At 39.5% G+C, this 72,089-nt stretch overlaps 1 protein-coding gene across 2 annotated transcripts; it reads left to right on the forward strand.

Annotated features, from left to right (window-relative positions):
• The first annotated feature begins 2,517 nt into the window (after positions 1–2,517).
• Adam7 (ADAM metallopeptidase domain 7) lies at positions 2,518–39,038 on the forward strand. 2 transcript variants are annotated; one of them, XM_059273406.1, is made up of 23 exons: positions 2,519–2,723; positions 3,693–3,796; positions 7,732–7,808; positions 8,776–8,854; positions 10,087–10,163; positions 11,122–11,311; positions 12,610–12,663; positions 15,219–15,290; positions 17,221–17,390; positions 20,173–20,257; positions 21,904–22,034; positions 23,796–23,970; positions 25,408–25,497; positions 26,656–26,851; positions 27,245–27,347; positions 28,290–28,476; positions 30,143–30,223; positions 30,836–30,914; positions 31,361–31,466; positions 31,832–31,931; positions 35,016–35,078; positions 36,757–36,813; positions 37,848–39,038. In XM_059273406.1, exons 1-23 carry the CDS (start codon positions 2,672–2,674, stop codon positions 37,890–37,892), a joined length of 2,373 nt encoding a protein of 790 aa, XP_059129389.1. In that variant the 5' UTR covers positions 2,519–2,671; the 3' UTR covers positions 37,893–39,038. The 2 variants fall into 2 exon arrangements, with proteins under 2 accessions (XP_059129391.1, XP_059129389.1); XM_059273408.1 differs by lacking the exon at positions 35,016–35,078 and having other exon boundaries at positions 2,518–2,723.
• Positions 39,039–72,089: the final 33,051 nt, after the last annotated feature.

The following is a 72,089-nucleotide window of genomic DNA, read 5'->3' on the forward strand; positions in this document are numbered from 1 at the left end:
GAGTATATTTAAATCAAGTAGTATTAGTTCTCTTGCTGTCTTCTTTTCTTTAGGCTTACTTTTGTTTTCTAATATTTTATAGTTCTATATGAATTTTAGAATTACTTTTCTATTTACTGTGAGACGTATCATTGACATTTTGATAAAATTTTATTGCAACTAAAACTGTTGTGAGTACTATGGCTGGCCCTGTCTAAACTAAATGGGTCACAAGTCAAAACATAAGGACCTGAATCTGGGAAAGAGACAAGTGGAGATGATGTGGGCTTTATAGTGTTGGTGAGGAGATAAAGAGAGAATGGAGTTGGAAGGAAGTAGCCAGAATATTTTATATACATGTATGGAACTGTTAAAGAACAAAATTAATCAATAAAGACACAACACACTTGACTAATTACCCAGTAGAGATAGAAAGACAAATATAGTCAGAGGTCTTTCAATAGTGTGTCAGAGTGAAGAAAGGGAGTAAGAGAACCTAGAACTCAGAGAGAGAAGAGGAGAACAAAACATGATGGTGAAAGTTTAAGTGCTGAGAATTGATCTCTGGTACAGGGCTCTGAGGATGTATTTATTTACTTCACTGTTTAACTTCCCAATGATTAAATACTAAAATAGTTATAGCTTACCTTAAAATTTTCTATTTTAATTTTTAAATGATGTGTGTATGTCTGAAGGAAGGTCTATGCATGTGGGTGCAGTGCTTGTGGAGGCCAGAAGAGGGCATCTGACTCCCTGGAGCTGGAGTTACAGGCAGCTGTGAGCCATCCAACTTGGGTGCTGGGAACCAAACCTCTATGAAAGCAACATGCACTTTTAACTGCTGAACCATCTATCCTGGTCCCAACAGTTTACTTTTAATAAATGCTTACTCTGAAACTAATATTATTCTAAGTTTCAAAAAGGTGTTCATTTAATAAATATATTTTGATGACATACTGCTCAAAGCACTGAAGATTAACCTATAAGCTAAACAGATAAAATCTTTTTCTTTAGAAAATTTCACTTTAAGAAGAGTAGTCAAGTAATTAGAAAACAAAATAGATTAGCAAAATGTATCATTTGAAATGATGATTAATTCAGGACCACAAACGTCAGTTTTGCATAAGACATTTAGAGAAGACCTCACAAATAGGATATTTATATAGAGAACTGAAAAGAGAGAGGAAGCAAGTCATGTGGCTATCTGAAGAGAACATTCCAGGCAGAGGAGCAACCAGGCAATACCCTTGAAGCAGAATGTACGCGGCATGCCCCAGGAACACTCAGAAACACATAGCAGTTGACTCAGAGAAATGAACAGTAAAATGTGAAAACAAAGGGTATCAAGCAGAGATTACAGAGAGCCTGGAGGTTATCAGAGACTTTGACTCTGAGATGAAAAGTCACTAAAAAGGTGTGGTTAGAAGAGCCATGCAATGTGAAGTGTATTGATAAAAATCATTCCCTATGTGTACATAATGTGTGGCAAAGGACCAAGGGGAAAATAGGAAGATAAATTCAGAGATTAATTCAATAACTAGGGTAGAGTTGATGATGTCTTGAAACATCACAGGAGAAGGACATGTGAGAGAGATGATCATCTGTCTTTTCAGGACAAATTGTGCTTACTGGTGGATGGGATACATGCTGTCAGAGAAGACTGAAATAAGAGTCCTGAGAGAGTGAAAAGATGCAGCTGTAGGAGAGTCTCTGAGGAGACTATGGAGGCTCCAGGTTGGAAGGGCGATAGTAGATGTCCAGCTTCATACTAACTTTGAGATGTCAGACATGAAAGTGAAGACAATTTCTCCTAAGGGTCTCAAATGCAGATGTCAGTTTAGACAGATAAATGATAGAGAGGAAAACTACCACAGGGCATTGAGGTAAGTCTGGGAGGGGTTGAGCTGAAGAGAGGATGGCAAAGGAACTGGGAGTGACTAGGCTATCAATCAGACAGAGTAAAATTTTCTAGGGGTCTGAGAGTTTGTTAAACTGAAGGAAGCTAAATATCTGGGGAATATTAGAGAGATGGTGTGAACTGGAGGAGGAGACAGGATGGATCCCAGATGGAAACAAAGAGGGTGCATTGATATTATAAGACAACACACACATGGAAAAAAGGCTTCATGATGACCCCTCATACATCACTCTGTCAGTATTTTCTTCTGTGTTAGGAAACAGTGCTAGATTACAATGCTACTTACTTCTCCTTTCCAATATGTCTTTTATTTTTAATTAATATATGATTTGTAACCTATACATTTTTAACAGTTTGGTTTCTTTGGGTTTTGTTGTTGCTGTTTGGTATTCTCAAATGGTTTTTATATATGGTCCTCTCCTTCACCTACTTCAACCAAAGTGTATATAAATAGACTTCAATGATTTCTGTTCCTAAAACATTCTTGACTCTTTTCACCTCAGAAGTTTTAAGACATCTATAATCACATTAGACACCAAGTAGAACCTGTGCCAAGTCCACTTCCACCCCCAGAAACTCAAATGCTGTCTTTAATTAGTACACTATGTCCACTGCTGGGTTTTAGCCTCAAGCCCTGCATGAGTTGTGTAGCTGGGTCTAGGAGTATTTCCTGTGCTGGATCAAAACTGCCCATCTACCTTCTAGGCTGGGCATCCTTGAAGTGGAAGCCAGAACACGGAGCAGGCTGCAGCTTTTCTCAGATAACCGTTCAGTATGTTGCCCATAGGTATATTGTGGATGACTCTACTTATTTCTCAGATTGAAGGTATGTGTTATTCTTTTCCATAAGGTTTATTTTTTACACCTGATCCATGGTCTCTTTAGCCGCACTATTTAAACTGTAAGTTATAAAAACTCTAACTGCATTGGTGACTTGTCTGAGGATACCGTGTAGAGCTTAGAGTGGGCTACAGCTGATAATGAGATTTAATGGGTCTGTGAAAACCCAGATCACTCTTAAATACTGACAATCATGAGAGAGGGAAATGAGTATTACAAAATACCTGTAGAAGAATAGACACTATCTTAGCCCTTAGCTACCTTGTATGTTGGAAGGTTTAAAATCCTATACTATTGTCACTTTTAGCGATAAAGAATATGAAAATGGTGTTAGCAGACTAGAGAGATTAGATAGAATACTAGTGTCACACAGTTCATAAACTGATGAATCCTTGATTCAAATCTGAGTACATTCCAAAAATCCACTATCTTTATTTAAAGCTATACATGGTCCAGGATAAACTCACAGCTGACTGCCAAAGTGATAGGACGTGATAAAAGATAATGTTTAGCATGTTTAGCATGCACATTAAGGGCTCCCTAAGATTATCTAAGCAGTGGAAGCTTTGAACTTTACCTATGGGAGTTAGGACTTCAAATGCAAATTTCACTGAAGAGAAAAAAAATACAGGAGTTATTTAGTATTGAAATAGGTCATTCAGGCACAGGCTTTGGCAGGAGGCAGCATCTGGGAAGAAATGTGCAGAATAAAAATCACAAAGGTGAAAATAGCCAAAAGACACTGTGTCTTTGTCCTCATCCTCCTTCTAGTGTTGTGGATGTCTTCCTCATCTGTAAATACCCATCTCAACTTCCTCCCATCACCAACCAAGGATGGTGTGAGTGCATGGCTGGTAGTTGGAGACACATGAACTAGATGTGCATAAATCCATTTGTCACTCACTGGAGGGTGGGTTGTGATAATACTGGATTTCCCTTTTATGTTTTCTTCTAGAAAAGGTGATTGTTGGAGTAGAGGGTCAACAACTGGTCCGTCCTAAAAAGCTTCCCCTGATACGGAAACGGGATCTTGAACACACCCATGACTCTGATATGCCGGTATGTGTTCTGACTTAGTAAATAGGACTTAATGGCTTTCACAGCTGTACAGTAGTGACTTTCCACCAATCTATGCAGATCTGTCTTTGAGACCTGAGATTTGAGGACCTTGAAGAGCAGGGTGGACTACACTCTAATGTAGACAATCTAACTTCAGTCTCACTGCACTTTTATACATGAACGTAACAAAGAAAGTGATGATGCAAGGAAGATTGTTTGAGTTCAGAAAAAAAAAACCATGTAAATAAATGCCAGTAAGCACATACTAAATATCGACAGAGTAGCCTTTTCCCAGGACAGACCAATTTAAGCACATTCTATAGATTATATCTGGGAAAGCATGGAAGCAAGGCAGAAGGCCATCTCTAGACTCAGGGTATACTGACCAGATAGGGTTCTATAGCTGTGATCTCACATCCAACAAGAATAAACATGTCTTATAAACTAAATGTAAGTGCTTAACACAGAAGGCACAAAATCACCTCCAAGAACAATTCCGGGAACAAAATGCACCTGAGGTAAAAGGTCCTCTGCGTTTTCCCCTGGAGCCTCTCCCACAGTCCCCCAAGGCATTGTTCACCTCGGGTCATTTTTTTGTCCATGTTCTGACAGTGCAGAAAGCCATCTCTGCCTCCATGCAGGAGTAAGTATGAAGCAAATGTGGGTTTCAGTTTTGTAGAGGACCTCCACTTGGTTTACACCATGTGCTTGGGAGTAACTGACCCTCAGTGGATTAGCAAACAAAAAAAGAAGACTGCTCAAGCTTTAGGGGAACCTTTCTCTATTTTTCAGTTTCAGCGAGGCATTCTCCTGAGTGTTTGCAGACTTGTGTAATGCACCCTAAATTCTCTGAGCTGGTGACCTTGGTGTGCAATCTCCAGCCTTCAGTCTGCTTTTGCAGATTTTCAGTGTGCAGGCTTACTTGCTTTACATGTTCTGCAGCCCAATAGGACAGCTTTCATGGAAACCAAAACTGCCTGGCCTTACAAAGGTGTTCATTTGAGTGTTAACATTTCAAAATACCTAAAGTATTATTTTCAAAAGAAGATTTACTATATAAGATAGGTAATATACATGAGAGGGAGCAAGCATTATAATTTATTCACTATGCAGGATTATAAAGATCTTAGATGTGTGTTGTTAGGGAGTTATAATTAGATACTTCCATTTTCAGACTAGGTTTTAACTTGGGTTCACAGAAGATACTGACAGGTCTTCTGCCTTGACAACAACAAGAGTGCAAACCTCTCCTGGTACCATGACTTTATTTCCTTTCTCATGGTGGCGACTAGTTTTTCATACCCTCACTTCTTAGAGTTCTCAGTCATTAGAAAGGGCTATTTCAGCTTTTCACATGATCTCATAGCTTGACACAAGAAGAGGTAGCTCTCTGCTCTCTTGCTTCTGGAGGTAATGCTGTGCTATTGTTCTCCAATAAGGTTCTTTGAAAGCATTATTTTAATCTTCAACTCTTTCCTCATCTTCTCAAACCTTTATGTAGTTAAAAGGTTGATACCGAACCAAGTGGAGAACCTGCTTCCTACCATTCACTAGGCAGGAGCTGTTGTCTTATGACAGTCAAGCTTTATATCAGAAACTCTACCATGACTGTATAAAATTAGCCTGGGCCAGGGAAGAAATACACGGGGCGAGCCTGGAACTGAAAAGTATCTCTCACTGAAACAAAAGACCTGCCCCCCAACTCCAAATCTGTATTGGTGAGGGCATATCAAAAGAGGGCAGGAGCCAACTTATAGCTCCCCCAAGAGAAAATATGGGACGATATGAATAATACGATAAATGATGGGCTTTTTGCTGCAATATAAAAAATTCCAGTAGGATCCATGAGGCTTTACTGATACTAATAAATTAGAGAATGAATAAACACACATGAGAAGATAAATCAGTGTTCCGTACAGAAGAACCGATTATTTCTATCTATCATCTCCTCTTCAGGAAGTGTAGTGTAGGTCCTCACCCCTTAACCATGGGTTTCACCTATGATTTCATTCCAAAGAGTGAAGTAGAGGGCAGAAGAAAGAGTCACTTTACAGAGAGAAAATTATGGATAAGTAAGATGTCTGCTAGGTGACCAAGGTCAGCATCACTCATAAGAAGTCACATTGACAATATGGACTCTTTTTTTTTTCTGTGTCAGTGCTTATTTATTTATTTATTTATTTATTTATTTATTTATTTATTTATTTATTTATTTATACATTTATACATTTAGAAATAGTTTAAAGCTAGTCCACCGTCTTCTAGCTTCCACTGTTACTGCCAGTTCTCCTCAGTGTGTCTGCCGTGAGTGAAGCCTCCCTCAGCAATTTCACACTTCCATCTTGTTTCTGCTTCTCAGCACTTAGAGTTCCTCACATTGAAGTTCCTTTAGTTTTATAAATCTGTAACTGTAGGCTTGGTGGTGGATTGGGGGGGGGCAGGAGGAGGGAGGACAGGGGAATCTGTGGCTGATAAGTAAAATTAAATTAATTATAAAATTAAAAAAAAAGAAAGAGCTGCTCTCAAAATTAATTAATCAAGCAATTAATTAGTTAATTAAAAAACACATTTATGAGAAGACAATATGGACTCTTGAGGTGACGCTGTGGTTCTGTCTTTAGTGGTTTTCATTGGAAAACCATAAACTTCAGCCAAGCATTAAGAAGAGCATTAAAATACCTAAGAGTCATCCCATAAAATATCTGATGAGTGTAAGGCAAAAATGTCAAAGCCATCAAAAAAAGCAATGAAATTATTGGGCTTGAGAAGACCAAGGGACTATGACAAACAAACATAACGTGGCTTTGGAGTTAGGACCTTGCAAAAATAAGAAGATAGCCAGTAAAACTGAGAGCATAGAAATAATTACAGACTTTAGTGATAACACAATCTTGGTTCATGAGTTGTGAAAATTATAACTATGTAACATGTTAATAGTAGGAAGCTTGGATGGGAAGTCAACACTATCTTCTCAAATAGTTTTAAAATCTACTCTGGTGATCATATTAAGTGCTGTGCCCGAAGTAACAGTTTTCTAAAACAGATGAATTAACTTTAAAAATGGGTAACACATATGAGCAACAACTATGGACTAGCACTAGAAAGAATTCTCACAAAGTATAAAAAAACAAACACAATGAATCGGAAGTTCAGCAAACTTCTAATAACTACACTGGAAGAAAGGAGCTGTGCTAATAGTCATCAAAGAAAAGGGAAAGTTAGAATTTCATCGTTCATTACTGACAGCATCTAGAACTAATAAGACGATCTGTTAGGACCAGATACTCCCGTCAACATAACCATCCAGAGCTGCAATGGATTGTGCTGGCAGATTTTCTAAATCTATATTCCTTTTCTTCAGAGCAACTTGCCAGTAAATATCAAAAGCCTTACTTATTTTATCCATGTTGTAGAAAATGCAACTCTAGCTACAATGAACATCCCAAACTAAATTTCTGATAATCGATACAAAGTAAGTAAATTAAGTTCTTTTCATATTGATGTATAACAGCTATAAAATGTCTTTTATATGAGACTATTTACAATAGGAAGTAGTAATAATGATTTGTGAAGAAGAAAGGAATAATATGGAGTATATATACCAAACTGTTTTTAAAACACAAAAGGGAAGGTCTTTCATAAGAACAAGCTAATATATGCTATATAAGTGAATATAAAGTGATATGTACATTCTTCAATGAGAGGTGAATATACATTATCCATTTTATTTCCTTACTAGAAAAGTCTTTTGAACTAAAATATAATTGATAAAATCGTCTTTATAATTGTGTCTCTCTTTAAATTCATCTTTGTCAATGTTTCTTCCCTGAAGTTATTGTGAGGATCTCTAGGTGGGTAATGGTCCCTGAGCACACTCTACATACCCTCTTACCATAAGCAGATGTGGAAGTCACAGGGAAGATCTTGTTTTCCAGGTGGCATATGAAGAAGAACTGCTGTATGAAATAAAATTGGGCAGAAAAACCTTAATCCTTCACCTTCTGAAATCAAGGTAAGATGTTTTGTTTTGTTTCAACAGAGTCTCTTATAGCCCATGGTATTCTCAAATTCACTATGTGGTTGAGGATGACCTTGAACTCCTTATCCTCCTGCCTCTACCTCTCTAGTGCTAGGATCATAGGTGTCCACTGCCATTATTGAATTTATAAATCAATTTGGAAAGATCTGGTTGGCATGTCAATAGGTTTCTTATTATAACTCCATTTATTTAATATCCAAAGATATGCCATTGAGTTACTTTATCAGATGAGGAAAGTTCTAAAACTGAAAAATGTTTGGGGATTGCTTTGTCTTAGTACAAGTGGATCAGCGCATCAAAGATTTGAAGACAAATTGAAGGAGTCACATTTATAGACAATAGGGCCGTATCTGATGCAGCTATTCTTTGAAATAGTCATAGTGTAATTTACACTTCTTGGTTTTAAATGTTGAACCACCCTCACATGACTAGGTTAAAACTATAAATTATTTTCCAGAAGTTTTTAAAATACTGCTTTGGTAAAATTGCCACAATTTTTCCTGAATTTTCTGGAGCACATATAATAGTATGAGATTCAGTTTTTGAAAGTTTTCTTATCAGCATGCTTAATATTATTTAAATATATGTATATGTATGTATATATGTGTGCATATGTATGTATATATGTATATATATATGCAGAAAAGGACTTCTTGAGATTCAAAGGCATCTTTGAGGCTTCACAACCATCTGACCATTTTTGTATGTAATGTTTTTATTTTTATTTTTTTTATTTTTTGGTTTTATGAGACAGGGTTTCTCTGTGTAGTTTTGGTGCCTATTCTGGATCTTGCTCTGTAGACCAGCCTGGCCTCTAACTCACAGAGATCCGCCTGCCTCTGCCTCCTGAGTACTGGGATTAAAGGTATGCCCCACTGCCACCCAGCTGGTATGTAATGTTTTTAAAATGAATAAATCTCTTTACTTCTCTCTCTTTCAGGGAATTCCTCGCCTCAAATTATAGTGAGACATACTACAATGTAAAGGGAGATATGTTCACCAGGCACCCACCGATCTTGGTATCTTGTAAAACCTTCCTCTTCCTCCTCTCTGAAACTGTTATTTCCTGGTAAAAAACAATGCCAGATTTCCAGATTATTTCAAAGCTTCTCTAAAGGAGCTAGTCCTGAGTTGACTGTTCTTACTAAATGATGATAGAATGGAAAACAGGACCCATTGAGCCCTACAGGGAGCTGATCACTTCCTAACAAACAGAGCAAAGATTGTATCATATCTTTCTTTGCTAAAGTTTCTCTATATTCACTATGGTGGTAAGTGGAAGAAGGCTGAAGCAGGAGCCAAAATAAACATAGCATATCCTGACTGAGTTGTAATTAAGTAAAAGGGGTAAAATCTAAACACATGAAACAACTTTCAAGTCTGCTCTTACATGGTCTGTGACATCCATCCAGCCCTTCTGATACACGAGCGTTAAAGTCTCCTCTTCATTCTCCAGAGGAAGCTTTGCATAACTCATTACTATTATTCTAGGGGTAGAGAATCTTTTTCTTCATTACCTTTCAGAACTTTCTATCTATAGTCCTTAAACAATAGAATGACTTCCTCCACCCAAAAGTATCCTTTAAAAACTCTATTTCCTCTATATAAATCAACTGTAAACTTCTTTAAGAGCTACATCACCACTCAGCCTTAAATCACAGGACAAAAGGAACATAGAATACCAAGTGTGAGGTATTTGGAGGGCCACAGGAAGTGTCACCTATGGGCTGGTGCTCAGACAGAGATGAGAAGGGTCATCGCCCGATGGAATTATCATGAGCAATGCACTAACTAAGCAGGAGTAATAAAGATTCCAGCTGGATTGAAGCAGTGAAACAAGAGGGACGGACATTGGGGTGGGGTAGCTGGCAAGCAAGCTCTAACTTTAGAAACATCAAAAGCTTGGCTTGATTTAGTAGGCAGCTAAGGAAATGACAGAACTTTGTCGAGGATTTGAGGATGGACAGAGGAGTCATATTTTTAGGAAAAGGGTCAGATTTGAAACTACTCTCATTGCCTAATAGACAAACTTATGAGGAAATGATTTATATATGGCTTTACACGAAGCAGTCATTCAATTAGGATAAAAGGTCCCTAAAGCAGGTTCAAATGTCTTAAATGAATGCCATGAGTAAATTCAATGCAAATGTCACTTATGAAATACTGATTTATTTCTCAACAGAAATTAATCAACTACCAATATTTTTAGCCTCAGCATTTACACCTGCCTTAATCGACTCTTCTGTTTTAGGATCACTGTTTTTACCAAGGGTCCATCATACATGAATTTGATTCTGCTGCTAGTATCAGCACTTGTAATGGTCTGAGGTAAGGCAGAGTAGCTTCCTAATTAATTTTCTATTGATGTTCATGACAACCACTTGACTGACTTCTTTTCCCCAATCTAGTAAATATAAAAGTTAGTGGGAAGGGGGCGCTGTGTGCTCTCAGTAGTGAATGTGAACTCTAGCCTGTGGTGTATGCTCGTGTTCAACTACAAGATGCCTAACACACAACCCCCAACAAGGTGAGTCTTCAGCATAGATTGGAAGGATTCAGAGCTGGTAGATTCCAGGACACTATTCAGCAGTACTCTCATATTAGAGGTCAGGATACTAAAAGTACACAGTTGCTTAAGAACACAGATCTTGCAAGTATTGGACGGATTCCACAGTGCAGGTCTTCTGACTCCGAAGTCTGTGGAGTTCTCCAACACTAGAATGTTCCAGTCATTTTTCTTTATACTAGCCCAAGCCCATTCTGGTTTGGAAAGTAAGTCAGAAATAAAGCTTATTCTTTTTCTGTAAGTTCTTAGACTTAAAGGTAAAAATGAAAGATGTGAGGCAGAAGGAAAAACAAGTTCTGCCTTCATTTGTCCTGACTTTCTTTGAGTGGCTCCTGGAATTCTCATGAATGAGAATCTCTTTTATGACAAAATGACCTAACAAGGTGTCTGTACCTTTAGACACCTACTCTACAGTTAGCGCATGATATATTTATCACATGTACGCAAAAACTTGGAGGCAACCACGAGTGAAAACTGCTTTTCTGCCTATGCTCCAAGCAGAAATCACGCCGATCAGCTTCTGAGGACAAAGGTTGACTCTTTCTTAGAAATGGTTACTAATTCTGTCAAAGGCCACATGCCGTGTCACTTGTTTGCTACCTAAATCAGCCAGCTCAGAAGGTTTGATCATAGTAATTTCCCTTTCTGAGAAGGCTAATGTTACTAAAATAGAGTGGGATAGCTACAGATTTGAGTAATGTTGTCTTGCTATTTCCACAGGGGCTTCTTCAGAGTGAATGACCAACGGTATCTCATCGAACCAGTAAAATACTCAGATGAGGGAGAACATTTGGTGTTCAAATACAATGTTAAGGCGCCCTATGCTACCAATTATTCCTGCTCAGGGCTCAATTATACCAAGAAGTTTGCTCCAATAGATGCTAAGTATATAAAAGAGCACAAAGTGGAAGTAAGTATTCTAAATCCTCTTTATTAAACAAAAAACAAAAAAAACAAAAAAACAACAACAAAAAAAAAACCACTCCGATCTCCCAAGAAAGAGTCTGTGCACACAATAGTGAAATGCAGGTCCTATTCTGAATTGGAAACTCATGGTCCAAAGGCTGAACATCAAACTTCTTTATGTCTATGTAGAAAGTATTTATTCTCTTCAGCAAACCCCAGTTTGTTCCGTCAGTTTCCGTAAAGGGAAAGCTTCCCACCCTCCATATGGAATGCCAGCGTTAAGGCTGTAAGCAACTGGAAAAGGATTGTTTGCAGTATCCTATCTTACTCTTCCTTATTGCTTAGGGAGAAGTTGGTGATGACAAACTCACCTCTTATATCAGACTCAGTGTTATGATAAAAGACAACCAAGGTTGCTAACAGGTTCAGTTTCTGGTGGGCTGGCTGCAACATGCTCAGTGTTTTTAGACTTCCTCACAGTCAGATGCTATCTTCCCGACTCTCCCCTAGACGTTAGCTGGTAGGCCACAGGTTTGTTCTACGTCTCATGTTCATGATCTAGGCAGTGGGTGTCTAGAACATTAAATACCTCACAGATATTTCTTGGTTGAGTATCTCAATGGATCTATGTAAATAATGCATAGATCAGCAAAGAATGGCTTTGTCACATTTTTGAAAAGTAGCCTTGGGCACTGTTCAGAAAATGCACTTGCTCCACAGGGCTAGAAGCTCAGAATTTCCTAGTATTTGTGTTTCCTATGAAGGAAAGGCCGATAATTATTAGCAGTGCTTATAAATGTCCCTGGGATTGAGAATACCACACAATAAAAAAGGGTGGGGGGCATTGTGGAGAAGTTGGAGAAATATGGGCATTCTTAGCAGTTATTTCTCAGTTATATAAACATGTATACATGCATATACATACAGTTGTGTGTATAGATGTAAATACACAACTGTATGGGCTAGTAGCACATGACCTTAGTTACAAGCTGTTTTGTTTATAGATGAAAAAAAGAAACCCAAAATATAAAAGCACTTTATTTGTAATAATTCATAACTCTTATTTATGCTGGAAAACTAAACAAAAAAAGGCAAAATAGTCAAATATGGAATGTTACTCAAGGATTATTAAAATCTAATGTGTAGGTCCAGATGTTTTAATGAGAAAAGTTCATAGATGTATTAGATACATCCATTTGTTTCACCTTCAAATATGATAGTATTAAGATTCCTTATCATGAAAAGTTGTTTTTTTCTATTAAATTGGTAATAGGTTTCACTGAACTTTCTGTCCATTTTCAGGGCTTCCATAAAGAAAACTTTATTGAACTGTTCATTGTTGTTGATGAATATGTGGTGAGTTCTCAGATGGACATTAGACACCTTATTCCTCTGTAAAACTATACCTCAGGTTCTCACTTAGTGAGAAGGAAATTCCACTAAGTTTCATTCTGGATTCACACGTCCGCTTTCAGCTCCCCAAAACATACGTATTATAAGAAATTCTTAAGTATCTTCACTATCTTACAGACTAAAATAGAACACTCCATTCTTACTGTGACTAATAAAAATTTTGAACAATTTATGCTTGAAAACAGGTCAATAATCTAGACTTGAACTCAACAGAAGACACTGAAAACTTTCAAACACTAAAAATTAAGGAGAAAATCTTCATCAGAATGGGAAGTAAAATTCAAAGGTTGTATATCTGTATTTAGAGCATATAGGAAGACAGAATTAAGGACTTAAACATTCTAATGAAGGAAGAGATTATTTCTCCCAGTTGCACCTCTAGCCATGAAGTCAACCCTATTACCAAAGATCTTCCCAAGGACCTCAGAAGATAGAAAGAACTTCCTGTCTGCCTGTAGCCATGGCAGAGAAAATGGCAACCACTGGAAGACAGACTCCAGGTCTGTGCTATGTACAGATGCTCCACATCAGGCATGCCAGCATTTAGTGTTCAATTGATGATATACTAAGCAAAATTTTCAACATATAAACTGTTTGGAGATCTGGTAAACAACTAGAGCATGAGTAGAAGTTTCCCAATAAAGCCATTTCAATGGCCCTAGATAAAATGGACCTCATGAGGCAGCCAACCAATGTAACAGGAGGCAGGTTAGTTGTCCAAGAACTTTCAACAAACCAATGATCCTTCAATTATGCTGTATACTAGGGGAATAGATAAAGTCATTGAAAATATGAAAAATGAATAGAGCAAAGTGAATGGAACAGTAAAAGAGAGGCTACATAAAATGATGGGCTTTTTTTCTGGACAAAGCTACCTTAGCATATGTAAAAGGAAAAAGTGCATATCTTCAAGTGAATTAAACAGAGATTAGACACACATGAAGAGAGACTACATGAGGCAGAGGACATAGCAAGGAAATCACTTATGGAGCACAGGGAAGTAACGAGTACCAACTGTGAAAGAGGAATGAACTTGAAAAGCTCATGCAGGTAACCGGATGGCAGATGGTATCTGAGAGGCAGTCCTTATGAGTTTTCCAAAAATAAAGGTTAAATTAGATAACAATATATGAAAAAATCCAACAGTGAAGGCAAGTGGGGGAGGGAACATATTTTTCAGATCAGTTGAAGCAAAGAGCTACGTTAACTCTACAATTCATATAGCATGTGCTATAAGCAATAGGAGATTGTGTATATTTCAAGAATAATACGTTTAAAACATCACTGAAAATATTATTATCCTCAAATTTGGCACAAAATATCTGGCCATGACAAAGGACTGGGGGAAAGAAAACATACATTGACCTAACAACTTCAAGGAGAAAGAAGAACACACTTGTCTGAGTGCCAGGTAACACCAAACACTGGATAAAAGGTTGGAGGTAAAGGCACAAGGCTCCCTTATACTCCCCTCTACTGTCCTTGGGTTGCAAACCTTAACCCTGTGATCTCCCAGATAGCCTCAGACACTTTCTATACAGTGTATTCCAGGCAAACCCTCCCAAATGACTACTAGAAGTCATGTTCATCCTCTAGAATTTCAGGATAGTGTGGGAGCAAAGGAAACAGTGGTAAACGGTAGTAGAAACCAAGATGTAAAGAGACATCTTGAAAGAGAAACTGTAAATACGTACAAGTAAAATATGTACAAGATGCCCAGAAGGTGAAGAACAACTGCTCAATATAGTCAAGAGGAAGACACGACAGAGAAGAATTTCGGAGACTTCCAGCAGGATTCAGGAAAGTCATACTCGACTCTGATTTTCAGCATGAAAGGAGACTGACTGAGTGTGTTCATATGGAAAAGCCTCCTCTACTGTTCAATGTATTTCATTAATGACTAGTAAAAAAAATGCAATTATAAGAACAGACTCAAACTCAAAGCCCTTAAGTCAATGTGGCCTTCTAAACTTTGTCCTGCAGAGAAGAGATGGCCAGTTTCCTTCCCCTCTATGGCTCACTGTAGGATCTGTTTGACCATGTGATTTTGTGATTTGTTACCCTCAGGCACTCTGGAGTCAGGGGAGTAGTAAACTTGCTGATGCTTGCAAAGTAATGGCTGTCACATAACTTTCACAATTGTGGCTTAGGAATAAAAATGAGCTTTAAAGAAGACCAAGCAGATGTGTTTACAAAAAAAGTCAACAGATGTAATATAATTGGAAACTGGGATGACCAAATTCAAAAGAAGACCTTAAAATAGTGCTAAGCCGAAACGCATCTTCAGGGACCAATATGTCCAGTTATTTTATTTCAAAAAGCTATCCTGTCTTCATAATTCATTCAGTGTTTAGCTCATTGGAAAGAGAATTGTTTTCTATTGCTCTAGAGGCTGCTTCTTTTTTTAAAAAAAAATCAATATCTCTTAGTAAGTGAAGTATTTTGTTGGACTTTTTCTCAATATTGATAAGTAACAAATGCTACATTTGTGTTTCCAGTGCCGCAGGAATAGTAGACCCCAAAACAAGCTAAGGAAACGAATTTGGGGAATGGTCAATTTTGTCAACATGGTAAGTTTTGATATGATTTGAATCCATCTGAAACTATAAATGCAATAGACTTTTTAGGGCAGGTCTCTGAAAGGACTGTAGTAATCACCTTGACATTGAGCTAACATAAACCACAGATCCATCAGGTCAACCAGTTAATAAAATTCTTCTCAAAACAATCAGCAACATGCCAGAGCACTGGAGTTTTTGTTCACTAGGTAAATTGCACTTAATTTCTAAATAAATTCCAAAATTTGCTCACTGGTGGGGGCTGGTAGGATTCCTCAGTGGATAAAGAAAAGTGTTTGATGAACACCAGTTCAAACCCTGGAATCTTCAGGAATGTAGAAGGAAAGGACAGATGCCACAAAATTGTCCTCGGATTACACACAGGTACTTGCCATATGTACCTGCCATCACACACACATACACACACACACACACACACACACACACACACACACACACACACACACACTGTAATGATAAAAGTAATAAAAATTTTAAATCTCTGCTCACATAAAAATTATGAAGCAATATCAATAGTTTGAGAACTAAAATATTAATGTAAATATTAGACCACACTACATTAAACTTAGTGTTCTGTGTCTGTGTATACAAAAAAAAAAGTCATGCTGTAATTTATTTTCTATGGCTTGCCATTGGAATCAGGACAACTTCACTATAATCTATTAAGATTATTAGTGGATCTAAACATTAAATGAGAACTGCTACTAAAACAAATTGTGAGTTGTACTCATCTTCCTTTGCTGAATCATTCGAACACATCCTAGATCTATTAATCACTTAAGTAGATGCAAAAGAAGATACTAGAAGGAGTAGCCCATCTAGATTAGTGGTGCTTCGTTCTACAGTTGAAGGGCATTTTTCTGTTTTCATTTCTGCTACTTTAAACATCTGTGCACACTCTTAGGTGCAAAACTAAATACTCCTTTGTTTTACATAAATACTAAGAAGTTGAAATGCTCGGTCGTATGGAGTGTGCCTATTATTTTAACCCTTTCCCACTGCATTAGACCCTATCTTCTGTTTGTTTCATCCTTTCAGTTCTTTGTATTCAATTTGGGTAATTCCTGGAGCAAGCAGGATGCTTCCCTTGATTATTTATAGCCTTCCAATGTGTTCATGAAAGGCTTTAATTTTTTCTATTATTTTCATTCATGCTTATCATTTCTATCTCTATACTGAAATTAAGGTATTTTTGAACAATTTTTTTACCATATTTGTTTCTTTATTGAAATTCATGGCAATTTACCCAATATTCTATATAATAATCTTCATTAGCTTTCAGTGTATCAATTTATGAGACAGGAGCTGAGCTATTTAAAATGCACATTATAGGGGTGGGTCTGTGAAAATGCTAAAGGAAGACCCCAGACTCAAATAGTATGCCAGAACAAAGAGCATTTATTTACCAGCATGTGAGATCAAACACAGGTACAAAGTGACCTTGAAGGGAGTGTGCAGGCTTCTTTTAAGCACAGCTAGGGGAATTTTAGGAACAGTTAGGTCATCTCAAACAGTTAGGTCAAGCAAGCAGCAGTACATTAGTATACTTTTAATTGACTGAGATTCAGTTTTATCAATGTTGGACGGAGCTGGGAAAGTTTGGGCAAGTCCAGATATGATTCAGAAAAAGGTGGGGGTTGCAGGATTTGTCCTTGAGACATTGTGGGACTGACTCAGGCCTTCTACATGTTCTCTCCATCATCCCTGAATGTAAAGGTGTTGTTGATTAGTGCCCTTTGTTGGGAGAGAAACCTGTTTTGCCCCCCTCAGAGAACTGAAACCTAAATTCAGTTATAAAAGGGAAAAAGTTTAAATCATTCACATAACAAGTTGAATTTTTTTTATCACAGGGGAATACAGGTAATAATGAAAGAAACTTCTAACAATTTGACTTTGTGAAAATTATCCCCTCTTTGAACAGATTTATAAAACCTTGAACATCCATGTGACATTGGCTGGCCTTGAAATATGGTCAACTGGAGACAAGATAGAAATAGCATCAAATCTAGAAACTACCTTAATGCGTTTTTCCACTTGGCAAGAAACAGTTCTCAAAAAAAGGAAGGACTTTGATCATGTGATTTTACTGAGGTATGCGGTTGTTCTATTTTCCTCCACTTATTGGGGCTATTATTCTTATTTAAAAAGAAAATAGGGCTCAAGATTTGGCTTGGTGGGTAAGAGTGCTTGCTATGAAAATATGAGGACCTAAGTTTGAACCCAAGCACTTATGTAAAAAGTTAAGTGTGGCCATGCACTCTTTTAGCTCTTGTGACCTCTGCACCACGAGTCAGGTAGAGACAGGAGAGTCATGGGGCCTTGCTGTCCACCAATCCTAACACCAGGCTCAGTGGAAGACCCTGTCTTGAGGGAATAAGGCCATAGCATGATAGAGCTGGACACCTGTTGCCCTCTTCTGGCCTCTCATGCACACACATAGGCATACATATGTGTACACACATGCAAATAAACCACACATACTCAAACACACGAAAGAAAAAGAAAAAGAAAGTAGAACAAATAAACAACACAATAACATTTAAAATTATTTATTGGGAGGGATTTTTTATTATATAGGAAAATGTTAATTGTGAGTATAGAAAATTCCCAAGTAGAATATTTAATAATATTTTTTGCTAATACTAATTAAGACTGTAAAAAAAAATATATCCTTATGCAGAGTTGAAAATGTGCCAGAGCAAAGTTAAGTTGGGGACCCATGGGTATTTCCTATCACCACCTGAGGTCAGCTTCTAATATTTCACTAAAACCTGGCTTTTTGGAAAATCTGATCTGGTAAGTTTATCCTGCTATAGCTTCAATATCCCTACATAAAAGTTTGAGAGGATCTCCTTAATTATTAATTCCTCTGTTCAAAATATCTAGCATTATACAGGTGATAAATATAGGAATGAATTTTATTGGCTCTGTGATAATAAGCACCGTTGTTATCTTAAGTGATATCACACTGTGGGAGAGCTACATGGGAAGAATAGTAGCTTTCGGATGTCCTCTGATGCTGCTAAAGTCATGTCTTAGGGAAACACCTATTTTACCTATCTGCTTCTCTGCTTATAATGCCAATACTTCTCCAGAGTTCTGCAAATCTAGTCTGTGGAGCCTCTTTCCAGGGTTAACTAGAGCTGAGCTTTCAGGCTGAGCTCAGAAGCAAGCAGTTTCTAAAGCCTGTCATGAGAGGTCCAGTCTAGTCATTTAGTAGACAGATAAGAGTAAGCCAGACTGTCAGTTTTCATGTGATGGGTCCACAGCATTTCTCCTCAGGAGTGTAACTATGCCTATCTTGGGTGTAGACATTCATACACTGTCATGACCAAAAAGGATAGGGGATGAAGCACAATAAAATATCACCATAAACTTCATGGTAGGAAAGACAGAGTTCCCTATTTGTACATTAATATTTAAATATTTATTTATTATTTATGGTGTGTGTGTGTGTGTGTGTGTGTGTGTGTGTGAGAGAGAGAGAGAGAGAGAGAGAGAGAGAGAGAGAGAGAGAGAGAGAGATACAGACAGACAGACAGACAGACAGAGTATTTGTGGAGATCATAGGACAACTTGCAAGAGTAAGTTCTCTCCTCCCACCAAGTGGATCCTGGGGACAGAACTCAGGTTGTCAGGCTTGGCCGCTAGTGTCTTTACCCTACTGACTTATCTCACAAAGCCACATGTGAATTTTAGGACACCTAGCATTATCTAAATAGGCATAATGAAGAACAATGTTTTATTTTAATAAAATAATTTTTCTTATTTCACAAGTAACTTTTCAGGTCAATAAGTTGTTTGAAACAGGGGCTTAAAGTGAATGGCTTCTCACTATCCACCTGGGCATTGTATCTGGGACTTCGTATGCACTGAGTTATTGAAATCTTCCATCTATAGTAACATAGATATAGAAGGAAAGACAATACATATGACATTATAATTGTGTTATGTTTACATTCAGATGACTTTGAGAGAAGTCAACCTCTGGCCTGTCCTTCCCTAGTTCTTCACATTTCTCCTGTTCTTCTAAGATCTCCAAAGACTGGCAAGCCCAGAATACAAAGCTCCTCTAAGAAGCAAGGCAAAGCATTGAGACACTGAACATAGGGATAGAAACAGAGTTCATCTTCTTAACTAAAACAATAAAAGGCTAAAAAGGGTCCCTTCAGCTCACCTCTGTTCTTGTATTTGAATTTCCTGATATTCTATGTGTTATCTTCTAGATCATAATAGCTCTGTTTACAAAGGCCCAAATCTAACCACTGCTCTCAAATCAAGTGAAAATTATATCCCTACAATGTAGACATTTATCCTTCTAGGGGTTATGGGAATAGCCTTATTTTTATACAAGGATTCATTTAAATGTTGAATTAGAACTATCATTGCCCTTCTAAGTTTCCATAATTGATAAACAATTTTAAGTGTTATCAACCATAATCAAATAACCCTGATTCTGAGTACATTCACTATAATATATTTCCCTCTCAAACACTTTAAAGATTAATTGGTTAGCTTGCTGTAGTTTTGTTTATTTTTGTCATTTAAATTGTTTTATACAGAGTTGAGTACAAGGTAAAATAGAATCAAGAAAAATGAGATTCTTCCTCTTTCATTTTGTTTTTCTTAGAATAAATTACATTTTTTGTTTCACAATTTCATTCTAAGACCACATTTGGCTTTTTCCATGTCTCTAGGTTTAACTGAGCCCAGTATCAACTCGGGTCATCCATGGTGTCTATAACTTCAGAGATGAGAAGGTTGTTTCAAGAGCAAAGGGTGACCACTACGGTGGTTCACTGCAGTTTGAATTTGGTGTTAATAAAACTGTTCAGCCAGATTAAGAATAAGTATTCTTGTATCTTGTTTACAGTGGGAAGTGGCTCTACACACCTATGCAAGGAATTGCTTACCCAGGAGGAATGTGCCAGACCCTTCGTTCATGCAGCATTGTTAAGGTAGACCTAAAACATTCCTAAAAGTGTACCATTTGCCCAAATATTTAAGTTAATTTTTATATCTATTTGAAACACATTGAAAAGCCATGTGTGATCTGTGTTGGATCAATATTTTCCAAGGTATGTCATGAAGAGACCTATATTCCCTTCAGTAAATGAAAATCACAAATGTGTCTTGTGAAAAACTGTAGGTGAACAATGAAGGTAAAACACAGTTCAAAGCTCAGAAGGACAGGTATAAAACCCCCACAGCATATTCCATAGCTGTAAAACTCTTTAATGTATTAAATACAACTATTTATAAAGACAAGTAAGGTCCATTACGTTTAGGTGGATTTAATCATTATAATTGTTTTTAAACTAAAATAAACAAGTATAAAAGCCACTTAATGTGTCACATCAAGATAGCCTTGAAAATTACGTTCAGCAAGTAGAGGACCTATGAGCTGTTGTCTCTCCTTGCTCATATGACCTTTCTCCAAGGCTCACAGCTTCCAGGAAATGCTATCCATGTAACTCTGTTGGAGACATAGTTGAAAACATGAAGGTTTGTATTTATTTCCTTGCTATTTATTTCCCCAGCTTAGTGTTATTGGGAGCCAACCTTACCCTCACCAACTGGTTATTTTATAATCACTTTTATGACTATAGATTTGCCTTTAGTATCTAAATGACATAAGATCTGCCTATAAAGTCAATTTACCCCCAAATGAAGCTATTACTATTTCAATTATCATATTTTAACCAAACTAAGAAACCTTTGAAGCTTCATATGAGCAAAATGAAATGAACAAATTAAAGGTGATCTATTAGCTTTATCATTCTGGATGGCCTACCCCTCTTTGGGTTTGATTTTCTATGAATGTATAGGTTAAAGCATGAACAAGGTCTATGAGGCAAGACAACAACCAATTCTGCCATGGATTTTATATTTCTGACTTCCAGAGGTTTCTCATGACAGAAACTCCCTCCACAAGATTATATAGCATTATTGCTCAATATGGCAGGACAGATCAAAAACAAGAACACCAAACCCCTCACTTGAGGCCCTGGAATATTTAGTACAGAGAAGACACAAACACCATTCATAAAATTGGGTGGGGCATTTGTCTTGAGTCCCCATGGACTTCAGTAACAAAATACCAGAAACTGAGTAGGTTATAAGCCACAGAAATGTATTTCTCACAATTCTAAAAGCTGAGAATTCCAAGGACCTGACACATTTGTAACTGGCAAGGGTCTACCTCATGGCTTAAGATTGACACATTCTCATTGTGTATCCCATGATAGAGTAGAGAAAGAAGTTCCTCCAGAGTCTATTTGGATAGGATATTATTACCACTGATGGGAAACTTGCCCCCTTGGTCTAAACATTGCAGTCCTTGTGGCTTAAGGCTTCAAAACACAAGTTTTGGAAGGACACAGCAGTCAGACATAGTGACGTTAATTAATGGATTTTAGCTATTTTGAAAAATGAGTCTCTGCCAATACAACAAATAAGAGTATGCTGTACCCCTTCCCAAATCCATACTAACTAACTAAGATTTAGAAACTGAGCCACTTTCAACCATCAATTTAAAGTGATACCTATGTACTACTTTGGGGTCCATTATAGACATCTCATATGGCTGTTTTTTTCCAATCAGGATCTTCTACCAGATGTAAATATAATTGGGAACAGAATGGCACATCAGTTGGGACATAGCCTGGGCATGCAACATGATGAGTTTCCATGCACCTGTCCTGTGGGAAAATGTGTGATGGGTGGTAGTGGAAGGTGAGGCTCTGATAATATACATAATAACTTTATTTTATATATATTTATATTTTGAAAAAAATCATATAATATATTCTGATCACACTTTCCCTTCCCCCAACTCCTCCCTCTTTCTCCCCACCCACAAAACTCTACCCCCTTTCTTTCTCTCTCTCTTTAGAAGATAAACAGGCAAAAAAAATAGAATAAAACAAACAAACAAAACAAAGTAAAAACACAAGAAACACACACACACACAAACAAAACAAAATCCCCAAGCCCATTAAAACACAAAATTAGAAACCATAATATCCCAACAAAAGACCAGTAAAACGAAAAGTGCTCAATCAAAGTCAGTAAGACAAGAGTCTACAAATCTACCACTGAGTTTGTTTTCTGTTGTCCATTTGCTGCTGGGCATAGGGTCAACCTTTAAGTGTGGTTAATGTATCCAGTAAGACTACTTTGGAGAAAACTCATTTTTCTTTGCAAGTAGATGTAAATGACAGGTTGCTCAACAATATCCAGTCAGTGGCTTATCATGTGGTCAGGCCTCAGTCCTGTGCATCTGTGGACTCCTTTGTGGCAGGAAAAGTAAGAACATTGTCTGTTAATACCAGGGGTTTCTTATGGATGTTAATTAATTAAATGATACAGTATGGGGCTGGAGAGATGGCTCAGTGGCTCAGAGCACATACTGCTTTTGCAGAGGACCTACGTTTAGTAGCAGCCACGTTGGGAAGCTCACAACCACTTGTAACTCCAGCTCCAGGGAGTCTGATTCCCTCTTCTGGCCTCAGTGGGTATCTGTAGACATACCCACACATCAACACACACAATTATACATAATTTTAAAACAAATATTTTTAAAACAATTAAAGTTTGAAATGCAGTGACGGTCACAGAGTAGAACTCAGTAACTGATACCAAACTAATATTATTCTCAAGGTCATACCAACCTCACTTAATGGACTCAACTCTCTAGAAGTCCTTCGTATTCAATCATTGAAGGGGATCAAGCCAAATGAAGAAAGAGGGAATGAAGTGTTAGCTTAAAGAGAGGTAGTGAGAAGTCATAAGGATGTTTCTAATATTATTAAGGAGTTGAGTTCCACAAGAATAATAGAGACCTACTCCATATCAGGTACTGTGTTAACTCATGGTTATTTTTAAAGAACTGAACATAATGCCCTCCTTGACTTGTCGAGAAGTTTAAGATCTTTCAGAGATGGTAAATCAGATTTATATTACTATGTGGTTATATTACAAAGGACACATTAGGGGCTGAAGAGATGGCTCAGTTGTTAAAGAGCACTTGTTGCTATTACAGAGGATTGGGATTCAATTGCCAGCATCTACATGAAGACTTACAATCATCTTTAGCTCTAGTTTCGGGGCATCCAACACCCCCTCCTAGCCTTTGCAGACACTGCACACATGGTACATAGATATACAGAAAAACAGACAAAAGACCCATAACATAAAAATAAAAATAATATTTTTTAAATAAGAGGGACACATTAGAGGGTAAATAGAAGCAGGAAGCACAGACAACCAACTGTTGGTTTCAGGAAGGATTTGTCAGGAGACACAATGCCCGAGTTTTTCACTGAAATGGCATTTCTTAGTTGTGTTTCTGGAACACAACTAATAAGTAACAAGGAGCTGGGCCATGGCTCTGCTCTCACAGTTAGCATTTGCAATTCTTTTCCAACTCCTAATTAAATTTTTATAGCTTCCTTCATGTGATAATCCTTTATTTTTACCTCATCTCATCTCTAGCATCCCTGGAATAAAATTCAGTAAATGCAGCCAAGCCCAATACCAGCAATATCTGAAGGATCAGAAACCAGCATGCATACTCAACAATCCACTTCCTCCTAACTTAATTGACTATCCATTTTGTGGGAACAAGAAGGTAGATGAAGGAGAAGAGTGTGACTGTGGACCAGTTCAGGTATTTGCAAATGATATCATCTTTAACAGGGTTGGTGCTCAGTTGGAATCATAGCAGATGATCATGTTCTCAGTGAAGCCTTAGGAAGCTGTTTTTATTATCCATTTGGAGACTGACTGTTGAGGCAACCTCCTTTCAAGCCTTCTTAGGAAATCTCAAGTCACATGTGATGACCTTGCTGGAGACCAGCAGCATTCCATTTGCCTAGCTTATACATTAACTGCCTTGTTTTGTGAGAAATACCCTTAAGTCTGACAGTAGGTGGTGGCCATTCTACAAAACATCACCTCGTCAGTCAAGTTTTACTTAGAGCTTTGGGAAGCTTGTCTATTTCATAGCTGTGCAGTTGTAATTACAGAAAATTCTCTTTTAATAGAGGGACAATAGGCCTTCAAATTTTTCACATACTTATTGAAGTTTAGAGCATTTAGAAAAAGCCTTGGAGGCAAATTTTCAAGTAATTCTTAGTCTGCTTTTAGAAACTCATCAAATAAATATTCATCCTCCACTACTGTCGCTTCAAATGAACAAGGGTGTGTAAACCTCTGGGGATGTGTTAAAATATGAAGTGAGTAGTTCTCTAGTGCAGCTTCGTTTTACATTCCCACCAGCCTTCTGACCCTGCATGCTGCAGACATTTTCCGCGTTAGCTCTAGACACTACACAGTTCAAAGTACTGTAATGGGGCACCAACCAAGAGACACTGTCGTGAGGGTGGGGCTGACCTGCCCAGAGAACTTGAGAACTGATCTTCAATGTCTCAGACGAAAGGATAGAAAAGCTGCTGTCTTTGGATGGATCCCCTGGCCCTGGGAATGTTTTGGAATATTCCACAGCTCTGTTCTAATGTATAGAGGCCTTCACTGATGAGATGTAGACAGATAACTGCCTCTGAAGTTTTAATTTTGTCCAAGAAGGCAGGGCACTCACTAGGTGTGACTGTTTTATTGTTATGATATAATAATGCGTTGAGGAGAGAGGGAGAGGGAAGGAGGGAGAGAGAGAGAGAGAGAGAGAGAGAGAGAGAGAGAGAGAGAGAGAGAGAGAGAGAGAGAGAGAGAGAGTGAGTTCAGGTTGTAATTCGTGGCATCTCGAGCCAGAGGTAAGATCAGATCTTTAGACATTGTAGTATCTCCCATCATACTTCAGCACCAAGAAGCAACAGGGGTTGGGAGTCAAACAACAGGGGCTGGAAGGTCACTGTCTTTGGACTCTTCCCACCAATGAGAGTTCATAAACTGGGAAGTACTGAAGAAACATGAGAGAAGGCAACAAAGTAGAAGCCCCCAATACAGGCTGCACCAGTAATCTGATTCACATGCCTAAGCCAAGGATCCCACATTTCTTTGGAGCTCTTGAAGGGGCACAAGTAATTAGACCATTAAATAGGAGCCATATACCAGGCCATTTGTGATGTTTACATTTTCATCTTGCCAGGAATGCACTAATCCTTGCTGTGATGCACATAGATGTGTCCTGAAGCCAGGATTCACTTGTGTGGAAGGGGAGTGCTGCGAATCGTGTCAGGTGAGACCCTTGGCTCCCAAGGATTTCTGCATTCTCAGTTTAGGTGTGTGGTCGACAAAGCACTAGCTGGCCATGGCTGGCCCTGCATTGCCGATTCCAGAATGGAGTGCCCCTTGTTAACATCCAGGAGTATTTAATCTGAAATGTTCTTATGTCTGAACAGATAGTGCTCTAGTCTGGGTAATAGAGAAGATGGCGAGCATCACTTGGTGTTTTTAGGAGTGAAATCACATGACCAACACTTTTCTTAGCCATGTGTAAATCAGTTCCCATCTATTTAACCTCAAGTGGGAGGGAAATTGATATCCTAGCAACAGTTTATCTAATGGAGAACAGAGTATACAGACATACTTAATGCCTAGGGATAGGAGCTAGAAAAAATGACCAGAAATTTGGATAGTGCCAAGGAATTTCCTTACGCTTATTTCACTCCACTGAATTGCAAGCTCACAAAGAAAGGAATCATTTTATGTATCTTCAACTCTTCCTAGGAACTCCATACATTTAAGAGAATACCTTTGGGCACTCCCCTGAGCAATGAGAGGCAGGATATTGTTACAGTTTATGTGGTAAAAATCTTATCTGTTGGTGACAAAGATTCTGTGTTAAGCACTAGATGAGTAGGGATTTGTTGGATTGATATATTAGAGCAAAAAACGAAGAAAATACAAGGTAAATGAAAACATCTGCCCATTTTACCACTTTTGCCCATGTCAACTCTACCTAAGGCTCTTGTAATACCAAATTTCAAAACCACAGTTTTGGTCTGGGGAATAGGCTCATGAGTTAAAAGCACTGGCTGCTCTTGCAGAGGATGCAGGTTAGGTTCCCAGTACCCACAAGGCAGATGTAACTCTAGCTCCAGGGATCTGGTGCTCTCTTCTGGCCTCTGTGGGCACCAGGCATGAATGTATGCAGGCAAAACATTCGTACATATAAAATAAAGAAAGCTTTAAAAAAAATACCTCACTATCTTCTTATTCTTAAAGTCACATAAATGTCATGGTATCTACAAATGATAATAATACTTAGCATCAAGAAGAAGGAAGCTGTGAGCCTGTCTCTCACAGATAAATTAAGTGAGTCAGCTTTCTGCCTGTTTACTCAGTTTCACCAACTCACACATCAAAGATTCCAATATTTGTTTCTCTTCAACAGATTAAGAAAGAAGGGACCATATGCAGAGTAGCGAAAAATGAATGTGATTTTTCTGAACTGTGTACTGGCCACTCCCCTGAGTGTCCTAAGGATAAGTTCCGGGCCAATGGGTTTCCTTGCAAGAATGGAGAAGGCTACTGCTTTATGGGGCAGTGTCCCACTCTAGATGATCAATGTTCAGAGCTGTTCAATGATGGTGAGAGTCATGGGGATGAATGATCAAGACAACAGTCGCTATTTCTGTTACTATTTAAGAATTTGGGATTTAATTGGAGAAAATATAATTGGTGATGTACATTCAAGGTCTCATCTAGCATCTCTTTGTCTGCAACCCCTATTGGTGATTTTACTTACAATGTAATTAATTGACTCTGTATAAGAGCTAGCATGCATCTGTGCCTCTTACATATCTCTATTCCTACTTAAAAACCTTTCCTGGCTCAATAGAATATTTCTCAATGATTTTTGACTCTCTTTTACTGCACCATTCTGTGGTATGATTTGGCAAGCTTAACTGTATTAGGAAATAAAGTACTTTATGATTCTCAGTATTCATATGGTTTTTTTATCATGTAATTTTGAACTCCAGGAGCACAAGAGAGTCACAGTCTTTGCTACAAGATGAATAAAAAAGGAAACAGATTTGGATATTGCAAAAAAAAGGGAAACACATTTGTTGCCTGTGAAGAGAAGTAAGTGCCCAATGGAAACAGATCTCCATGAAAGTATATTGAGAACTCATGAGGACTTCTATTCTGGTAACTGTTAACCTGATTTCACTGAGAATTAGGAAAAGAGTGGTGAGCACAAACCCCTGGCTTCATTGGCTGAATTTTCCTTCTGTGCTTATTAGCTGGAGTCCTGGAATAGAAAGAACAAAGAGGAGTAAGATGGGTGGAAAACAGGGAGGAAGAGAATGCTACTGAACCAGGGCAGTGGAAAATATGTTTTAAAGGGGAAAAAAATGAAAGGGTAAGGGAAAGCAGTGAAGGCATCTAAAGAAGTTGGAAGTGAGACTGATCTACATGAGTTAAGCTCCCTTCCAGGTCTGTGTGGCCTTTCACATGTGACAACATAGGGATTGGACTGAAAGGAACAGTCAACCAAATCCTCCAGTCAAGTTCACCTTCGTTTCCACATACGCCATGTGAAAACGGAGTGCCCTTTACTTCCCTCTTCGTTACTTACTTTCAGTGGCTGTCTCACTTTACAGTGGGTGCTGCAAGAGCAGCAGCATCCCCCCTCCATCTCCCTCCACCCCCCACCCCCACCCTCTTGCTAGACAGCCCCAGCTTGCTAGAATTAGTTAATATCAAGAGAGGAAGAACAGTTCTTAGTGTTCCCATCAAAGTTATGCTAACCCAAATTACTAATAAATATTCTTTGTGAGCTTTAATGAATATTGAGTTTTGAGAACTGAGAAACCTTTCAGTGATTATTTCACATACTTATCTATTTATGTCAGTTCTTACAGTTGGGGCTCTAGAGGTCTGAGAGCGTTCTCAGCCTACCATGGCCCTTGAACCTGCCGACAAATGAGGTTTAGAGGAAAGCAGCTGGGCTGATTGTCTCATCTCTGACACTTTGCTTTGGCTCCTGGTCCTAAGTCTGAGAACATTCTGCTTTTCCTTCAGAGATCTCAAATGTGGAAAGATATTCTGTACTGGAGGTCAGCGTTCATCACTCCTGGGAGAGGATAAAACATATAACCTTAAGAATCAGAAGCAGAACGTGACCATGAAATGCAAAACCATGTTTTTATACCACAATTCTAGAGACATTGGCCTGGTTAATTCTGGAACAAAATGTGGAGAGGGAATGGTAAGAGAACAGATGCTCCCAAACATGACGAGGTACTGGGACTGGCTCCCAAGGGACTTCTAGATGGCGAAATGGGAAAAAATGGCCACTTTCCCTGTAAATTATTGAGGGAGATGATAGCAATAATATGGTAATGTTATTCTTGCTTAATTGTAGTTATACTAAATTATATGTAATTGTTATAAATACGTTTAATTAGTATCTTAAAATAGGCACTTAGTGAAATCGTACATGACTTCTATTCCAATTAATGTTACTGATGTCAGCAAGCTCTCTTCATTTATTTTATTCATTCAGTCATATTTACTGGCTAAGTACTAGGCTTTTAATAATTAGGCTGGATTTCCATGGCCTACAGACCAGTGTACTTGAGAATGTCCTACACAGAGCATGGCCATGGAAATGGCCATGGTGTTGTGGAAACCAGTGCATACTTGGTCCAAAGGAAGAGCGCTGGGTGTTGTGACTACTCAGGTTTCGGCTTGATTTGCTACACTCTTTTTTTTTTTTTTTTACAGAGAGAAAACAGGAAAGGCTTTTTACTATATAGTCCGGATTTTAGCAATTATTATGACCCATAGTTAATTATTATGAATATTTCTTGGGTACAGTATAATGCTTCGGTACATATGTAGAATGAGTAATAACCAAATTTGAGTAAATTAGGATAGACACTACTTTAAACTGACCATTTCTTTATGTTGAGAACATCCAAAATCCTTTTTTCTAATTATGTTAAAATATACAGGGAAGTATTATTACTTACAATCACTCTGCTATGTGAACCACCAGAAATTATTCTTCCTGGTTAACTGAAAATTTAAACCTATTAACTGGAATCCCCTTTTTCCTTCTCCTGGCCACCCCACCAGCCTCTGGAAGCCACAATCCAGTTCTCTGCTTCCTTAAGATCAATGCTTGTACCTTTTGTGTGTGATTGAGAATTGTCTCACATGTGAAATTCCCAACCTGTGTCTGGCTTATCTCACATAATTTGCCTCCCACACTTTCTCAAGATGCCACAAATGACGCGCTACTGTTATTCATTTTGCAGCTGAGTTATACTCCATTGTATGCTTGACACACTTTTTGTCCGCCCATTTATTGGTGGATACTCAGGTTGAGTCACTATCTTCATTAGTATGAATAATTCTTTAAAAACATGAGAGTACAGAAAAGTCTTTTGAAGAAAGAAATTCCTACATAAACACAACACAGGGCTCCTTGGTTCCCATCTGCTTGGTGAGAATACAACACTAACAGGAAAAGAAAATGAGGCACAAGAGAAGAGGAGGGAAGAGAGGAATGGTGGGAGACTGGAAGAATAAAAGAATAGGAAAGGAGATTGGGGTGGGGAGGGGGCTGTTGTTCTGTCCATTGGCATAGGGGAATTGTAAAACTGTCTTTGCACTTATCTTTGACTAAATACCCAAAGGTGGCAAAACCAAAGCAAGACATTTCTCAATATTATAACTTAGTTGAGCTTATGATTCCCACAGGGAGATTGACATGGGTGCCGTAGATGCGAAAGCAACCTGCCTAGTGCTGCTTCCAACTTGCAATTAAGCTACATAAGAGGGAATGTATAACTCCATTTGTCATTCTGTCAAATCACGTGTCTCGTAAGTTGCATCACTCTAATTCATGCCAGTTACTTCCTCTCTAGGTTTGTAGCAATGGCGAATGTGTTCAAATGGAAAAGGCCTACAATTCAACCAGCTGCCCCTCCCAGTGTGATGACAATGCTGTAAGATTTCGTTGCCTCTTAACGTAGTGTCATAGCAACCTTTTTTTCTTACCTTAGTCTTCACTCTTGAGCCTGTGTTAGAGTTATACCTATTCTTTTAAAGAGCTATATATTTTATTTACATTTTATGTATAATCAATAAAATCAGTACAAAGAGTCAACCCAGATATTATTAAACATAGACACTGCCAATGTTACAGGCAAATAATGTATTGTCTATATTGATAATTCAGAAACATATTTATGTACATATATATAAAGCTTAAACATGAAGTTTAAATTTTAATTTTTCCTAATATCACTTAAATTACAGCAGTATCAACATCAGCTCAAAGCTTTTGTAAAAACACACAAATTCTAAATTTGTTTTTAGCTCAACACTGCTCAATGCTGTTGGTTTATATCTGGGTGGAAGATCATCCCTACACCCAGTTATCGCTTAAAATTTATTAAGATATATATCAGATACCCTTTCAAGTACTAAATATCTGTAGTTATGTATATATGGATGTGTGGGCCTGATGTAAAACTACCATTAATATAAATGAGCTTCAAAACAAAGCTTTTATCAGCCACTCCACAATAATAATACATGATTGACTGCTCTTCCAGGTGGATGACCACGAACATGAGTGCCAGTGTGAGGATGGACCGATAATTGCTGACTGGGGAGAAACTTTAAACCTTACCAGTAAGGAATATAATTCTCACATATGTTCAGAGTCTCCCACCAAGAAAGCTGTGTCTCATCTGCCATGTATTTGTTGTGTTTCTCCACAGGTGTTAATTGCCCTGTCTTACTCTTTTGCATGTTTGGAGACCCAAACTAAACTTACTACACTGACCTTTTAGAATTAATGCATCTTCTAGCCAACTGTCACTTATGACTTCTGAAACCCCAAACACAATGCCTTTTCTTTAGGTGATTCATAGCTAACAAGTCCAAGTTTTCTTGCTGACTATGGCTTTCCTTAAGCATCCTGGAATCTTGGAGTGGATTGTTAATTGTTAATAGAGATGGTAATTTGTGTCATATGGGAAGACAGGGAGTTAAAGTCCTTCCAGGAAGAAGTGAGCTTGTAAGTTCTACTGTCCTAAAGTCCAGCTGAACATGTGTTATTTGTTTTTATGTTGTAGGTGTCTCTATCATGGTCGTTGTGCTTGTCATGGTTATTATTGGTGTTGGACTTATCGTATTATTGGTTCGTTACCAGAAATGCATCAAGATAAAGCAAATTCAAAAGTATGTCTACATATTCTGCATCAAAGGAGGTCATCACTAAGTACATACTAGTTTTGTGGCCACATAACATATCAATGTGGGGTGGTCTGAGTCTAGTACTGAAGACCAGATATGAATACCAAATCAAACTTTTACATGCCTGTTTGTGTCCAAATACTTATTTCCATGGTTCTCAGACTTCTTTACATATTGAAAATCTATTCAGCTCTTTCATACAATACAAATGTTGGTTTCTCTCTGAGCTATTGTAATTGAATTGTTACAAGGTACAAGCTACACATCCTTAAACATATCATGTGTGGTTTAATTGTAATCACTTGTCTATTCCAATAGCATGGTCAATGTTGCGTTTTCCCCTTTTACAGCTCTCCTAGAGAAATGCAGGGAGTAGAGAATAAAGGATACTTTCCTGATGAGCACCACACAAGGAGTGAACCAATTCTGACAGACATCCATCCCCTACATGTAAGATACTTTCACTTGTGACAGCTAATGAACTGTCACATGTACGTTTATGTATTTTTTATTATTGAGGTGTTCAATTTATTATTATTAATCTATATACATATGTGTATGGTGTGTGTATATGTGTCTGCCTGTGTGCCTGACTATATGTGTGTGTGTGTGTGTGCGTGTGTGTGTGTGTGTGTGTGTGTGTGTGTGTGTGTGTGTGTGCCTGCCTACCCGCCTGCCTGCCTGTCTGTCTATCTGCCTGACTGCCTGCCTGCCATCTGTCTGTGTAAAGAGAGACCAGAAGACAACTTTCTGGAGCAAGTTCTTTCCTTTCACCTTTAAGTAGGTTTGGGGGATCAAACTTAAGTCCTTAGGGTTGTGCAAGCCTAAGCACATTAGCAAGCCGAGCCATCTCACTGACCCTGTCTCTCTGGCAAGCATATGTTTTCAATGTAGAGTTCACCGTAAGCTAAGTGAAGTGGGAGATACTTGGAAGCCATTTACTGAGGTGTGCTATACAAGTAAAGCTTTCACTGTATAAGTAAATGAGGGGCAGGGAGGAAGGCAGAATCACACAGATATTGTACAATAACCAAGACTTGTTTCAGAGCAGAAAGCACTTACTACATAAAATATTACCTTGTGTACTAATGGAAAATGTTACAATTGTAAATCATATTCTAAGTTATAAAGCAAATTGAATTAAATTCAGAAGAATTTACGCAATATATAAACTATGTTCTCAAAATAATATTGTATTACAAATACAAAACAGGGACTAGAAAAAATTCTCAACTGAAACTTCAGTAAGAAATTCTAAGGAACTCCCACATTAAATGAAAAACAGCCCAGGCTAGCTTCAAATTCAAGGCTGCCCTCTTTCCTCAGCCTCCTGAGGGATGGAATTGTAGCCATGTGGCACCGTTACATCTTGCCAGGCATTTTGTGTTTTAATATAAGTAACTCATGCCATTCTTGACAAGATTGCCCGAACAAAATAACAAAGTGCCTGTTAGGACCCAAATCTTGAGGAAAGGATAGAGAGAGAAAAATTTTGTTGTTGTTGTTGTTATCGGTCAAATGATTTAGATACACTATCAACAAAAATAGAATGATAATGTTTTTAAAAAGATGTGTTTTTATTTTCTTAGTGTGCTTTGCCTGCAGGTATGTATATGCACCATGTGTGTGCTGGTGCCGTACAGGCCAGAAGAAGGCATTAAAGTCCCTGAAACTGGAGTTATGCACAGTTGTGGGTGACCATGTGGGTTCTAGAAACCAAAGCCAGGCCCTCTGAAAGAGCAGCAAGTGCTTCGGAGCACCGAGCCATTGCTTCAGCCCCTGATGCCAGTATTTTAAGATTCAGAACTTTGAGGATTTTGATGCAAGTCTGATGGTACAGTTCCAGATATTTGGAAGCATTTGCCCAGATGCTTTGCTTCCAAAAATTCTGGGTTTTGTCTAATATTTGCAGAATATCTGCTACCCACCCTCATGATGCTCACAGGCCACTGGGAAAACAAAACAAAATAAAACAAAACAAAACAAACAAAAAATATTTTCTGAACTCTACTGGAATATTTAGGCATGAATAATTCATCTTACTCGTACTATATTATAGTTTATCATCTCCTCAACAATTTCTGCTTTTTACTATGTCATTGTTAATGCTGAGATGGTTAACTACAAATCTTAATTGTACGTGGAGAATTTTCTGGCATGAAAATATATGATGCTAGTATCATTCTTACATAGTTGCCCCTGGGATTTAAATGAAAAAGTTGATATACTTGGCAAAGTGTCTGGTGTGTATTTAGTGCTCTCTATATGTGAATTATCTACTACGTCTTACGAGCTTAGCAGTTGCTTTCCTGATTAGAGTTTCCTTAAATTAATGAATGTAAATTAGGTGCATTTCATGAGCTAAGAGTCAAGTTGAAGCTCTCTAAATCCCACTGTGGGGGTGGGGCAACTGTCAGAGAAGCCAGACCAGGGTTTAAGTAGAGCTGGGACATATTTGCTACTTGTCAAGGCTGCAAGTTTAAGTTGGGTCCAGTTGTACATGCCTGTGATCTCATCACTTGAGAAACACAGGCGGGAGAATCTAGACCTCAAAACCAGCCTCAGTTATAAGAGACCCTGTCTCAATAACACAACAAGATTACAAGCTCCTTAATGGTTTTTGTCATTTTGGGTTAAGTAGAATACTCAAAGAGAAATTTGTTGAGTGTCAGAACAATTCACCTTAACATTGATGATGCAAGCAATATGATAGAGTTTTATGGATTTTACAGGAAGCTGTGGGATCTGAAATCTCATCTTGAGGGGTTAATATTATTTATCATAGAATTATATGAATAATAATGGTTTGAATAATTGTTTTTGATGTATTAACTCCATATGGAAGGCCAATCCTCATCAAAATCGTGGTTTGGAGAAGACATCTTTAGTCATACATATATATATATTTATGTATGGGTATATACATATAATGTGTGTGTATATATATATGGAGAGAGAGAGAGAGAGAGAGAGAGAGAGAGAGAGAGAGAGAGAGAGAGAGAGTGTATGTGTGTGTGTGTGTGTATGATGAATGATGTCTGACTTTTTCTCTTTGGAAAGGAGTGTCTTCCAAGGTCTTGCTTCTGCTGGGCCTTGCCTTGTTTCACTGTCTCCTGGGGAATTAACAGAAAATAAATTAAAAAGGGGCACCTCAGTCAAGACATCTGTATATTCATAGGCAGTTTGGGAGCACTCAAAGAACTTCCAGGTCCATAAAACTGTAAGTGGCTGTGGCCTTTCAGAATGCCGACAGAACTTTCGAGATCTGGAGACTAGCAGACCCATCTGGTGCTACTCATGCCATAGCATACTGAAAAAATCCCATCTTCTCCCATGGGTGTTCTTTATATAACAGATCTTAGATATACTCATTTGTAAGACAGCAATCTAGGGAAGATTACTGTTTCTACATCTTTTCTTATTTGTACATCTCCTAGGTCTGTGTCCAAGGTAGAAAATACATTCTGTGGTCTTGGAATGTGTGGTCCTTCTTTGAGTACGAATTGCAGGTTAATAACATCTTTTCATCAACAGAGTACTGCAGAGTCATTGGAAAGCCTTCCATCCAGCTTTTCAAGTCCTCACTACATCACACTGGTGTGTACCTTCTCTTGGTTGGTTGTGCCCATTTGTGTACATCTCATTAATCATTTGGTTGTCACTTAACTACTATTAGTTCCTTGAAAAGACCCAGTAACATCACCCAGATATTGGCCTGAAATATGACTAACTCACTATAGTATGAACACATGCTTAGCATGGTGGGGCTGAGCAGAAGAGAATGAAATGAGTCTGTACTCCCAGGACACACTTCCTTTACAATAATCATAATTGGTCTCTTGTTGATTAACTGTGATTTAAAAAAAAGTTTTTAGTTAAAATACATAGTTATGGGTTTCAGTATGACATTCTTCACACACACACTTTGTTTTTTGTTTGTCTTCCTTCTCTGCTTCTCACCCAAATTCCCAGCTTGTACCCTTTCACCTCTCCTAGTCCCCTTTCTACTTTTGTGTCATATGTTTTCTGTTACCATTTCCTCCCACCTCTTTCTTTAAAACCCACTTTCCCCGTCTCAAGTACTCTTTCTAGTTTTGTGATCTATAGCCACACCCAAATGCAAAATTAAAAACCAAGGTCAAGATAGGAGAGATCCATGCGACATATTTGTCCTTCTGAGTGTGGGTTGATTCACTTACTGGAGTAATTTCCAGATCCATCCACCTTCTTTCCAGTTTCATGATTTTATTTTTCTCTATGACTGAATATAATTCCATTGTGTAGATGACTGTTTCTCTTCCCTCATTTATCTGTTGATGGACACGTAGACTGGTTCCACTTTCTTATTGTGAATAGTGCAGCATTACGAATGGATGTCACAGAACCTCCCTGGTAGGGTTTAGAGTCCTTTAGGTGGGTGTGTGCAGAAGTGGTCTAGCTGGTATTAGTCTCTGTAATTATTGAGTTTGTTTTTGCTATTTAAGTTCTGTTTTCAAATCAATGCCTTATTAATCACCCCATCCTGGTCCCAGTTTTGAGGGACAGAAACACAGTGGTGGTTTTCACTGAGGCTTTCATTAGCTCCAGGGCTCTGGACTCTCAGTTAACCAAGATGTTGAAAACAAAGAATTATTACAGATTCTCCAGGAATGACCCAAATCCTGCATCTTCAAAGTCTCACAGGAAGGTAGCTCACACTTGGAGCTAGGAGATGTCTGTACATCAAGATGCTCAAATATGCAGTTTAAAACAAGCTGTTTTCTAAGTGGATGACTAAAAGGCTGTGGTCAGAGTAGTTCTGTCTGGGCTTCTTCAGTATCACAGAAAGGATCTCGTATTGTGCCTAACAGAAGCTGTGCGTGAAAATTTCCAACTGCATTCCCTGCAGAACCTGTGTGGTCCATATCAAAGATGGCTCTAGTGAGTTTCAGTAGACATGCTTGAAAAGCCTCTTCTATTACATATTCTCAGAGATTCACACACTTTACTAGAACTATGTGCCTTCTTATGAGACCTTCCCTAGGCAGAAATTCCTCAGCCTCCCCTTCCATTAGTGATTTATGAACTACCTTAGGTGTGTTGTTGTTGTTTTTCATAGAGCAAGAAGCGCTCTGCCCTGTGTGTGTATGTGTGCTCATGTGCATGCATATGTATGTGTGTGCTGCTAACAAGAAGAAGTCTGCCCTGTGTGAGTGCCGTGAGCATGCATGTGTATGTGTGTGCTGCTCACAATATCTGGTTCAGTTCCTGACAAAGCATATGTTGTATGTTATAGAAATCTATCAGCAAGGACTCAAGAGGAATTGCAGATCCCAAGCAAGGTGATAACATGGTAAGTTCCTATGACAGGGAGTGCATCCCTATTTAAAATTCAAATGCTGGAATTCTTCAGCATTCTGGTAGGTGTTACCTTACCTACCCATTCACTGACTAGAGCTATTGTCTGCACTTACCAGATGACAGGATGGTTGAAATTGTGTTCACAGACACGCTGAAATTTCTGTAGAGTACACTCCAACGCATATTTACACTGAGACTTGTAAGCTATGTGGAAGGACCAAGCTAGAAATCAACAGTGTCAGACTAACAAGATGTTGTAGAAATAACAAAAATGGGAGTTTTCGCTCCGATTTTACTGGCCATACTCACGACTTGGGGTTCCGCGATATACTTTAAAGGGTATGATGGGCTGGTTACTGTGGCAAGGGAACACTGTTTATCAAATTGCTCCATTATCAAAGACTTTTCTTACCAAGTCAACTGATGACTATGGGTGAGGGGCGCTGTCCCATTTGAATGACTATGTCTGTACTGGAAAAAAATTTAAGTATTTTTTATCAAAGAAACAGAACAAGCATTTCTTTCCTGTATTTCTGAACTTCTGCCTTTTTTCTTTCACCATCTCTCTTGTGATTGGCCCATTCATTTTAGAGCACGAGTAACCATGACTACTCTCTAAGGGGGGTGCATAAAAGCAGAATAATAGGCCAATGAGAAGTTCATCAGGAGAGATGCTTGCTGTGAAGACCCAGCCTCCTGAGTTCCATCTCAGGACCCCATGGTGGAGGGAGAGAGCCAGCTCCCTAATCTCCACAGCTGTACTGTATGTTCTCTCTCTCTCTCTCTCTCTCTCTCTCTCTCTCTCTCTCTCTCTCTCTCTCTCACACACACACACACACACACACACACACACACACACACACAAACACACACACACACAAAAGTAAATAATTTTAAATTAGTTTAAATTAGTAAAACAGAATCCATGAAACTCATCCCAATTTGTAGATATAAAAGAGGGACTGAAACACATGTTTACAGATTTTACAGAAAACAACTCATTTTTCACCATCTGCTTCTGTTTAGAACTTGAAACTGGATATTCAAAACGGCTGTGCAAGACTGGGGTGAAGAGCCTCCCTGCAGATCACCCCAGCCATGATGTCTGCTGAACAGATTTTGATGGTTTTTCCAAATATTCCTTATCTGGATAGAAAATGTTCAAGAGAAACAGTTTCTTTCTGTTAATATTTAGTCATAGAACCCACAGCCTATAGCACAGACTGTAAGCTCTGCAAAATTTGTGTATGAATTTTCCAATGGGCTTTAATTCAATGTCCAAATAGGAAGTCTCTCTGCTCTAACAATTGCTTACATGATATTAATCTTGTCGCTTTTATAAGAATTAAAACTTGGACAGTGATCATTTAAAGCCTCACGTATAAGCAACAAACAAGGCTAGTGATTGAATGGTTACTTTGTGAAGGTCATAACGGCGCTTACTTTCAGGTCAGATGTGGTGACCCAGGACTGGGATCCTTGGAGGCTGAGGCAGGATGATCTCAGGTTCAGGATCTATGTGGGCTGCAAAGAGAGCTCAAGTCAAGACATTAGGAATGAGCTCAGTGGTATAGCAGAGTGGAGGACATTGTAGGATCAACTCCTAGAACTAAAAATAAAAAAAAATAGATCGAAACAAAAAGAGTGCCTAATTTGATTTTCAAGCTACATCATTGAAATTTGGTTTAAATGAAATTGTCTCCTATAGAAGTTCCAGGGAGATAAGGTCAGGGTAGTGAGTTATACTAGTTGACTAAAAGTGGAGGGAACTAAAGATCGGCCCCATTGACTACAGAATAGTCATATAGCATACCATCTACAACCTGGGGTACAGGGGCTCCTAGAAACTCTGGTTTCCTAGGTCTGCTTTTCTAATATTCTATAAGAATCTCTGTAGATATTAGGGATTTTAAAAAGTTCCCTCCACCTCGTTGTGTGCATGCTGGGTTTCTGAGGCCCCCGGGATACACGGATGAGTGCTTAGTGTGCAGTTTCCATCCTGCAGATCTCTGAAGGCCCATGGGTTCATGTTTTGTGTGGGGTTGTTTCCTTATACAGATACCTGTGGGTGGGAGCACTCTCTCACAGTCTCTGTTTGCTTGTTGGGAACTGTTAAGCCTACTGAAGCTATTGCTATTTTTCCCCTATCCTGAAATAAAGATCTCAAACGCTAAATGAAATGTTTGTGATTCAATGAAATAAAAAGCTGGAAAAGAACAGAGTGTCCTGTCCTTGGTGATGTTTCTGCTGCTGGTGCGCTGCTGCAGTTTATTCCCTAAGAACCCTCATGACTCAGCACGTCACACACATCAGCTCTCCAGAGCATCTCATCAATGGATTTAACCAAAGTTGCTTCTTTAAGAGAGAATATTGGGCTGGAGATGTAGCTTATATGGGAGGGGGGGGCGAGAGGAGGGAGAGTATAGATGGGTCAGGTCAGGGAGAAGAGGAGGAAGAGGGGAGGAAGTGGAGGGGGAGGAGAAAGAAAGGAGGAGGAAGAGGAAGAGGGGGAGGAGAAAGGCGATTCTGGTACCTGGGAGAAAGAGGCAAGGGACTAGAAAGTTTCAAGCCAGCCTAGTCTGTGTAGTGAGCTCAAGGCAGTCTCAGCTACACAGGGAGACCTGGTCTTGAAAATGTGTGGGCTGTTGACTTAGATCAGTGGTAGAGCTCACCACTAAAACATCTAGGGGCCATCTCTGCACTGTAAGAAAAAAAATAATGGTCCGCGGGTAATGTTTTTACACCTGAAGACACTAAAATATATGTAAATCTATGAGGCATAAAAGAGCAACTCCATTATTCAGTGAGAAGTCCTGCTCCAAGTGTGCTCTGTGTGAAAAGTATACACATATTTGTATCTTTCTACAATGTCACAATGTACCGAATAACAGCAAATTCAAGTGCTACTTTAGCTGCATTGGCTGTGATTTTGCTGGATAGCAGGCCTGGCTATTGACAGTCACAGGTTCTATCATTTTATTATAATTACTAATATTAACTTGTAGATCATACACAATAATATACTGCTATACATTTTACAGAATGACTAAGAAATGAATAATGAGGCTGCAGAGAACAGAGGTGTTGTCCTCACAGAGGCAGAGAGGTGATGTAGGTGTCCAGGAACAGTCCCTAGGGGAAAGCTAATGCAGGTGTCTAGGAACAGGCCAAATGAGAAGTCTTTTATTTTATTTTACTTTTTATTAAGAAATTTTTTCAATAATTTTACATACCAATCAAAGATCCCCCTCTTCCCTCCTCCCTCCCCCCAGCCACCCCCTCCCAACCCACCCCCTTCCTTCCCCCCACAAAAGGCAAGGCCTCCCATGGGGAAGCACATCTGGTAGAGGCAAATCCAAGCCCTTCCCTCTGCCTCAAGGCTGCACGAGGTGTCCCATCATAGGTAGTGGGCTCCAAAAAGCCCACTCCTGCACCAGGAATGAATTCTGATCCTACCGCCAGGGGGCCCCCCAAGCAGATCAAGCTACACAACTGTCTGCCATGCAGAGGATTTAGTCCAGTCCCATGCAGGCTCCACAGCCATTGATCCAACTTTCATGAGTTCCCACTAGTTTGGTTTGGTTGTCTCTGCAGGTTTCCCCATCATAATCCTGATGCACTTGCTCATAGAATCCCTCTTCTCTCTCTTTGACTGGACTCCTGGAGTTCTACTTGGTGTTTAGCTGTGGATCTCTGCATCTGCTTCCATCAGTCACTAGAGAGAAGCTCTGTGATGACAGTTAGGGTACTGACCGGTTTGATCACTGGGGTGAGCCAGTTCAGTTCAGACACCCTCTCCACTATTTCTAGTAGTCTAAGCTGGGGTTATCCTTGGGGATTCCTGGCAACTTTCCTAGCACTGGGTTTCTCTCTATCCCCATGATATTTCCCTCTATCATGGTATCTCTTTCATTGCTTTCCCACTCCATCTCTGTTCCAGCTCAACCATCCCATTCCCTTATGTTCTCATCCCCTATCCCCTACCCTCCACTGCCCACCCCTCATCCCCAGTTTCCCCATGGAGATCTCATCCAAGCATGGGTACAGAGCTGTTTGGTCAGATGTCAAATGCAGGCACTGACAGACGGCCACAAGGCTCAGCTTGAAGTGGACCAAATGTCATGGGCAGAAGAAACTGAACTCAAGCTTGGGGGCAGAGGCCAGAGTCCTTTTCTGTCTCATTTTTTCCTGAATGAGGTTGATGACCAGTGACAGAGTGACCAGTCAGCTTGCTTGTCGTGCTTTGGTCCAGGGGCACTCCTTTTATGTCCTGAGATAAGAGGGGAGAGCTTCCATCTGGTGTGATTGATCAGTGTATGGTCCAGTGTTTATCATGTCTTATACATGTTCAGGTGTCCTTCATACTTGGCACAAATGTGCCTCCTGGTGTGCTAGTCTAGCTGGTCATTACATCTGTAAGCAGAATGTAGACTCACTCTTTCTTACACTCAAAATGGGGTAACACTGGTAAAGCCTGTGAATTCATAAAATGGAGTCAATCGGATTGGGCACAACCCCAGTTGATATTTCCTAGAGCGCACAGTAACTCAGGATAGGCTGAGCCTGGTCACCTCAGTCCCACTACACCGGACAATAACTTAACATGCAAAATTAAGGGAAAACCATACTTTCAGATTCTCCTGAACATGTCAAGTGTTGGTGAAGAGTACGCACATTTTGGTATTATCTAAATCCCTCATAAAAGGATCACCCTCTTGATTTTTCTGTTTTTCTTTGGTGTCTATCCAACATCTCTTCTAAAAAGTTTAGCACAATTGTTTCTTCTTCTGCCTCGGTTTCCACATTCAATTGACTACAAACTTCTGGTTATTTGTTTCCCAAATGTCTTCTTTCTCTAATTATAACTATGTCTGACCTTTCCCCAAGCTCCAGCTTCATGATTTCCCACTAGGCAATCTCTTCAGAGTTCTAACTTGCTATGCTTTCTTCAGATAATCCCAGAGCCTTATCATAGGCAAATCCCTTTAGATTTTACCTATAGCTCTCCAAGATTGCCCAAGTTAATCTGCAGCTGAATCATATCCCATTTGTCCTTAGAAAAGGCATATGTATCAGACAATAGAGGAAGCTACAGCTCCTGATTCTATCATGAGCTTGACTTCTTGCAATGTCCCAGTATCTTTCAGCTAATTTTGTCTCTGTGTTTACTGCTATTTTCTCCCTCTCAACTGGGCATTGAACTCGGCGGGTCTTGGTGTATGCAAAACACACATTCTACTGTCAAGCTTCACCTCTAGCCCTACAACTTTTAGTTGGCCTTCAATGAGCTGTAGGAGGAAAGCAAGATATTTACATGCAGGTGTGTCAAGACCTGTAAGCAGAAAAATAGAAGAGATGTACTTTGCTGAAATTGAGCTTGTAGGTTGCAGGTGAGGCTGGGAGTGGAGCAGCCTGAGATCACTGGCTGGAGAGGAACTCTGATAATGAATCCAAGTGTCCATCCCTCATCCATCCATATACCCCTCAGTGTGGGGTCTGAAACCAGAGCTAGAACATAGAGAACTGAAAACCAGCTGAAGAGTGACCATGATCTGCAGCCTACATACAGATCATTGGTTCCTAGGGTTTAGGTAAAACTACTTCCCAAATCACTGACCTACAATAAACAACACAGACATGCACAACTCATAGAAAATCTGGATGAAATATAGTGGTTGAAACACAATCAGATGCATCAGGGACTGCACACTGAGGGAACATGTGGTCACAGAGGGTTTTGTGAGGAGTGGTCAGTCACGTTTCAAACACTCAACACATAAGGCAGAGTCTACTCTGTGATATATTCCAAAGGCTGTGGTGCCAAAGAATCTCAAATATATTTTTATGTCATCTTTGTCAGGAAATGAAGCTATGATGCTATAAAATGAACTGTAGAAATGATCCATGAAGATAGTCTTGATGACTCAAAGCACAACAAAATCCCACTTTTTGTGGTCCCCACTGGGATCCCAAACATGTATTAAGCATACCTATCCTTATGGGCCTCTCTCCCATGTTCTCAAGCGATCTATCCTGGCAATGACTACAGAATTCAAAACTCACTTTAGATGTACTGAGATTGGAGAGCTACCTTCTCAAGAGAGAAAACTGTTTCCGGCAATGAAGTTCACAGAAGGAACACAAGGTGGCGACATAGCAAGCCACATTTCAGGTGAATGAGTCTATCCAGACGGACACCCATCAGACTTGCAAAGTGATGCCTTGAAAAAAGCTTACTAAGAAATTTGCTAACTTCACTCTCAGTTCTCAGAAATGGAAATTGGTGCGAAATTCCCCTCTCTTATTTTCTTCATTGCCAAGATTATGGGCCAACAGGAAGACACACACGGAAATCAAACAAAAGGAGAAGTAGATGGCAGGCTGACATCTCTGAATGGAGATGTCCAACCAGAAAAGCAAGGGGCTTTACTTTCAGCTCTGCAGTTCTTGACACTAACACAGCAGACCCCAGTAACCCAGACTTCTAAAAGCTAAAAAGAGATGAAGTTTGTTTATTTGTTTTTACTAGGTTTTGTCCACTCACCTTTTTTTTTTTTTTTTTTTACGAAGGTCAGCAAGTTCGCAGAGCCCCCTGCTGCCATGGAAACCTGAAGAGCCCTTCGACCTTCATGCCAAAGATATGTAATGAATGGTCAATGAGAAGAAAAGCTGGACACTTGGGTGATGTATCTGACTTTGTGGTAGACTATTGGTGACAACTGATGTCCCTCTGCTAATCACAGTCGAAGAGGGAGAAATATTGATCAGATTCTCGGTCTTATTTGAAGCTGCCTGATCACTTTCTGACTGAAGGTCAGGCTTTTAGAAGACTCAAGCTCAGCTCTATGAGGAAATGGCTGTGCTGTGGCTTGACAGGCTCCATTAACGCTTTTCACCAGAACGTCTGTAGTCCCAAGCTGTGTGTAATGGGTATTGATTGCTAAGAAAAGAAGATAGCGATAACATTTAGGCTTCAGGGGTCTTCAGGGACAAATGGTATAGAAGAAGAACACAGGGATGCTAGCTAGGAAGAAACTAGAAGAACAGTCTTAGAGAATCTTACACAAGTGAATTCAGAAGCCAGAGCTGCTTACTTAAGGATATCAGATTTTGCCTTGATAACAAACACATCCACTGAGCACATGCTATGTGTAGAACATTATTCTAAACACTTCACTTGCATTATTTTGTGTAACATGAAACAACTCTGTGAGTTAACAATTGTTTTCAATTGATACCTTAAGAAAACTGACATCAAAACAAGTCAAATGGTGTGCCAAGAGATTACTAACCAGTAGTGCCATCGGCTTCTCCAACTAAGAGGTCTAACCCTAAGGAGCATGCTTTGCCTATGATGACGAAATACAATTTTGATGAAGCAAAAACACACAGTGCATATGCACGTGTACACACACACACACACACACACACACAGAGACTTGTGCAAGTGAAATTAATATGTGTCATTCTCAATTACGTTTTCCATCCACCAAACTTCCCAGCTCTCACAGCCACATCAGTGGGGATATGTGAGTTCATGTCTGGAGAAGGAAAAAGTAGAGATAAGCAGCAGACCGTAGCTGAGGTGCTGATGTTCAAGGTACTGCCCCACTTATGACCTTGATAGCTTTTACTGTTTTCTAGGCCACTCCTTAGCAGATCTTTTGTGATCCTAAAAAACACTTCTGTTTCAAAGTCCTCATATTCTGGAGTATATTTTCCCCCCAGAATGGACCTTTCCTGTGTGGTGTCTTCATTCAGCTTCGTGTGCTTGGGAAGTCCTCTATGGCTGCCACCATCACTATGCAGAGAAGGAAGGCAATAGAATTGACGCTGCAGTAGAGTGGGTGGGCTCAGGGTGACAGTGCTCAACAAAGAGACAGAGGCTTCTTGCGGAGTCCTCCTTATTTCAATAAAACAAAATTGGGCCAGATGAGTGGTTACTTTGATAAGATGGACAAAAGAGTGCTGTGAGCTGGCATATGGGAAAAGAGAAATCTGAACAAAACTCAAACTCCAAAGTCATGATTGTAACCATTACCTGCTCCAGTCCTGAGCTGATTGATGTGACAACGGGTTCACCCGGGCAATTGAATGCCCTGGGAGCGGCATCTTGGGAAGAGGCTTGATCCTGAAAGGGGCTGCTGGGAGGAAATCAGACAGCAGCTTTCCCTTCCTTTACTTGATTTCTCCACAAAGCAGCAAGATATCAAGTTCATCTTCACATTTCCACTAGTCGAGCCTCTAGAGGAGATAAATTTCAAAGGTCAGCTGTCATTCTGGCAGGGATGCAGAAAAAAATGTCATTGCTCACCTCCTGGAAAAATGTAAATGAATTGAGGTGAATCCTACTGTCCTCTATATTTAAAGAACTTTCCTCACATCATCAGCACCAGCATCTTGATGTCAAAGCTAAGGATGGGAAGGAAACATACAGGTCACATCCTGAGCCTGGGGTTGCTTTCCCTTGGAAGTCCTGACTCAGGTCTGCAGAACGACAGGTACACCAGAAAAAGTTACTGGAGATTAATTCAATCTTCTGAAATGTCTCTAGTGTTCACTATGAAGGAGACATTGACAAGCTCTGGAAATTACCTAACCTCAACCCTAACTCTAACCCTAACCCTAAAACTAACCCTAACATTATTCTTGTCCTTAACCCTAACCCTAATGCTACCATTAACACAAAGCCTAAACTAAACGGTAACAGAAATGCTCTGTTCCAGAAGTCACCTAACTCGAACACTAACCCAATAAGTGGGAGAACACTTGGGTTCAGAAGGAAAGATGGTAACGTGGTAAAATTACATGGTACCACTTCCTGCCTCTCAACAGCCAAAATTGCCATCTTCTTTACCAGAATACATAAGGTTGGTTCTCTTCTAAAACAACCAAACAAAAAGAGAGACGTAGTTCCAGAGTGACTGTAGATTTGTGTGGGAAAACATGAGATTGAAAGTAATTAAAATAAGTGGTCAAATGGATTATCTCCTGTTAGTTCCCATTTATACTAATTCAAGCCTTTCAGGCCACACTCATTGTAAACTTGTGTGTTTGCACACGCGTACCTGTTGTACCAATGGTTACATTTGACCTATTCAAAGGACATGAAAATGTACTGTTGTATGAAGCGCTGCATACAGGAGAGTGGGTACCGAGGCAGATTGTTGCTATGGTTGTCTTACAGGCAAAGGGATTATTAAACAACTTAAATGATAACATGGTTTAATTTGTATTCTAGGAAAGGGGGACAACTTTGAGGGGAATGCATACTGTAGTACAATGGTACCAAGCCTCACAGAGACAAAATGGCAGAAACAGAAGAGGGTGAAGAGGGGGGCAGGGAGAGTGAGAGGTCATCGGCCTTCTAGACTGCTGATATGCATCCCTGTGGCTTCACGAGTCAATTCACTGAGGAAAAAAATGTTGAATGACAAAGTTGGACCAGACATGATAAGCAGATTAAGTTTGAGGTATTTAACACAATAGTGAACTATTATGATGATTGATAATAAATATACATCAGCAAACATTACATGATAAAAAAAATGGCTCTTCAGTTCTACTTCTGTGACAGAGGACTCTCCTTCAAGTCCCAGCAGGTGGCTGGGCCTCCAGCTCCAGGAAATCTAACACTCTATTCTGTTTTGGTCTCCTTGGGCACTACACTCATATGGACAATCCCCTCTCCCTACTCCCAGACACACAGATAAACATAATTAAAAATAAAAGTAAAATTTAGTATATATACATATGTATATTTGTTAAAAAATTAAAGTATATGTTAGATTTTAAAATTCTAACGTATGAATATACATGATAAATGTATGTATATGAATATATATATATATATATATTTAGTCCTTACTCAGATGCTATGCTAATAGCTGACTATCCAAAACCTCATACCAGGAACATAGCATAGATGTATTAATATTGGTTTAGATGTAAATGAAATGTGTTTCTTTGATAAGCAATGAAAGCAAAATATGATGATAAATAAGTAGAAAATAACTAAGTATTCATAATCTTGGAAACAGGGTGCAGTTCCCTTGACTTCTCAAACAGTGCACATTCTCTGCTCATCCTCAAAGAATGGCCAGGACAAAGCAGATTAACAATGTTGTTCCAGAAATGTCCCAAGCCAAAGTCTCTCTCTTCCATTAGGCCCACTATGACTCTTATTCTGAGCCCCATAAGAGGTCTCTAAAGGGATAAGGACATTTTGTTTCAGAAGGCAATGACATTCTCATCTAATTCTATCTAACAAAGTCTTCCTTTTCTCCCTGTCTAGAGCCACTGATCTAGTGCGAACCCTGAATTGCATTTAACTCTTCTGTGTCTCTACAGAAATACTTCAATCTATCTTATATTGCTATAATGTCTGATGGTAAATACCAACCTGCAAATTCAAACATCGTAGTCATTTTGAGTTGATTTTAACTAGATTTTTCTTTTGAGGTTGTTTATAGACATTATAGATAGATAGATAGATAGATAGATAGATAGATAGATAGATAGATAGATAGATAGATATAGAGATATAGATATGGATATAAATTATAACATGAATTTTAAATATTGCTCGTGGAGCCAGAGAGATAGCTCAGCAGTTGAGAGCACTTGCTGCTCTTCCAGAGAACCCAAGTTGAGTTCCCAGCACTCACATAGTGGTTCACAACTGCCAATAACTCCAGCCTTGGAGGATCTGATGCCCTCTTTTGGCCTCTGTGGGTACCTGCACACATGTGCACACAGACACATGTGCACACAGACACATGTGCACACAGACACATGTGCACACAGACACATGTGCACACAAATACATGTGCACCCATAGAATAAAGTGTTTGTAGGTTGCTCATGTTTTCATTGCATTGTGTATGTGATTGCAGGACTTTTTGTTTGTTTGTTTGTTTGTTTGTTTGTTTGTTGAGAAAGGTTTCTCTGTATAGTTCTGGTGCCTGACCTGGATCTCTCTCTGTAGACCAGGCTGGCCTCAAACTCACAGAGATCCACCTGGTTCTGCCTCTTAAGTGCTGGGATTGAAGGTGTGCCACCACCACCCAACTTTTTGTTGTTTTGTTTTGTTTTTTATGACTTTTTTTTCTACTTACTTTCTTATGTATTGATAATCTTTGCTGTCAACTTTCCACATGTGTTAAACAGTTTTGGAAAGAGGGTGCAAGGATACAGAAGGGAGAATCTTTTTCTTAGCTGAAAGTTAATAAATAATGCCTAAAATTGTCTGGAGTAGAGGTGGACACATTAGCAGCTTATTTAGAAATATGGCCTCAGCTGAAAATGAAAAAAAAAAACTTTAAAATTTTGAATGTGCATCAGATAAGAAGGAGGACCAAGACTAGGAACATATAGGGCAGAGGTTCATGTGTTTTGTTAGAAATGCTTTGCTATTATTTGATATTTTAAATTATGTATAATTTATATAAAACATTTTTTAATGTGGTAAATAATGAGACCCAGTAAGTTATTTGAGAAATTGCAGTCCTAGTTCATACAAATGAGTAAGTAATGATCAATTTGCCATAACCTTGCTGTCATTATTTTCTGATTGAAACACCAGAAGAGGCAATATTTCCATCCCTTGTTAAAAACAGTTTTCTATTATTCAAAGTTGGCTTTCCCTAGTGGAGAACGCAGGAGAATAGGCTGAGAGGCTGTGTCCTTGATGTCATGGCAGGCCTTCAGACTTTCTCAACACTGTGTGGTGCCAGAGGCCCATCTAAGATCCTCACTGAAACAAAGCAGAGCTTAAGTGACAGAAGCTAAGGCAGCGTGAGGCCTTAAAACTGTGATGTAGGGCACATCAAGACCCAAGACCCGAAGGCTGAAAATCAGTAGGAAACGTGCAGCTAGGCAATTTGATACAAACTGACTAAAGCATGTGGAGTGACTAGGAAGCAGTCATGAGTAGTTACCAAGGTGGGAGCCATGTCCACCGAGCCTGCTTGCTTGTGTGAATTTTCCATGTATATTTATTTGCATGTGTAAGTCCATCCAGCTTTAGGAAAGAGGTGTAAGAGAGCTCTAATCTATCAGGGGGCATTTATCAGCTAACAGTAGGCTGCTAGAGCCAAGGCTTCCACAATAATCCCGGATTCTCTAAAGTGATTTACTCTTTTAGTTAGACACAATTCTTAGGATTTATCTTGGACTACATCATAGTACTAGATAATGACTTGCAGTTTTGCTTTATTCACTGATATCTTAATATTTTTTAGTGGATTCCAAGGATGTGGTCATGTATAAGAGAAGTCAGACTTTTTTTTTTAGAATGACTATGTTAAAACAAAAACTAGAAAACATTCTAAGCTAATGACATCTAACATTTCCATTTGCTTAAAAATCTTTCTTTATTCATAATCTAATTTCTCAAGGATACATATGCTACATGTGTTACTTTTTATTCTCAGTTACAAGAGGCATAAAATTATTTCCTAAAGCAGCTGCATTTAGCAAGCTATTAGAAATAGAAGTAATGAAAGCTTTTGTTTGGTGTGGGGGCGGGGAGAGAAAGTATGTAAGGGAACCAGAGAGAGGGGAGGGAGAGGGAGATGGAGAGAAAGAAGGAGAGGGAGAGGGAGAGGGAGAGGGAGAGGGAGAGGGAGAGAGAGAGAGAGAGAGAGAGAGAGAGAGAGAGAGAGAGAGAGAGAGAGAGAGAGACTTGTTGTGTTTTGAAACAGATTCCTGCCCTGTAACCCAAGCTGACCTCTAATTCACTGTCCTCAGGCCTCTCAAGTGCTAGGATTACAAGTATGTGCCACCATGCTGAGTACTGTTTCTATTTTTTTTTTTCAGATATAAATCTAATGATATCAAATGATGTTTCAGTATTTCCGGTGGGTTACCCAAGTGTGGTTGGAAATGACAGATGACCTTGGTGCTGCCTGAGTTCTGTTTGGCTTGTGAAGGGAAACAGAGAAGATGTTCAAGTCCATCCTTGTCCTCGAGTGGCCCAGTCGATGCATGTACGTACTGTACTGATGTAGACTAGGAATGCAGAGAGATCTGTGTTCCTCCTGCACTTGAATCTAAACAGGATGATCATGACTGCTTGCTTGCTGTCATTATTTTCTGATTGAAACACCAGAAGAGGCAATATTTCCATCCCTTGTTAAATGACTGCTTCCAACAAGGAAGAGAAAAATCAACAAAATATGAGGATTATTATTATTATTTAAATTCCATCTTGGGATAGTGAGATGGTTCAGTGAGTAAAGTAAAGGTACTTGCCACCAAGCCTTACTTCCCAGGACCCACATGGTGGGAGCAGAGACTTGCCTCTTGTGAGTGGTCCTCTGACTTCCATCCCCACCCCCAACGCACATAAGCAAATGCAATTTTTAAAGATGTTTTAAATTTTCATTTTGTAAGTTGACAGTAATTTAGTTGAACTCTTTTTTTTTGCAACTTAGAATAAGTGTTGAATTTTCTAAGACAGAAAAATAAGTCATATTTGACCATTTTGAGAATATGTTGTTGGAGGACCTCAAACAGTCAGAAGTACAGCAAATGAGCTTTCACAGCTTGGCTTCACCTACTCACCCCACTTGATGCCCATTTGATGCCAAGGCAGATGCATCAAATGTGTTTCAGTCCCACAGCACAACACTCTTCTATATAGAAAGCTGCAGAGTTCCCAACACACCTGGGTTACTGGAAAGGAGGTTCACAGATGAATATATCTGACTCTCTGGTGTGTAAAAAATATGGCCCTGCACTCAATATCATGTGAGTGTGAGGGAGCACCAAGTGTATTAGGGGGGTTTCCACACCTCACTGGGGTGCAGTTTGAAACTAATATATTTTCTCTGGTTCTTACCATCCAACTCTGAATGATAACAGCCTAGTTCCTGCTACTGGACTACCTGTGGATGTTCATTTATAGAGGCCACCAGTGCATCCGTTCATATGTAGACATGTGCATTTGCATGGATGATCGGGAATCATTTCACACAAAACTACCAAAATAATCCCACTTGTGTTTGTAGAATGCTAGCATCCCCACCAGTGAGAATGTGCACCAGATACAGAATGTGTGAAGTTGGTACTGTGCTGACCAATGTTGAATATGTGACTACTTAGAAACTGAAGTAATCACATAGTAATCAGCTCCCAACAGCCATGCCCACTGTTATCATTCTATGTCAGTCATTAGAAGATATGCATGGGTAAACAGCCAGAGCCAGTTTTATAAAAATCTAGTTTATTTTTAAATTTTTATTGTATGTGTGAGTGTATGCCACATGTGTGGAGGTAACCAGAAGTGGATTTCAGATCCTCTAGCGCTGGAGTTACAGGCAGTTGTATGCTGCCAAACATGGGTGCTGGGAGCCAAACTTGGATTCTCTGGAGGAGCAGTATGAACTTAACTGCTGAGTTACCTCTCTAGCCCTCAAATTCTAGTTTTGAAAGTTGTCAAGTTGTCAATAAATATTTAATTGATATCTACTTTTTTGCCAAGATGTTAACATCTAAAATTCACCTCATGTCTATAAAAAGAAAAAGTAGTTCCTAACCTTCTATTTAGACCATGAACACAAGATTTACCAATACACAAGAGCATGTCAGTCAAGACTGGATAGTAGGGCATGAAATGTAAAGTGCTATTGCATGACTTTTTCCTGGTGGGACATGAATAAACATCTATTCACTTCAGATAGGGTTCCAATAGCATCCCAAAGAAATAAATCCACTCATATCTAGATTGGTGAATCAGTGGATGTATTGGGGTTACTTACAGGAGTATAGTGAAGGATTATAACAGGATCATGGGTAACTCCAAGGCATCTGCTTTACCAAAATGTCTACCAGGCATGGATGACAACTCACAAAGGCTGGGTCTCTGGTGATCCCTGCATATCTTGCAGGCAGCTCAACTGGCCAAAGAGTTGCCTCTCCCAACAACTTTTCACTCCTTTTATAACTTTGGGGAGATGCCCTGTGAATCTTGTAATTTTCAGGTCTTCCTGAGCTGTGTGAATTTCATTTACTTCCTGCATCTTATGAAGCTCTTTTCTCCCTCCAGAAGGGAGTGTTTCAATTCAGAGAAAAAGCTATGAGCAAAAGCCATATAAACCAGATGCTCCAAGTACCCACTTACTGTAACTTCAGATTAGAGGCAGGAAGGAGAGTGGAGCTGTTAGAACTGCAGACTCCTCAGGAGATTCATGTGCCTGCCCCCTCAACCAAGCAAGTGAGACTTCTGTCTCTGAGATGTACTGCTGAAATATTTTTGGTCATTACCTGTTCTTTTGGAGTCTTCTCATATATGGCACTTAGGGACATTATGTTCTATCTAAATTCCACCCTTTTTGTTTCTGGTAGGCCTGCATGGATTCTCATATATGCCCAACATATCTCAGGATTGGCAGCTGTTGTGACAAGGGGAGTATAACATTCTACTCAAAGGCATTTGCACATCCAAGCAGTGTATTCCCAGTTCTGGTAATAGATGTGAAAGAGAACAAGAAACTTATAATTTACAAAGGTTGGAAAAATCAGAAAAGAGACAATGGATAAGATGAGAATGTTAGAACCTTGACAGATTAGAAAGATGAAAGAGTTCGGGGGGGGGGGGGGTATCATAGGGAAGAGTCACATTTGTGCAAAGACAGCCAGAGAGGTCATGACTATTGTGAAGAACAGATCTGGGGGACATGGAGAGATAAGGCTGAATGAGGAGAGGGAGCCACTCCTCTTAAGATCTTAAATGTCACCCAGAAATATCTAGATTCTGTGTAGTCCACAGTTAGAAAACACCAAGTTCTAAAATCAACCAGAGAAGACTCTGCCAGAAATTCTGCTCTGGCAATTTTGGTTAATTTAGCATGACTTTGGAACCTTGCAAGTTAGCTCTCAAAAGGCCAAGATTGAATTTTTAGGATGATGTAGGGTCAACAGGACCCAGGACAACTCTTCCACAGTAACACATGTGGAGATCTTTAAATCTTTATTTAAAGGATCCCTACAAGAATTATGATGTTCTGCTGGCATTCTGCTGGGTAGAGGAGAGATGACTGATGAGTAGGCCTTGAATACGTCCTGCACTTGGAAACCACAAATCTGTCAATGTGTTCAGAAACTAAACCCAAAGAGGCTGCCTTACAAAATAGTTTCCTAATTTTTATTTCTTGAAAACTGAGAGGATAAGAATTCTTGGTAATGATGCATTATTTGATTTTTAGTCTAAAAGAAGTGCATAAAGGGGAATAAAGAGATGAAAATGATCAGAAATGGCTGTACAGAAATTCTACCTGACATGGGCTCCAATAAGATTAGAGGTGGCAGAGTGGCTTTCTAAGCTGCCTTCTAAGCATTAAACTGCATGCAGATAACACTTTTTACCTCCATAGGGGAGGGCACAAATTATAAAATATTTAGAGGAAAAGAAACTTAACAGGTTGTGAGTTCTATAAAAGGACCAAATTCTATGCTATTTTTTCTGTGCATTTTTAGTGTCAGCACAGCAGCTGCACCTGAATCCACTGCTGTTTCAGCTACCGACTGTGGCTCTAAAATCACTGCCCTGCTGCTTCCACGTCCCACCAGAACCGCCTCTGCCTCTGCAGCCAAATGCAGTTTTTAACTAAGTCTCTATCATTCTATTTTACCAATAAAAACTTGGGAGTCAGATGCTGGGGTGAAAATCTGCTAGCTCAGAAAGGCAGAGAAGCAACCCCTTGACTTCTTCCGTCCCCAAACAAAAAAAGACCGCCAAACTCCAAGTCCCTGCCTACCACTTCCTGTGCATTTCTCTATCCATTTTCTGGACTACCTCCAACTCCCTATGGCTACTTCCTGCCAACCAGTTGCTGGCTCTGCCTCCTGACCCAAAGTTTTATTTAACTAACACAAACTCGGGGTTCACAGTGTAATCAAATATCCCACAACACATTTCCTCATTTAACAATACCTGTTAAGTCCATAAGTGCTTAGGGTTACATAAATAAGTTTTAAATCAGGACACTTACTCTTTCATAATTTATGTCTTCTACATGCTGTACAACTTTATCACTATTAATCTGTTTTCTGTAAATGTAACAAAATATGGCATTCTGAACAGAGGAAACAGGGATTGTTTAAACCACAGTTTTACACATTCAAGAAAGGAAGACAGCATTATCTCAGCTTTGGAGAGGTCCATCTAGATTATATCTATCTATCTATCTATCTATCTATCTATCTATCTATCTATCTATCTGTCAGATGGTATGTTTCATGGGTGAAACATAGGTGGGAGAGGTAGAAATCATAAGTTAAGAAAGGGACAGAAAGAGCCAAGGGACAAGCTTGTTCTTTTCACATAAACTTGCTTTCAAGAAAACTGACCAGGGTCCAAGCAGATCACATCCATCTCATCTTTGTGCATAAACTCCAATGGCCTCACCCATTTCTACTAATCCCTACCTCTTAGGAGTTCTACAATCTCAACATTGCCACACTCAGGGCTGTGCTTTAGCACATGAGCCTCTGGGGACACAGTCTAAGAACATCTGACCTAAAACATCTGAGCTTTCATCTAAGACTTTTCAAAGCTAAACTTCTGCTCACATGCAATCGGTGTTCTAGCTCTCTGCTCTAAATTTAGTCCCTAGTGAAAGGACCCCACCTTATGTCCCTTCCTTACTTTTTCATTGGTTTTGAAAACTCTTTTGATGTGTGTATTTCAAAGAAAATAAGATTTTGTATAATTTTTCATTTAAATTTTCATGTAGTTTGGTGTCTGTTATATTTAACACATTGATGCAAACTAAAAGAAAAGCTATGGTATGCCTGAAATAAGGTGAGAACACTTTGGCTGCAGGATGTAGCAAAGTAATCCCAAACAAAGTCAGAAACTTCCTCCATGCTGGCTAGCTTTCCTAGTGCTTTACAGGACTCTGGGGGAAAATACATCAATGGTCTTCCCAGTGCTGGACCCTGCGTGTTACAACACCAACCTGCCAGGCAGGATGTACCTACTGGTACAACAGTGGCGTGAAGGCTATAGGGGTAAATAACTACTTTCTGGGTGACTCTGAGGTCTGCTTCACAGGATTCCTGGTACTGTAATCCTGATCAAAAGCCCATGGCCCAAGATGCCATATGTCATAGGGTAGAGCTGCCATTGTTGTTTTGCTAAACGATCACGCTGTCAACTTGCCTTCTGAGTGTTTATGTTTATGCCCATGGGCCTGGGCTGCTCTCATTCTGGTGCAGAGAAGCTTTACCTTACTGGGAGTAGCAGCCAATGGAAAGATGCCTAACTGGTCAAGCTGCTGGACTGAGTCAGTTATCTCCACCACCAAAGCAGGCATCTAGATGGGAGGAGGACATCCTGGGGTACATACAGGGAGAACTGAAGGCAGGAAATGGCAAGTAGATATGCTCATACTTTATTGTCTATCTGCATGAAATTCTTAAAAATAAAAAATTAAACCAATTGAAAACACACAACACATAAAATGAAGTGTCGAAATGGACAATTGTGTGTGTTTTCAGGACTAGGTTGCTGCACGAATCTTAAAAGGTCTTTTTTATTAATAAAAACAAACCTGGAGCCAGGTATTGGGGTGAATGCTTGAAGATCAGAGAAGCAGAACAAGCCACAGCTACCTCACCTTGCCAGTTCCTCAGCTGATCCTGTTTCCTTAGACTGGATGCCTCTCAGCTGAACTGTGCTGCTCAAAAGCCTAAAAGCTTAACCAGCTCTAGTTCCTGGTCTTCACACCTTATATACCTTTCTGCTTTCTGCCATCACTTCCTGGGATTGAAGGCTCACTTCCTGGGATTAAAGGTGTGAGTCATCATGCCTGACTGTCTCCAGTGTGGCTTTAAACTCACAGAGATCCTGATGGATCTCTGCCTCCCAAGTGATAGGATTAAAGGTGTGTGCCACCATTTTCTGGCCTCTGTGTCTATCTAGTGGCTGTTCTGTCCTCTGACCCCAGATAAGTTTATTAGGATGCACAATATATTGGGGGACACAATATATCCCCACACTAGGTCTTACTATGTAGCCTGTTACATTGGTCAGGATTCTCCAGAGTAATACAAATGATAGGGTATATACATATAGAAAGGATATTTATTAGAGTGGCTTAAAAGCTGTGATCTAACTAGTCCAAACAATGGCTGTCTACCAAAGAAAAGTCTAAGAATACAATGCGTTCAATTCCCGAGGCTGGATGTCTGAGCTAGTCTTCAGTACATATTGGAATCCTGAGGAAGTGGGCTCTAATACCAGTGAAGCAAGAAAGAAGGCAACCAGGAAAAAATAAACACTTCCTTCTTCCACATCCTTTATATATGCTTCCTCCAGAAGGTGTGACCCAGATTGAAGGTGGCTCTTCCCACCTCAAAATATCTGGACTTAGGATGGATCTTCCTGCTTCGAATAACTCAATCAAGAAAAATTCCGCAAAGGTATACCCAGCTGCTTGGGTTTTAGTAAATTCCAGATGTAGTCAAGTTGACAACCAAGACTAGTTCACCATCACACCTAGGCTGGCCTTGAACTCAGGACAGTTCTCTTGTCTCCATTTCTAGAGTGCTGAAACTACAGACAATGGGCCCAGGCTAACCATGGACAACTGTGACTAGAAATTTTTAACAATCCTTTGAAGTTCTCCACTGTGTATTTAATATCATATTTCAAAAGGGACCACAGAATGTGTCATTTTTGAAAGTGTTAAGTTACATGTTGTGAAGGATTTGAACACGAGATTTAAGGAGACTGAAATGTATCTAGCGATTGGGAATTCATTTTCTATATTTGAACAGAGAAGCAGTTTAATGTCTCTTAAATCTGTGTAGTTCTCAAGCACATCTTTGAGGTTATGTATAATGCCAATATAAAAATTGACTAAAAATACAGAATTTAGAATTGAAAAATGTCTTTTTAAGTTACCTATTCTCATCTTCTCACTTGCCTCTCTTGAAGAGGAGATTGCTGAAATGCAGAGGGAGGAAACTCACTTCCCTGATATAACTAGACCTTGCAGAGCTGCTCTGTACCTTATAGATTCCCTGAACTGGTTGTCTGCTAACTCACACATCCATGCTGCAAACAGTCTTTGTTATCATATTGACTAATAGCTGGAGTCTTCTAGGACCCACTCAGCCTGGGTCCTAAAAGAACACCATGAATGCGGCACAGGATGAAAAGAGACCCCCCCACTCATTTGTTACCACATTTGGATTCACAGGTTGAAAAGAGATTTTTAAAATGTATTGTGAAATAGATTACCAGTGTGCAGAGGTACTGAGTAAACCGCTTCAAATAATGGCTATTCTAAAAGCCACAAGGTCTTGAACGTTAACAATACTGTAAGAAAAACAGGGCTGGCTATGTAGAATACTCCCAGTTTAGAAGTGGCCAACTGAGCTTTCCTCCACCATGTCACCATTGGCATGGGATCCCAAGAAACTGCTTAAGCTAAATACTCACTTAGAAATGGTAGAGTGAGTGGCCACCTCTTGTAAAAAGCTTATAACTCTCCCCAGAGCAGCAGGCTCATCTACAGAGGTATAGAAATCCCTCTTTTGTGCAGGAATATGGCTTCCTAGCCAAACAGTGGATGCAGCTTGGAAAGTCATTTTGCAGACAAGGAAACAAACACAGGGAGAAGTCCCATGACTTGCTAGAGAGCAGACAGAGCTCAGCCCTAAATAGCTGGTACTCGCCCTGTGTTGCCTCCATTACAACTTGTTTCCCATCATGCTTGCTCCTGTTGTATCTCCGTTAGCATGAGCGTACAATGACCTGTTTTGAATCAAGTTTCCAAAAGAGTCTCATTGATGCACTCAACACTATTCTAGGTGCATTCCATTCTAAACCCAGGAGCCAGATGAGAAGGACTAGCACCAACGGCACCAATTTGCTTCCCCTGTGTAGCACTTTTATGGACCAGTTATCCGTCTCTTACATTGAACAAGGCTCTCCGAGCAATTTACCTAGGAAACTTAGGAAAACAGTAGGATAGACATTTTACTGGACACTTCAATTATCTCATTCAGCCCTCACAAGCCCATCCACAAGAGGAGAAAAGGAGAAGAGTGTGTAGGGGGAGAGGGCAAGTATCTTCATTGTATAACATAGGAAACTGAGGCTCCGAGAGGAGAGGTCCTCACTCTAGGTCATTTACCTAATAAGTGACAAAGCTGAAAATAATCTCTGGTCCCAGAATCCAAACTCATGCCCTTCGATCCCACACAAGGCCATTCATCACATGCACCAACTCTGTCTCTAAATCTAACAAAATTTGTTTCCATACAGGAAAATCAAATGTGCATATTTCGTGGTTTCCAATTAGCAGATCTCTGTCTGAGTTGCCATCGTGCCCTGCATTTGTCAAGTGGTTTGCATTCCTTGTTATTGCTTGCTCAAGGAGGAAATCACTAAAGGGATTCTGCAAGTCATTGTCGTTTTTAAATGCGTATCAAGGAGGAGGGACTGCTCTATAGCCTCAGAGGCAGGGATAGACACCAATATTAAAGTTTTTCTGAGCAATATTCATGTCCTAGATTGGTAAAAATCCACCTGACTCCAGAATTGCTGTGGTCCTGGAGAACTATTCTACATGCTAGAAAGCAAAATGACAACAATTACAGTGACAGATCTGGGAGTCCTAGAAACTAATGCTTGTGAGTTATGAAGTACCATTAGCATCACTAAAATGACATGTATTCACTCAGGCTAATGGACCTTTAGCCTTAAGCTACCTGGTGTTACATAGCATAGTAAAAATCCCCTGGGGTGGGGAGCAGGAGATTTTCCTGTGTTCTAACACAATGCCTGCTTCTCATTTATTTCCTTTGGTTTCATTGATTGTGTGCCTGCATTGGCATGAACACTGCATGGCTGTCCTTCTAGTTTGTACTGATTGACTCTGAGGTAGCACCATCTATTTTCCAGCTACTCCAGCTTCGGAGCTCCCTGGACTAAATTTTGGGGGATGGTATATTTAAGCAAAATGAGATTCTGCAGGTTCATCTAGAATGTGGGAGTCAGTCTTCTCATCCACCTCCAGCTACAGAAACAGATAGGTTGTGGGATCTCTTTAGCCTGTGAGCAGAATAAAAATGAGACACAGAGTAGCAACAAAGGCCCTGAAACAAGTTGGGGAAAGTTGCAGCAATAATGTGTGTGCAGAACAGTGCAGCTCCTCTCGGCTGGGTGGTAGGGGTATGTGAGCATGCTCCGGTCTTGGGTATTTATGCTTGGATACTTACTTCCACTTAGTTGTATCACAACTAGTGCAGAGGAACATATAATTTATAGAAGTTGCCAAAGTTGAGGTTTATTGAAGAAACAGGGATTTTTTTTTTTATTATCTATATTATTTATTGGTCATTGGAGGCAGCATAGTGAGGTTACTCAGTGGGTAGCTCGGGCTGAGAAAGTCCATCAGTGACTTTCACCTACACTCTTTAAATGTTTAATATCAAGCTCGGTAAGTTCTCGGTGCTTCCGTTTCCTCGGAATTAAATTGTAATACTAGGACCTGTGTCCTAAATTGCTGACAATTACTATTTTTATTAAGGTATTTATTTATTTTTGAGCATATGTACGTATGTGTGGAAGCACATGCACAGGTACATGTGCCTCTGAGTGCCATGATGTGTGTGTGTGGAGGTCCGAGGACATCTTGCAAGAGTCAGTTCTTTCCTTCTAACAAGTAGGACCTTGGGGATTGAACTCAGGTTGTGAGGCTTGACAACAAGCACCCTTAGCCACTGGACAATCTCTTAGCAGTCATGCTAGAGCCTGGCACAACAGTTTAGTGAATATTATCACTCTAACTCCATACTTCCCAATTGTTATTCTCTTTCTGGTGACATTTTGTTAAAGGCTTCTTTCTATGAATCCTGAAAATGTCTAGTGCAGAGCAGGAGACATTGAAGTCAAAAATGCATAATCAAAGAGCAAAAAGTCACATTCTCAGATCCCCCAAGACACTGTCATGTCTAGAGCAAACAAATGAAAGCATTTTCAGGAGGCTACACCTTAAAATACAAGGTATTGTTTACTCAGAAGTTGGAGAACAAAGTCCTGTTTTGGCAACTGTGAAATTAACTTAGTTACTTGAGCTATTGCTGAGATAAAATATTCTGACAAAAGGAACTCAAGGGCTAAAGGGATGGCTTCAACTCAAAGTTGAAGGTATAGAATCAGCATGATGGGAATGTCATGGCAGCGGGTGCTTAGGAGAGCTGGTCACATCATATCTGCAATCAGGAAGCAGAGAGTCATGAAGGCTAGTACTCAGCTCATTTTACTCACCTCTCTGTGGAATAATCCTATCCACAGTTAAAATGGGCCTTCTCACATCAATCAACGCCTCCAGATCCATCCTCCCATTCTGTACCCACCCAGCTTTATGCCCTCGTTATTTTTAAACCTGTCTCCTTTAATTAGTGCTGTCTAAATACTCTCAGATGTGTAGCGATCCACTGGAGTGTGTTCCAACTACCAGAAGCCAGACCCTTAAGGAAAATCAACTCCCCAGCTTAGTGCTGAACCATTTTAGACTGAACCAAAAAAGACAGCGAGGAAACTGACTTGCATGCGTGGATGGTGTCAATGATTGAACTTGCTTCAACCAGTCCTGAGTTTGTTCTGTGGTCAATCAAGGTCACTAGATTGAAGGCTGAGCTGCATTCTGGCATTAGTTTTGATCATGAGTTCCTAGACCACACTCTTAGGCTTTTGTCTGTGTTTACTGAAGTTTCCTGATGGCATAGGGGCTTGAAGCTGAAATCAAGGAAAATCAGATATGAGCACTCTCATCAATTTCAATGTAACTACAATGGCATATGTCTTGAGGATTGGACCTATTTTTTCTACCACCTGCATTGATTTATATTTTGTTCTAAGCAAAATGTAACATCTGGACCATGGATTTCACTGAATAAGGCATCTCCACACTACAGAAGTCCGTATTGATTTTGAACCACTATTACATCAAGTGTCCTTATATGGAAGTGACAGCCATGGTCAACAATTAACTAATATTAGCTATAGATACTTCCATTAATATTTGTTTACAGTCTCAGATGCTAGGTGAGCACTTTGCCTCTGAGCTACACTCTAGCTCATAGCCTCAGACGTTATCTTTTTACTTTGTGTCTGTATTCTAGCCTGACCTGTGTCTGATTGTTCAGCTCCTCCGTGAGCAGCTATAAGTGGTTCACTGTGACTCATCACACTTCACACCAGAGGCTGTTGTACCTCCTTCCCTTTAGAAGCACACATTTATATGCATGAGTGTAGGCTCTCAATGCTATTGCAGATGTAAATACCTACGTTTGTGCCACTATAGATACAAGAAGGTCATAGCAGTGTTGTTTTAAATTTCAAATCATTGAGCAGTGCATGAAATACAACATAATATAATATTATGCTATAATGTCATCCTTCCCTAAGAGGATACTTTCTGATCTGAGGTCGGTGTACTTTCCTGAATATATATTATATTCTAATTAAAACATCATTAAAATCATAGCCCCTATAATTCAGAGCCCTGCTACTTCATTTGGGTGCTACAGGTTCATAAAGAATATACATTATTTATCTTGAACATTAATCTACCTCCACTCAAGAAATGTTCTCTTGTGGATAGATGATGTCAAAATCTATGGCTACATCCCTGGTATCTTCACCCTACTTCACCTGGCCTCCTGCACATGATGCTCATATTGGACAGTCCCATTCCACAATTCTATGCTTTCTGCCTCTAACATCTTGAGTCCATTTCCCCAACAGCCTTCATTCTCCTTGCCACATCATGCCTTTTCCTGGACAATGACAGTAGTATATAAACTGTCTCTGTAGCTACTACATTGTATACACAGTATAAATACAACTTGGTTAAGTCACCACATTCAGTGATGTGACTCCATTGTTAAAACTGTTGACATCACTCAGTGGCTTGCTAAGAACCATCAAAGCCATTGGACCTGCCTTTTATAGCGTCCCAACTATCCCCTTTGCCACCTACCCATCCTTCTTTCGCTATTGTTTGTCTCATACTTGGCTGGCTTTGTCAATTCTCTCTGCATCATCTTACTATCAACACCCTTGTTTCATATGATTATAATCTTTCCTCTTCTAAAGGCATATTTAACTTCAGCATCTTCATTGTGCTTATTCTATAATTTCCAATTAAAATGTTACTTTTTTCATGAATTATTTTCCTCACGCCTGCCTAATGTAATGTCTCTCTCCTTCATTGCTTCATTTACCACTGTGGAGGCAGAATAGAAAGATAGGCGGAAAGTGAAGGAACAGGGCAAGAGAAAGGGGGCTCCTCACCCCAAACTTGCCCACTAAGAGTCAAAAAATTCTAGCACAATTAATACTTGCTGTGAAGGTTGCTAATGCAGAGACAATATTCATTTAATGTAGAAATATCTTCTAAGGAATGTTAAGGTACAATGAGTGCTTGTGGGCTGAGCAATAAGACCTTGAGCATGACATTCCTCTTTTCTCAGATATTTTCTAGAAATTTCACGAAAAGGACTATTAATTTTTGTTTACAGTGTAAATCTTAACTTCCTGTGCTATTCTTAGGATTGAGGGTTTTAGTTCATCAGCTACAATTATCCTGTCTGCTGCACTTCAAAAACCAGCCTATGAGGTCATTTAGGTTTCTTAGCAACTCTTTGAAGATAAAACCTTACCACCACCCAAATCATATAAGTGGTTATTGTCCAGACAATCAAGGGTTACACTTCTTTGAGAAGCCCATATGCACACTTTGATTGGTCTCATCCTTTCTTTGACATGTATATTGTTATTGGTCCCCTTCTACAAGTATAGACGACTCCTTTTGATAAACTCCAACGTTGCTGTATCCTGGCTCTTCCTGAAATTCCTCTCTGTGGCATAGCTGGGGTTCCTGGCTTCCACTGGGTGGGGAGTCTCCGGAATGAACTCCGGCTGCAGGTGGCAGTGTGGAGCTGTGTCTCTAGCCCGTGCCTGGCTGCCCCTGATGGTATCTGTGGCTTGTACTGAACTATCTGTCTTTAATGATATGTAACTCTCTATTTTCTGCTTGAATCTAAGGCCCTGCACAGAAATGTTGATTATATAACCAGAAAACATGAGTCGGGACTCTACCTTTACTGCTGGCCTTCTCTCTCTCTCTCTCTCTCTCTCTCTCTCTCTCTCTCTCTCTCTCTCTTCAGGATATAGGACACCAATGAGAATTTCCACGACTGATGATAATTTAAACCTTATGATAAAATAAAGTTCTCCAAGATTACTAGAGAGCACTGGCATTCAAATAAAAAGGTTCTTAGCTAAGGGACTTCTATGGTGGCTCATGGTTTGAAAACCTGTCCCCCATGTTTAGGGTATTAGGTGCATTTTCTTATCGTTTACAGACCTTCAATGACTTAGAAGATGTCTATAAGACATATCCATACTTATTTCCTGAGCATTAACCATGAGCCTAGAGCTCTTCGGCTCACTCTTGAAACACTCATGCTGCAAGTAATTATGCACAAGAACCGTGTGGTGGCAGGGTGCTATATCACATAGAGTGAGAGATGGAATTTGATCAGACAGCCGAAGATTCTGGTCCATTATAAAAACAACATAACAACAAAGAAAGCAAAACAGGATCTATACACAGGAACTGAGATTTTAGTGACTCGGTGGTTCATTTGTGACAGACACCACAATAAAAGGAACTTGGTGATCCAGTCCCCAGGGGTCACTTTACAGGTTCTTGTGCCAATTGCTCAAATAGGTTTGCCACTTACTGCAGCAGGCAAGCTACGGGGAGATGCCAGGTTTCCTCTGCTCTCTAGAGGTTTTCTTCAGCCTGTCACATTGCTTACCTCTGAAAGCCCTGTTGCTAGGCAACCATGAGCTCTTTCAATCACTTAAGTTTAAAGTGCATTTTGTGAAATCTCCCTTCTTGGCATATTTGAGTGATGGTAGGGGTTACTATGCATAAAGAACAACCCTGAAAGTGGCCAGTTTGTAATCTCAGGGCGGTTAACTTAATCAGTTTCTTCAGCTACAAAATGGAGTAATCCTAGCTGATGGAATAAAGATCAAGATAATAATGGCATCATAGTGCCAAGCAGCAAGAGTCTACTCAGGCCACAGGAGTGTTCGTGGACACTATCACGTTTCATTCAAGGTCAGTGACTAGAATCCCCTTTTAGTCACTACGTCCTTTCAAAATGGTGAGTTTAAAGAATACATTTTGACCACTCGCTTTCACAGGATTCTTACTTGGAATCTTCTGCATTTAATATGGTTCTTGCAGCAACATGAAGCAGATAGAGGGTTTCTCCTCTCTCCTGATTAATCATTTTTTCTCCTGCAAAATTATCCTGGGATCCCTCTAGCCAGTTGCTGAGCTCCATGATCTGGGTACCTTGGGCTGCTCCACAGCAGAAGCACATGGGACTCAGAACTGACTTGTGTAACTAGATTTGGCATTGTTGTTTGTATTTCCCTGCAATGCACCACAGAGGTCTTCTGCAAGCAGAGATGGTCTTCATGCTGCAGCAGCTTAATAATTCATATGTCAGCCTTGGAACTTAGAACACATATTCAGGATGGCTCAGCTTGCTGTTTCTCAAATGCTTGGAGCCTTTTGTAACTAATTGCTCTCATTTGGCTCAAGAGACAACCTTTGAACATGGTACACTTTACCATGAACTGACAGCTCTGATTTTATTTTTAGCTTTCCAATGAGTCTTATAGTGATAATTAACCAGTTATATCACAGGTAATGCAAGAGCATGGTTGAAAACTCAAAAATATTTGCAAGTTGCCAATAGCAACAACATAATGACTGTGTGCGGGGTATGACCCAAGGAGGGGGTGGGTATTAGATCCAGTTTATGCAAAGAAGGTGCTGAGAGTCAAGTGTGTCATGTGACCTGCCAAGAAGCATTATGTGGAGGATCTGGATCTTCACCAAAGACTCCTAACTCCAAATCCACTGTTTTCTAGTTAATGCTACTCTTTGTCAACTTAACTTTCTGAACTCCGTAGCCAAGTTTCTGTATATTAGAAAAATATATATAATTTTAATTAGCTGATACTAAGAATAGACAATATATTTTGAAATAATACCTTGTTATGTAAGTATTAGTGATTTCACCATTATTTCAATGAGGAAACTCAAGCAACGACAAGCTATGCAACTTGATAACTATCACATGATTAGGAAATGAAGATTCAACTACAGGCCACAGTTATGATCTGGGTAATCTACATAGCAGGTGAGTAGAGATAGGCTACAATACAATGGTGACCAAGCAAGTTCACATACTCACTTGGGTCCCCATTCTGTGACCCCAAGTTTGTTGACACAATCCTGCTATAAATCACTATAGCTTTCTTTTTCCTTCTTTCCAAAGTTGAGGGAAAAAATCTGATAGTTACAGTAGTCACACATTCCCATTTGCCCAGATCCTTTCCTCTTTACATCTGTTGTCCATAGTCAGTGTTATCAACATAACCTTTGGACTCTCAACAGCTTCCCAGAATGAAGGACAGATCATTTGGTAAGGAGAATATAGAGTTTCTTTGCAGTTGTAAGTTTTCTCTGGTCCCACCAGGCCCCTGCAGTCCCGGGGCCCACTTATAAAATAATCACTCAGAAGCTTATATTAACTATAACTGCTCGGCCAATAGCTCAGACTTATTACTGACTAGCTCTTATACTTAAATTAACCCATAATTCTTATCTACGTTTAGCCATGTGGCTTGGTACATTTTCTCAGTTCTGCCTTGTCATCTTGCTTTTTCTGTGTCTGGCTGGGGACTCCTTACCCTGCCCTTCCTCTTCCCAGCATTCCTTTAGTTTGCTCACCCCACCTATACTTTCTGCCTAGCTGCTGGCCAATCAGAGTTTTATTAAACCAGTGTACAAGAGCATTATCCCACAGCATTTCTTGACAACTGGACTTGCAGGAAGAGTGAAATCCTACATTACACTAGGTTTAGTGTGGATTCTAGCCACTCAGTCCTTTGCTGTGATTAAATTATGAAAGTTATCAAGGTTTTCTATTTTTCATCTACAGAGTGGTAACTTTTATATGTATCATACACATTTATTATGAGAGTAAATGATGCACTTGCATTCTAGTCTTCATTCTACTGTTGTTTATTTAATATTTAATGCATGCTGACACTGACAGTTTCCCACATATGCTACTTCTCTTTGAAATTAGATCAATCCCTCAGCCACCACAACCAGGTGTTAAATCATGGCATGTCTGCAAGTGTGCAATATGTTTCCTTGTTCCTGCTTTTCTGTAATAAATGTTAGTTGTGAGTGGACTTGGGTATGAACTGATCATATGGAGAGAGTTAATAATAAGAAATGACAGTCACAGAGGATTGCTAGAAAGCCACCCACCCCAAGCCCTTCATTTACTAGAAAACAAAACCGGCTCCCAGTGTAGAGGGCAAATCTGACTTGCATGGGCATAAGCAAGTCTTTTGTGGTGGGTATAACACTTCTTTATACTCCTGGAACATCCCTTGGAAAGCATATATAAAAGTGTTTAATGCAAGAAATCCACGGGAGTCTGCTTAAGGAGTATTAGGGAAATTTATTAGGATAAATTGAAGAAATACACTCACAAACACAAGAACCGAGTAGACAGCTGAAGTCATCCTCTGATGTGACCAGAAGTGAATCCACCTCGCAGTTCAATCACAGCAAAAAGCAGAAAACAGGGAGAAGGAGCCTTGTGACCCCTCTCCCCTTCAGTTTAAGAGGTTAATACAATGACAAAAAGCACCACCTCCTTCAGGCCTTATAGCCCAAGGTCATGTGGAGCAAATACCACTACAAGTCTTTTATGTGTGTATGCTGCTTTTGTAGTAAGAATTCTTCCCACACATTATGTCTTTCTGATCCTTGCATTTTTTTTTTTTTTTTTTTTTTGGTTTTTTGAGACAGGGTTTCTCTGTGTAGCTTTGTGCCTCTCCTGGAACTCACTTGGTAGCCCAGGCTGGCCTGGAACTCACAGAGATCCGCCTGGCTCTGCCTCCCGAGTGCTGGGATTAAAGGCGTACGCCACCACCGCCCGGCGATCCTTGCATTTTTATCTTTATTTTTCATATGAGAATATTACATATCCTTCATTGATGAGAATATTACATATCCTTCATTGAGGATGTAAAGAGGACAACAGTCTTAAAGGAGATTGGGTTCTGTAAGAGCTTGCCAGCTCCTTAGATAAGTACTGCAGTGTCCCTTAAGAAGGCATTGGCTTGCTTTAGCTGTAGAGAAGGTTAGTTCCAGGGTAATGTCCATGGGAAGCTAGTAGACTGTTTCCAGCCTCATGTCACTATCTGCTCCGGATCTCAGGACTCAGTATGAGCTGGGGGTGGGAGGGGGGACAATGAGAACAAGGTCACTTCTTTGAGACACTCACACAGAGTCCTGCTGGACTTTGTTGTCTTACAACAGAGGTCAGCTGTGAACTGAGCAGGCAGCTGGCAGGACAGTGAATCAGGATTTATGTAGTCAGTGTTAAAGCATAGACTCTGATAGGGAGAGCACACTGTGGCAAAACCCAAGGGAAGGAGAACTTGGCAATTAGTAAGCTATTGTTTGGGCAGAACTCAAGCCCTAAGCACTTGAACACATAAGAATTACACTTCTCTAATTAAAATTCACCTTATTTTGTGCAATTTCATGTTAAATTTCCATCACCTAGATAGACTGGAAGCTAAATGAAGGCAGAGTAATTTCATCCTGGATATTACTCCAATCCAGGACCTAGCAAGTATAGTTTAATTATTCAACAAATATTTGTGACTCAAATAAATGAAGAAACTGCACAGAACAATCCCTTAAACATGAAGGCAGGTACATATGAATCAGGCAGAAATCAAGTGGTATCTTATGTGTGAGGCTGGACTTCTGAAAGTGATGTGGACTCACTTGTGTAAACAAGATCAAGGTCAACACGGCAGAGAAAGAGATTTTGTGTGACTATTGAAACTGGGTCTAGAGTATATGATTTGGTATCAAATCTAACCAGAAAAGGAACTGTACTGTTGGTGTGCCCTGTTCTTGCTAGATTTAGCTCAGAGAACACTGTCTGAATGCCAGTGAATTAATCACTGGGGGCCACAAAGCATATGAGCATAATTTAACCTCCATGAGATCATTTGAAATAGGCATTCTGGCAGATTCTGCAAAGTCTATATCTTGGCTTTATTTCTCGTTGTAATTTGATGGAAAGTGGGGTATTGATTTTTAAAGTAAAAGCAAGAGATATTTGGAAAGGTTTTGATCAATTCCATTAACATTATTAGGGCCATAACAAATCATCCATGTATTAAAACTAAAGTATTTCTGTAGAGCAGTTGGGTCCCAGTAAACTTGTCCCACTCTCTAACTCTTACTCGAAAAGTCCAGTAAGTGTTTTGACTATACTTCCAGAAATTGTCTCTTCATGGCCTACTCTGCTTGTCGCTTAACTCTTTCAGTAAATGGTTCTATTTAGAAAAGAGTATTCCCTAGTTTGTTTAGTGGTGGATTAAAGATGTCTGGAAATTTCCAAATATGCCTTGGGAACTATTAACATTTTATTTTCATTTCCCCCTTGACTATGGTTTTCTATGAATAGTATAGGATAGCATTTAAGGATAATTCAGATTTATGTATGAGTCATGCTGGGGAAAAAAAAAAGAATGCATTCTGGGGTAAAGCTGAAACACAGCCAGATCAAAACCAGTGGAAACAACTCTAGTCTGTCTAACTCTGTATCTTAGAGCTTAGGCAAAGGGCTCAAAGTGGGATATGCATTCAAAAAATAGATGCTCAAAGATGGAAAAGGCAAGAAAGAAATGGGATGGGTGTGTTAACTGTAATAATATAAAGTAATGTCCCAACAGGTTGAGGGATGTGGTGCATAATTAGTCACGATATATAATCAAGTCAAACTTGTATTTCATGAAAACATGGGTTCTTGTGTAAAAAGATGGCATGGCTTTATCTTGATGACAGATGGTGGGAACAGCACTTACGTATTAACTGTGTGAACCATGGTTGTGTTTTGGACTCTTCCCTCATTACGGAAACCAAAGTTTCAGCAGGGCAATGAGACACAGCCATTTGGACATGACAGCCTCTGAGTTACAACTTTGTGGAACTCAGAGGCTCGACATTCATCAAAGGTGGAAAACACCGATGACAACAAATGTCATTCAAGACTCCTCAAGTTGGAGGCTGGATTCTATCAAACTGCTTCTTTCTCTCTGGAGGAGGAGAAGTTAGACCTGGAAGGAGGTCAAGCCGTAGCAGAACCTCCTAGCAAAAGAGTCAAGTGGGGGCAATGCCAGAAAATTCCTTCTAAGCACGAATCAATCAATCACACCCAGAGCAAAGAAGAGATGCAAAGAGGACAGCACGTGAGCAGAATGTTTGCAAATTATCTTGTGAACTAGATCCCTTTTTCCCTAGTTTTATAGATGAGGAAACCAAATCCCATGAGAATTAAGTGACTTATGAAACATAATGACAAACATAGCCAAATCTAACTCTTTTGAAGCACCACTCACTGACTTAAGACTCTGAGAAACTAAGTCCCTCAACTACAAAGGAGACTCATCTCTTCTTTTCTGGACTGATTGTCACCATCCTCTTAGCTATTAAGAAACATGATCATTTCTAGGCCCTGTTCTGCATTCTGACTAGAATCTCTCAACATCATCCAATCTTCAGATGTCTGTTGTGTCAGGTTCTGAACAATGCTAACTCTTGAAGTCTCAATGGTGACCAAGAATAAAGTTTATTAGCTAGCAATATAGTTGGGACACAACTTGGGTACAGAACTGTCAAGTTGCAGTACAGAAACCATGTAGGAGGGATCCATGGAAGAGTGGGAAGTACCATAAATAAAAGATGTGGGATTTTACTTTGGTCTGAAGTATCAGTGGGGTTGAGAAAAAAGACAATAGACCAGAAGGCTCATGATTCAGTCTAGGAGTCATCTAGTTCCTGGCTTCCGATATCACTAAGCCTTCAGTGTGCTGATCACTTCCCCCACATCCACAGATTTTAAACTCCCTTTTCAGCAACTAAGCCCAGCGTTAGCTTCCAGCTGTCCAAAGACAGGTGGGCAAGGAGGTATAATCCATGGGAATAATGGTTCTTTTGGGAGCCAAGGGCTTTGAGATACACAACACTGCTTCAGTGTGTGGTTATCTTTGCTCTTTCTGTTTCATGGATGGGCATTTCTAGCAGCCAAGTGAAAGTACTATGAGTCAGCAAAAAAGAGAAGTTGTGTTTTAAGTCAGATTGACCATTCATTCCTGCACATTTTGAATAGAAATGAATGCCATTTGCTTCTTTGATCTAGTCATATGGTATCTGAATACCTCAGATAGTCTTTAGCATTAAGAATTAGCTCCTACGCTGCACTACATAGGTTTATACCCATAAGGGTTAAAGTATTAGAAACTGTATTAAAGCTCCTTGGAAAGCAAACAGCCAATGAAAGACTCTCTTGATGATGTAATGCCTTATGCCTGAGCTACATTGGTTGAATCTGGGATTCCTGTTTCCAGGAGTTTGAGGACAAGTTTCTCTGCAACCAGAAAGAACTGGATAGTCTCCAATTGCTTATATAAGATATTTTATGATCACTCAATAAAAGCAAGTCCCTCTTCAGTTTTCCAATAGCCTCCTTGAATTATTTCCCAACAACACTCAAATATAAACTCAACTGCAGAGAATACTGGTTGTTCCAGAATAAAAACTACACTAGAGAATAAAAAAAAATAAAGTTAAATTCTCAATAATCGTATTTGGGTACTATGGTGGGAAGAATACTGAACTGTAGACAACATACCTTAGTCCTCATCCCAGCTCAGATACCTGCCTGACCTTCATTGCTATTTTTTTTTTGGTCGGGGGGTTGCCTTCTTTAATCTCTTCTCTTTTTAAAGACCTAATATTCCTTTGCTTATACAGACAATGCGTCAGTCTCATCAACTTCAGAGGATATGCATGCAAGACATCTAGTTAAATACTGCATGTAGAAGAGCTCTAAAAGAGTAAACGTCTGCTTAGATTTTCAAGTTGCCTGTTTTTAAGGAAAGAGGACATAAATAATGCCTTATTTTTGAGAGAATGTTAGCACCCATTAGAAGCAAACATGGAGAGCCTTTTTGCTAGAAATGATGCTTCCATATGGTAAAACTTCCCAGGAGCTGAGAAGGCAGACTGTGTCTTACTTCTAGGTAGAAATATGCAAGGTTGCTTTAGGTAGAGCTTTTTGTGAGCCATGCTGTCTTGAGGTTTAATTATCTAGTTCAAATATTGCTGTTCTGTTCATCAAAGGTAAATAGGCAGTCCTTCATAAAGGGTTTTAACTTTCGTCTTCCAGCCTAGTGGCCTTGAAAATGAGCAGACCATGTTGCATTGCAGTGTCCAACTGTCTGTTCACACAACCTTCTGCAAAGCACATCAGTTCTGAGCTGCTGCTATCTTGGCGTGAAGATAGTGAATTAGAGTCTTCTTCTGAGAGACCACGCTCTTTATAAATCTTCCAATACTTAAAAGCAAAACTCTGATAGTCTCACTATCCAATTCCTAGCTTAATAAGTACAATACTACTGTTTCTGATTGTTGTTGAGTCAAAACTCTGTGGAGTGATTCTCAGCTCCTCTCTTGACACTCAACCCCAAATCCATCAAGTCCCATGGACCAGTCTTAACAAAGATCTAAAACATGAGCTCTTTCTCACCATTTCATATGATATCTTTACAGTCAAGTTTGCTTCTATCCATTCCCGACAGATGCAACAACATCCTAACTATTCTCATTGCTTCTGCCCCTGTACAGTCTACTGCTCACACAGAAAAAGGAATGAGTCTTCTGCAGTCATGAGCTATGCCATCCTTTTTCTCTAAACTCTCTGCTGGCCTCACTCAAACCAAACAACAACAACAACAACAAAAAAAAAGAGCATAGAAATTAAGATACTATATAATCTGATGGTACCATGGCCTTGGAATCCCTCTCTACTTCCTCTTCTACTATTTCCTACATCTGCAACTCAGACATGTAACTTATCTTACCTTGCCCTATCTCTTCATGTATTCCCATTTCTAAAGCCTTTGGCTTTAATTATGCTTTGTGCCTCTTCGATTCTCAGATTGAATACAGCATGCATATGGCATATCTTGGGATTTCTTCCCTTCATAATCACATACTAAATCTCTCATCTCTACCTCTATCTCTGCTATTATGAGTATTTTTCTCT

Source organism: Peromyscus eremicus, chromosome 9 (genome assembly GCF_949786415.1).
Source record: "Peromyscus eremicus chromosome 9, PerEre_H2_v1, whole genome shotgun sequence".
Lineage (NCBI taxonomy): Eukaryota > Metazoa > Chordata > Mammalia > Rodentia > Cricetidae > Peromyscus > Peromyscus eremicus.

Excerpts from the sequence above, each read along its gene's own strand:
- Adam7 (XM_059273406.1), top strand. The coding sequence starts at position 2,672 with ATGTTGCCCATAGGTATATTGTGGATGACTCTACTTATTTCTCAGATT. Across the intron at positions 8,855-10,086 it reads CCAGGCACCCACCGATCTTG|GATCACTGTTTTTACCAAGG; the intron begins GTATCTTGTAAA and ends CTTCTGTTTTAG. Across the intron at positions 36,814-37,847 it reads CCAAGCAAGGTGATAACATG|AACTTGAAACTGGATATTCA; the intron begins GTAAGTTCCTAT and ends GCTTCTGTTTAG.